This window comes from Zonotrichia leucophrys, chromosome 17 (assembly GCF_028769735.1).
Source record: "Zonotrichia leucophrys gambelii isolate GWCS_2022_RI chromosome 17, RI_Zleu_2.0, whole genome shotgun sequence".
Classification (NCBI taxonomy): Eukaryota; Metazoa; Chordata; class Aves; order Passeriformes; family Passerellidae; genus Zonotrichia; species Zonotrichia leucophrys.
In genome coordinates, this window is record NC_088186.1 from 11,422,150 (window position 1) to 11,492,325 (window position 70,176).

At 44.1% G+C, this 70,176-nt stretch overlaps 4 protein-coding genes across 7 annotated transcripts in view; 2 read left to right on the forward strand and 2 right to left on the reverse strand.

Moving 5' to 3' along the window:
- UAP1L1 (UDP-N-acetylglucosamine pyrophosphorylase 1 like 1) overlaps nt 1–2,426 on the forward strand; it is an 18,411-nt gene extending 15,985 nt beyond the window's left edge. Inside the window, exon 9 of the mRNA XM_064727788.1 lies at nt 236–2,426. Within this exon, the coding sequence (XP_064583858.1) occupies nt 236–322 (87 nt within the window). The 3' untranslated portion in view covers nt 323–2,426. The remainder of the gene's footprint in view (nt 1–235) is intronic.
- A 1,963-nt stretch (nt 2,427–4,389) lies between these two features.
- Nucleotides 4,390–22,014, forward strand: MAN1B1 (mannosidase alpha class 1B member 1). 2 transcript variants are annotated; one of them, XM_064727786.1, is made up of 13 exons: nt 4,390–4,598; nt 6,783–6,891; nt 8,003–8,139; nt 9,106–9,266; nt 11,254–11,363; nt 12,645–12,830; nt 14,822–14,970; nt 15,582–15,770; nt 16,611–16,801; nt 18,264–18,384; nt 20,054–20,251; nt 20,546–20,677; nt 21,466–22,014. In XM_064727786.1, the coding sequence occupies exons 1-13, from the start codon at nt 4,467–4,469 to the stop codon at nt 21,667–21,669; spliced, it is 2,019 nt and encodes a 672-aa protein (XP_064583856.1). In that variant the 5' UTR covers nt 4,390–4,466; the 3' UTR covers nt 21,670–22,014. The 2 variants fall into 2 exon arrangements, with proteins under 2 accessions (XP_064583856.1, XP_064583857.1); XM_064727787.1 differs by lacking the exons at nt 4,390–4,598; nt 6,783–6,891 and adding an exon at nt 7,244–7,346.
- A 5,066-nt stretch (nt 22,015–27,080) lies between these two features.
- DPP7 (dipeptidyl peptidase 7) lies at nt 27,081–56,196 on the reverse strand. 2 transcript variants are annotated; one of them, XM_064727789.1, is made up of 13 exons: nt 55,968–56,196; nt 55,550–55,663; nt 51,019–51,158; nt 49,389–49,552; nt 44,428–44,563; nt 41,013–41,094; nt 33,598–33,764; nt 32,411–32,471; nt 30,497–30,615; nt 30,257–30,413; nt 29,882–29,946; nt 28,978–29,048; nt 27,081–27,895 (listed from the first exon to the last, which is right to left on the reverse strand). In XM_064727789.1, exons 1-13 carry the CDS (start codon nt 56,038–56,040, stop codon nt 27,754–27,756), a joined length of 1,491 nt encoding a protein of 496 aa, XP_064583859.1. In that variant the 5' UTR covers nt 56,041–56,196; the 3' UTR covers nt 27,081–27,753. The 2 variants fall into 2 exon arrangements, with proteins under 2 accessions (XP_064583859.1, XP_064583860.1); XM_064727790.1 differs by having other exon boundaries at nt 29,887–29,946; nt 55,968–56,119.
- A 10,375-nt stretch (nt 56,197–66,571) lies between these two features.
- The window catches only part of FCN2 (ficolin 2), a 10,251-nt gene continuing 6,646 nt past the window's right edge, over nt 66,572–70,176 (reverse strand). Inside the window, exons 6-9 of one of the 2 annotated variants that reach the window (XM_064727693.1) lie at nt 69,915–70,042; nt 69,388–69,517; nt 68,718–68,852; nt 66,572–67,862 (exon numbers count right to left, since the gene is read on the reverse strand). In XM_064727693.1, the coding sequence (XP_064583763.1) occupies nt 67,615–67,862; nt 68,718–68,852; nt 69,388–69,517; nt 69,915–70,042 (641 nt within the window). In that variant the 3' untranslated portion in view covers nt 66,572–67,614. Of the gene's footprint in view, nt 67,863–68,717; nt 68,853–69,387; nt 69,530–69,914; nt 70,043–70,176 lie in introns of both variants that reach the window. The other variant, XM_064727692.1, reaches the window with a different exon arrangement.

Consider the following 70,176-nt stretch of genomic DNA (forward strand, 5'->3'; position numbering starts at 1 on the left):
CCAGGATTATTCTAATGTCAGTTAAGGACACACCTTCCCACATTCTTCTCCCAAGAAGTTTTTTTCTGACATCAGCTTTTACGGTTCCTCAGCACCTCTGCTTCTTGAACCCCAGAAACACTTTCTGTCACTGGGGAAACTGTAACTCTTGCCTTGTCCCTGACCTTTGTCTGCCACTTGAGGAGTTAAAATAGTGCATTTACAGCCTAACAATACTGTTCTCACACCTTCTCAGGGTCTGGAGGTGTACATGAAGAACAAAGAATTCCCTTCTCCCTTTGTACTCGATGAAAAAAAAATGGAAATGCTGGAAAATTCTTGAAGTGGGAAGCCTTTCCTTCTCAAATCAGATCCATGTTTGTCAGATCCATTTGAAGAACCGACAGTACTAAAATGCACTATGAAGTGCATTATAAAAAATTGATTTTGTGAATTAACACTTTCTGGGTGCTAAACAGGTCCTACATTTCTTATTTACTGTTGCAAATGAGTACAGAAAAGAGCCAGTCAAGGCCTGATATATCAGCTTTGCCTTCAAGAAGATTCAGTTTGTTCAGTGCCTTGTTAGTTGCCTTGGTTGTATTGGTGTGGTTGTTTTTTTTTTTTTTTTTTTGTTTGGTTTTGTTTCTAAATCATGTGCACAGTTGGAGTCAAACTAAGGTCCCATCCTGAAAAATATGGAAGGACTTTGGATACTGAGGTTTTATCTCCAGTGGTCAGTTTTTTCCTAATCATGTGCTGATTAGAAGATCCAATTCAGCAATTGCATCCTCTAAGCAGATCATATAGAGTCTGCTGTATGGAGGGATGTTGCTGTGCCTAAGCATTGCTTGAGGCTTGGAGTACAAAGTAGAACAGACTAGTTTTGTATCTGGGCTCACTGGTGCCATCCTTAGACTGATTGCTCCTTACAGTTGTAGTGACTTTTTAATAAAAAAAAAAGAATATTTTCATGACCCTCTGCCCTTCCTGACTATAACAGTTTTCCTTTCCATTTCCTGTTTAATATATACCATATCCCTCAGACAAGGTTCTCTTGGGGTACCTGAAAGTAGTAAAAGAAACAAATCCCAGTGGTAGAATTTAATGCCTAACCAAAACAAAAAAAAAAGACTCTCAGCATCAACAGGGTACACAGTAAAACACCAGCCTCTGCTTCTACAGTTTTTCTCCAGGTGATTTTCCAGCACCCTTTCACTTAGGAAGTAATTGCATAGATGCCTTTCTTTTAGATATGTTACTAACCACAATGTAAAGTGTCAGCTAATGAAGGACACTAATTGTCAGAACACATGTAGCATGCGAACTCAGCCCTGGCCAAGGAGTCTCAGGGTAGCCCTGACCCTTGACCCACCAGTGATTCTTCATGTTCAGTTTTTGGACACTGCCCCCAGAAAGCTCATGCCCATCTGATGCAGAACCTGCGCTGAGCATACCTGACTCGGTATGTTTCAGCCTTGGTGAGGATGTGTCAGCTGCACTCTCTGGTGGCTGGCCTTGGCATCAGAAGTGTTCCATACTCTTCCCCTAAACATGGTGTTAGGGAAGGTAGCGAGAAAGACATTTCATCTGAAATGTTATTACATGCATCAGCTTCTACTGAGGAATTGCTTATGCTATTTCATTAAGCATAATTAAGTTCCATGGCTTTCTGCAATTTCTGATGTGAAGCTCTATTCAGAATAATAGAGAAGGGAATGGGGAAGCATGAAAATTACTTTGAGAGTAAATACAGTTTGCAAGTATGCTCAAGTTTTCCAAAGAAAGCATCTAAATGTCATTATCAGAGTTTTTGGTTGTAAAGTGTTTCTGCATGAACTTGAGTAATGATCCTTTCATACATGCAGACCAGCTAATGACTGGTTCTGATTACCTCAGTTGGCATGTGCAGCCAGTAATTCACATTTTTAGTATAAATGAAGCATTTGTCCTGGTCACCCAATTCTGTAGTCTTTTTGCAGTGTTTCTGTGACACATTCCGTTCCTGTCAGTCAAGTTTTATCTCTGAGAACAAATTGTGTTGTATATTTGTATTGCTCAGAAGTTCAAGCACATGCTTGTTTTATACTGTGCTGTGCTATAAAAAAATATTTCTTTTGCTTTTTCTAAAGTTCTTTCTCTTTTGAAGCTTCAGTTTCCGTGCACACAGAACAGAGCTGCTTACATGGTTTTCAAGAAGTTAAATTAGAATGCTAAATGTCTTGTCTCTTGGGTTTTTTATTTTCTATGACTCTTCACATTTTAAACTGGAACATAGAAACAATTTCCAGAGAACTTTAACAAAAAAAATCTGTCCTTATGTAACAGTCTTTGTACATATTATAAAATGAAAGAAAGTACCTGAAACAAAGGGAACACCTGTACTACTTCAGAAACTTCTGGACATCTAAGCATTTTTAACAATAAAGATGTTACTGTGATTTATATGTGTTTGTATGTGTTTCTTGTATGTGAGAAAAGACATGCTTCTTGTCTCTGTCCTGTAAATGTTGTCACTACAGCTGCAGGATGGTGTCACTGCTGGTGCATCTGGAGACTGCAGTGCCCACTCTTCGGATTACAGGAGCCTATGGAATTGAGCAGAGGGTGATTCCTGAAAGTAGTTGACATTGTGGGATCTATTTTTTTATCAGAAAATAGAATATTGTGTTCTTGTCTCCAATGCTGTATATTTTTTCCAAGGCTTTCGTCTTAATTTATTGAGGGAAGGGAGTTTAATTGCAGGTGGTGGTTGTCTTATTTCAAGTAGATTTGAGTAATATGGTTCTGAGTCAGTCTCACAGCTGGTGTGTAGGTAATGAGCACTCGCTGCAATGCAACTTTAACTTTGCTTTCCAATGAGAGGCACTTCTTAAACAGGGCTCTATTTATAGCACAATCAGTAGGAAAAGGCAGAAATACCTCACAAATGGTAGACTGCTGTCATTTGGGGCTTTAGGGCTGAACCCAGCAAATATCAGAAGCAAATGTTCCTTTCTTACCTCTTTCTCCCCGTTTCTCTCTTGACACCCGTGTGCAAGCTGCTGGGGATTTAAATATGTTTTTAAATATGTTTACACAAATCAGTAGTTTCCTGTGATAGGAAAACTAATTCTAAAAATGAATGCATGCTTTAGGCATCTTAAATTGTTCTTCTGCTTGTTTATGTGCTCTTCGTATCTACCAGGATTTTTGATTGATTATTTCTCTTAATCCTTAAATGATCAGAAAACACCAAATTTTCTTGAAATCTACTGTGAGGTAGATTTCTGTGAGGATTCCAAATATAAAGGCTCAAATGATGGACACTAACCTGCCACTTAGGCACAGCTGGAGGTGAATTCACTGCCAGTACTTAGAGCTGCAGTCTTAAAGCACCTGCTTCAATGCTGCCGTCTTCCTCTTGGATTATGAACCTGCGCTTGAAGTTATTATTTGCTATGCTATGGCTCTGAAGGTGTACATCGCTAAACGATGCTCTTCCCTACTACAGCTGAGTATGTCCCTCCTTCTCCGCAGGGAAATTTTTAATTGCAGAGGGAGTGGCACAGGGCTGAGGGGCTGTGGAGGAGCAGCTGAAGGAAGGAATGGTGTGGGATGAGTACTTCCTACTGCATACTAAAATTCAGTGCCAGGTCTTATGGAAGGGTCTATTTACACAACTAGTTAAGTTGCTTTTCACCCACTCACATCCTCTCACAGATTCCAGTTGTCTGCTCTCAGGCCCGTGTTCCTGTACTGCCTGCTGGAAAACTGTTGTGTCTCGGTGTTTCCGCGGCAGGTGACAATGCCATCAGACAGCATTTCCTGTCCCCTCGGAGGCAGCAGCACTTCGGGGTTTTCCCGCACGGGTCCGGGCACAGTGCTATGTGCCGGGGCTGCGCCTCACCACAGCGGCCCACTCTCCGTTCCATGGGGACTTGCAAGCCATTTACTGAGTTTATTTTCCTTATTATCTACCACATGCATGTCTTCATTTAAAGTTCTTCCATGCCAATGATTCTGTGACTGGTCTCTATGTTGTAGTCTCACGACACCGAAGAACAGCGAGGATTCCCAGCCTCTCCTTTGCCTCACTGCCCACCCCAGCAGCTGCTGTCCTCGCAGGCAGGGCGGGGGTTCGGCGAGAGGCAAGGGCAAAAATCAAAGCAGCCTCGAGCACCCCTGCCCAGGCTTGAAGCCCGAACCCGTGAAGTAGTGGGGGGCTCGGGCCGTACCTACGCCGAGGGCTGCGGCCTCGGGGCGGCTCGGCGAAGTGGGCAGCGCAGGCTGAGACCTCCTCCTGCCCGCCCGCGGAGAGGGCCCGTCCCGGCTGCGCTTCCTCAGGGCCGGTGCCTCCGCGGCGCCGCCGGACGCGCTGGGTCCCGCCTCGCCTGGTGCCATCGAGCGCGGACGCGCCGGCGCCAGAGCGGCACCGGAAGCGGTTGCCGGAAGCGGCCGCTCCGTCCCGTGGGGCCATGGCGGCAGGCGGCCCCTGAGGCGCCGCCATGTATTCGGGTGCCGCCGCCGCGGGATCGCCGCGCCGGGACTTCATCTCCGTCACTCTCGGCCCAGAGGAGGTGGCCGGGGTCGGTGGCTATAACAACAGCAAGGCTTGGCGGCGGCGCTCCTGCTGGCGGGTGAGGGCCACGCGGGAGCTTTGCGGTACCGGGGTATCCCCGGCCTGGGTGCGGGGGGCACCGGGTGATGAGGGAGGGCTGTTGGGCGGTCAGGAATGTCCCTAGGCTTAGGTGCAGCTGGAGTTTCATGGGGGGCCTGGCGTCGTCCCCCAGTTCCGAGTCGGGCAGAGGCCATGGCTGTCGGCCCTGGGCGCTGGGTGTGCCTCGCTCTGGGCTCTGCTTTCGGAGTGCTCGCAGGGCTGCTCTCCGCGGGGTAGGGGTGTGTAAGGCACGGGCTGGCTGAGGTGTCTCCACGTCATGTCTTAATTTTCACGAATAAAGCTGGGACCGGGGGCATACGGTAAAATCCTGCCCTCTGCTCGTGCACATTTGAGAGGCAACGCCGAGCACTTTGGACAGAAATGAAGATTTGGTCTCTGTGCCTTTGTTCCCTGTGTTAAGGCTTAAGGGGAGGGTCCTGTCTTCTGCCCATGGAGATTAAAGGAAACAGTGTGAGAAGAGGGGTCCTCTGGCAGACCTCTGGGAAGTGACCTTGTCTGCTTGTGGGTAGAATGGGCAGACAGCTTCATGTGGGATGGGAGTCTTGGGCTGGATAGTCTTCTGTGGGAAAGAGTGAGTCAGAAGGCCAAGATAACCCTTGTTACAGATAGGAGATGATGTATAGTCACCTACAGAGGCTTTACAGGTCATCAGATGAAGTGTGTATGAAGAGCTTGTTTAGGCACACAGTCCCACAGTTCTCTTTTTATTACCAGCTAGAGAGGTATGGGCCCGAGTCATCACCCTTCACTTTACACTTATTCTTTGTGAGCAAAAAAACAGTAAGATGGTGGTGAATGCCCTCACATGTTCTTGTGCCTTACTCCTACCTGTTGCAAGACACCACAATTAAAGCTTCTTTTCCCATCCTACCCTGATGAACCACAGGGCTGCTGGATTTCAAGCTCTTTTTGCAGTGGGAAGAGGGTCATAGAGTTTGCTAAGCAGGTAGAACTGAAGATGACACAGTGGGACCAGCATTTTGCAGTGTGTCCAGAGAAGGGTATAACAGTATTCCTGTACAGTCAGCAGTGCAGGTGTAAGGCAGGAAATTGTGCTGTGGGACTCACAGTGTGAGCCCATTGACAGTTCTGCACAGAGACATTCCCGGCCTCTGGATGAGATGTGGGAAGTACTGTGTGGTTTGTGGCAAAGGCCCTTCCCAAGTGTAGCATTGGCAGTGAAGTTCCCTCTGTATATCCAAACCGGAATTAGTGAATTTCAGGAGGACTGTTGGAAAAGTAATGGTGGCAATTTAACCCTTGATGTTTAACTCCAGCTTCTCTCTCTGTAAATTGAGGCTAATGTTCCTTGGCCGCGTTCAGGTTAACGTAATTTGCTGTGAATTTTTCAGTGATTGTTGCATATAATCTAGTGTTAACCATACATTTTTGCCCAGGACTAAAATTGAAAAGATTGTGGGTTCGTCTTGTTTGCTGTTGTGGTGTTTTACTTAATTTTTACATTGCTGCAGGTTGGTGCCTCTTTTTTTTGTGGTGCAGAATTTGTTCTGTGTGATAGTTCCCATGCTTGTCAGAGCCAGGATACCTGACTTCTCTTTTACAGATTGACAGAATATTCTGAGTTGAAAGGGACCCACTCTTTAAGCAAACAGCCCATACAAGGATCAAACCCATGACCTGCCAGTGATTGGTGCTCACCTTATTTTGAGCTTTTCTTCTTTGCTGCAGTAACATTTTTAGTTTTCCTGCCATTTTCTCGTGTTTCTAATTTTGCATGTGCATTCTGCAGTTCCTTGCCAGCCAGGAGGAAAGAGGCTTTTGGCTGATTTCCCAGTTGATAGCTTAGCAGGTGCTCAGGTCAGCCAATGGAGGTTGTGATTGAAGTCAGCTGTAGTTGAAGCTTTCTGGGAATCTTGGCATTTGGCAGCTTCTGAAGTTCTTTGAGCAGGTGGTTCTTATGTTGTTTTTTGTGAGCTTCTTGTGCCAGCTGGTTGGATTTCTGTTTTCTCTCTTATCAAAGAAAGTTAGCAATGGATATATGCAGCTGGAAACAGGGTAAAATTAAACCTAGTCAATTTTGTGGGTTTTAATCTGAATGAACCAATAAGAGTTTATTTTTAACCAAGTAGGTTCTTAATGTCATGCTAAATATTCTTTCTTTTACTTCTTTTCTCTCCTAAAGAAATGGAAGCAGCTGTCCCGACTCCAGCGGAGTGTCATTCTCTTCCTGTTTGCGTTCTTGGCAGTGTGTGGAGTAATTTCGTACACAAGCATGGGGGAAACATGGAAAAGTATGTGTTCTGTACAGCTCACAATTGCCAGACTGAGCTGTTAACACCTCGTTCTGGCAATGAGAGATTAGGAGATGATTGTAGGTCTTATAACCAGTTTTAATTTCCGTTGCTAATGACTGGGTGTATTCATTAAAATGCAGTTTTGAGATGATTTTATGTGGTGTTTGAATGATGCAGTGCTTACTCAAAAAATATTTTTGGTATTCCATTTCTTTCTTTGTGTTGACTAGAGCAACGTATCCTTTTAGTTGATGTCCTGGTTTCAGCCAGGATAGTTAATTTGTTGAAGTAGCTGGGAGGGGGTGTGGCTAAGGTCTGGATGTTATTCTGTACCCCCTCAGTTGTTGCTGGGCGTGGGAGAGGGGAGAAAGGGGCTCTTTGTGCTGGGCAGAAGGGGCTCTTCCTGGCAGAGAAAACTTAGCAGGGGCAGCCATCTTTATTCATGCCTTCATGTAAATAGTTTCTTTTTCCTGTACCTTTTGTTATTAATATTGTTGTCCTTACTGTTTGTTTTTTTATTTCATTGCTGTTTCCCCAAAATTGTTCTTATCTCAACCTGTGATCTTTGCCTTCTGTGCCACCAATTTTCAACTCATCCACACCAGAGGGAAGGGGGAGGGCAGAACATAAAAGGGAAAGAGAATAGCAGTGTTATGGTTTTTGTGGTTTCAGGGAGCACTGAATTGGGAGCTACCCTTCCAAAACTATGACAGTTGATTAAAATCTGAAAGTTTTGAGTGTGGTTTCTTTATTGTGTTTGTATGTAGATACGGGTAGCTCAAACCCAATCAGTTTAGAAGTTCTAAGCATTTGGATAATACTAATGCACATTACTTCTGATATTATCTTATTAATTGTATTGAAAAACTGAAATAGTATCAGTTTTAAAAATCCCCATGTGCCTTTTAGCAACTTCCTTTTATATTAGGGAGAGGATTAATACCAAAATACACTTTGTATGTAACAGTTAGTGTGTTTTTATCAATGCTTTGTGAATGCAAACAGTTTTTGGAGGTGCATCTACTACTTGTATACAGCAAACTGTTATAAATTTCTAACTGCAGCCTTGACTGTTGATTCCTTGTGCTGAGTAGTTTTGTGTGTCTAGGTATAACAAACAAATCATTGGATGATCAGAGAACAGAACAAGAAATTCCTAGATTGAAGCTGGCAAATCCAGCTGTTCTACCAGCACCCCAGAAAGCAGATGCCAACCATGGAGACTACCCTGAGCTTTCACTGCAGGTAATGTGAGAAGAAATTAGTTTTCTAACATCACTAAGAGATTGTGAAGGCAAATAGTGCTTGGTTCCAACAGTTGTTGTGGAAGAAGGAGTTGGAACTTGCAGTAAACGTGTGCTCTTGGTGGAATGCTGTCCTCTCAGGGAGGGTTTTGGTATTGTATTTCTTGGCTTTATCTTATTTATTTACATGTTCTGTATGCTGTTTTTTACTCTCTGCTCTTCCCAGGAGGGCCAGGACTTTATGTCACACTGACCTCTTACTTGAGGCTTCACTTGTGCTGTGTGAATCACTCTCCACTCTTGTGAGAAGTCTGGAATCATGGTTTATCTGAGAGCTTGAGAGATAGCTTCAGAAAGAGCAGATGATAGATTTTGAAGGGTTATGTTTGTGGGGAATGCAGTGGGAAAGGACCATCAGCTGACTGTGAATTAGTGGAGCAAAGGAATACTGGTTACTGTGTTGTTTGTCATGAATTTATCTCATGAATTCAGGGATGTTCAGTTAATGAATACAAAATTTTGTGTGAAATCTTTTCTTCATCATGCAAAAATGTACATGTATTACTGTATAGTAATTCTTGGTTTTTACACTGTTATTGTGGAAACTTGTTTTTGCATTCTTTTGCTAATTCTCATAAATTTACTGTGCCTAGTAGAATGGAATCAAATATCTTTACAGTCCTTCATCACTACCTTGTGTTAAATGAATACTTGGGAGCAGTAAGGGTAGTTTAGAAGTAATTTATCAGTGTAAACTTAAGAACGGGATGATTTTACCAAAAGTTTAAAGCAAACAAACCCACAAGATCTTTACATAGGTTCCATTCAGGTCAGAATTTGCCTGCTGCAAAACAAACAAAATAAGATTTGTATGAATTTATGTTTAATACTGGAATGATATTGATTTATGGCTTGAAATTTTACCATCTCTGCAACTTACCAAGCACATTTTTTTTCCTATTCTCAGAAGCCACCAAAACCACCTCATGTTCGTCGTGGTCCTTCCAATCTTCAGATAAAGGCGCCATGGAGAGACACAAGACTGAAGACCCAACATGATACCATGAGGGCTGTAGAAGAGCTGGTCGAAAAGGATAAAGTAGAGAAAACGGAGAAATCCATTATCAGGTAGAAATGTTTCAGGCAAGGTACAGTGCTTCCTTCCACCTTGCCTGTGCCAAGATCCATTGAGTGTTGGAGTGAAAATTTCAAGGGCTTTTTGTTGTATGTGTCCGAGGTTATTTTCTTTCTTTGTGTGGGTTTGTTCTCAGGCCTGGCCTGATAGCTGCTGATATTACTAGGCTGATAGATTTAATTTTGATGAATGTGCAGTTTCTCTGATTTTACTGTTTGCATCACATAGCTGCAGAGTGTTTGGAGCCCTGCAAGGCTGGCTGTATTTCTAATGCACTTAGACACTCTTAATGTTCAGCAGGATTCTCAGTGTCCAAAGGTTTCTGCTGTTCGTTGTAATAAATGTTAATCTAGCAGTATCAATGTAATAGTGCTGCTGCAAGTGTTTTTGTCCTGGGGCAGGTTTGGAAAGTGATAGCATTGTCAGTGGGTTGGTGCTACTAAAGAAATGGGGCCCAGGCCAACCAGGCAGAACCAATGGATGTGTACATAGCTGTGTGAGTGTAACATGATGTGCTTACTTCTTTCTTACAAGACATTTCATTCCTTGTACAGATCTGGTAGTATCTTTAACAGGAGGTCTGTGCTTCTATGGTTATGTAAGTGTTTTGATTTGGGAATAAGTGAAGGAAAGTAATGTGGATATAGAAAAGTCTACCAAAGGTTCAGCAGAGGTTCTTCAGACTTGGAACATGAGGCTTGAGAGTTTTATGTGATTTATGTTCTCTTTATCACTGGCTCAGATGAGCAGATCATAGCATTGGAACTGTGCCTGGCTCAGCATTTTGGCTGTCAGTATTGTCTGAAAATGCTTTATTGTTTTGCTTCAGCGTGGGCTGTAACTCACAGATTTAAACAGGTGGTAATAAGCAAACTTACAAGAGCAATGAGAACATAGTGAAGACTAGCTACAAATTTAAAGAATGAAAGTAAGAAATGAAATATGGCATTTATCTAAGTCAGAAGGTATGCTGACTGGAAACAGTCGGACTGTTAAAGTAAACAATATAGACTTTAAAGATCCTGTAAGCCTGGTTCCCTTAGAAAGCATATAATGGGCTCAAAGACACCATACCTATATGTTAAATGGTATGGTTGAGATTGTTTGATCTTGATTTTTGACCTGACTTGAAGTCTGCTCTGAAAGACAAAGACTTCTCCTTTAGGAAATTCTTCATGAAAACCTGTAAAAACTGCTTTACGCGTCTGTGGTAGAAGAGAAGGCTTGTAATCCCTTGATAGCAGAGTTAGTACTTTGAGCATCTCATCTTTTGTACTTAATCATGAGTTTTGGTGATCATTGTTTATGTGTTATTGTTGCAGCATGGCAGGATGGTAGAAATGCTGCAGCCTTCTTCAAAGTATCTTCAGAAGCTGCTCAGAGTAAGGCCACAAGAACAGGACAAAGGGCAGCAACCTGTAGGGGCAATGAGGGATGAATAGTTGGGGTGGGCAATGTGAACTAGCCAATGGGGGAAGCAATCTAATGCAGATTGGCAGTAGTGCAGAGCACCATGGGCTGCATCCTCTCTATCAGCCTAGGTGGGCAAACTCTGATATATTCTTCTAAGAGAAGGCCCTGGGGATTTCTCTCGGGGGAAGGATTGAGAGGATTCAACATGGTACTATTTAGTGTTAGTAGCTAGTGTGGTAATTTCAGAGCTGGTAGATAACAAATTGCTTGTAATACAACATTTTCAGGTGTTTATTTTAAGAAGTTTTTTATTAAATTCCATTGCCAAGATATTTAATGAAAATTCAAGAGCTTGTAACACACATTTCTTAATGAAGTAAAATTTTTCTGCAGAGAAAATTTCTTTGAACAGAAAACTTACTTAGTGGGCCACATAATCATTTTGAGCCTTGCTACAAAATCTAACTTCTGTTTTATCAAAATATTGTGTGATAAAGAAAATACAGAGATAAGTCCCATTCATTCGCATGATTTTCTGTGACCAAAATAAGTCCCTTGTATTTGCAGCTGGAGAGGAGCAGTGATAGAACCTGACCAAAGCACAGAACCTCCATCCAGTAAAATAATGGACGTAGAAAAACCTTCACCTGTGGAACCTGAAGACCAGAAAGAACCAAGTAAATAGAGCAGCTAATGATACCTTTTTTTTTGTTTGTTTGCTTTTATGGTTTCAGTTGTGCAGTTTCTCCCCATACACATTATTTTATTTGTTTATTTAGATTAAAGGAAACAAAAAGTATAGGAGAGATTGCTTACCTAAAACATCCGAGTTTTTCAGTGTTCTTATTTCACTATGCCAGCCTTCATGCTTGTTAGCCTTCAGAATTTGAAAATAAATTTTAGAGACAAATCTTTGAAATGTAGCCTCTGGGAAGAGGCAGGATAACCTAAAGAAGGAGGGCATGCAAGAGACAGCTTCCTTTTCAGCTGTGCCTTTCCATTTGTTCTGCAAATACAGGGGAAGTGACTTCTCCCTGAACTAAGTGGAACTATTTTTAAGCTCACCAGAAAGCTGCAGAAGTTGTTTTTAAAGTTGCTGCAGTTGTGGAGCTAAGAACCTGTTCTTCCTTTTTCTGAGTTCAGAAAAGAAACCAGGAAGTTCTGGTGTGATGAACATGGCATATTTCAGTGTGATGTATCTGCACTTCTGCAAGCTTAATATTTATGGGGTTAGCTGTGCTGCTTGGTGTTTCCCACTCTAGAAGTCTTTGTTCATAATTTTTCAGAATGGTTTGAAATTTTTCATGTTCAGTGTGTAATGTAAGCTCCACTTCACGGCAGATTGCAAGCAAAAACATCAGTACAACTAAGGAAAAAGACTTGGTTTAGCCAAGATGGAAAATGTAAATTTTCTTTCTATTTTGATATTAAATAGAAAGATTAATAGAAATAATTTTGAAGAAGTGATTTTAAATTTAACAGAAAGCAGTTGGTAAGAGAGGGAAGATGAAGGAAAGATGTTATGTGTTGAATTAGCTGAGGATTTTATTCTTAAGCATATGTATTCAGCACCTGGATTACCATGGATCTTAATCTGGTATTTCCTAACTTCTGTCTTTTTGAGCTTTAGTGATACTCATCTATAGCTGTGCATGTGATTATTTTAATGGTTTATTTGCAGAAGTGACAGTTTTGTTGCCAGGGAGAAATCTCTATTTCCAGAGAGATTCCTCTCTTCCAGAGAATTTGACTGAATTGCTGACTGGAAACACTGACTGGTTATTCTGCTGAGGAAAGGCTGTTCTGAAACGAATAATATGAGGGTGGTTTTTCCATTGCAGTGATCAGTTAGTTTGAAAGAAATTTTATTTTCGGTGCAATGCAGTAAAGTAGTGTGTAGTAGAGTTGCATCAGTGCCCTGTAGAAGTCCTGAGCAAGGTGCTGTTTCTCCTTTGCAGTGCCCATCAATGAGCGCCAGCTGGCTGTGATTGAAGCCTTCCGCCATGCCTGGAAAGGGTACAAGGATTTTGCCTGGGGCCACGATGAGCTGAAGCCTTTGTCCAAGTCCTACAGCGAGTGGTTTGGACTTGGGCTTACCTTAATTGATGCCTTGGATACCATGTGGATTTTAGGCTTAAAAGAAGGTAATTTTTTTTCCTCTTCCATTTTTTTTCCCCTAAAATAATTCTTTAATTTCTTTTCAGGTACTGCCTGTTCAGAGTTCTTTGAGGGGAATATTTATTACATGTGGCTATAAATTTAGCTTCCTTGTGAGGGTAAATACATGCATACATATGTATGTGTACACAGTGTATGTATCTGGTAGAATTTGAGGGATGTTTTAATAGACTTCCTGGTCTTTGTTTCTGTACTAAAACCTCTGTGCCATTACATAGCCACTGGAGGCTTTCTGCCCATCACTCTTGAGTAGTGTCTCAATGTTCCTTGCTTGTGTTTTACCACACCTAATACCAGTATTTCATATATGGATTTAAGAAGGCTGTTTCTGTAAGGAATCCATGGGTGGAGAAAGGGACTGTTCAGTACTTCTTTCCTGAATTGTTTTGTTGTCTGTATTTTTGAGAGTTATTCTGGAAATGACCATGCTAGAAAACTTTCAAACAGATTTAAAAACTAAGCCCAAAATTTTGCAATTCTGTTGCAAAAAACTTAAATGCTTAATTAGTATTTATGACCCTTTTTTTTGTTGTCGGTTGGTTGGGATTTTATTTTTGGTGATGCAGAGGTTTTTTTAATGGTATTTAAAAATTTCTGGAACTGTATCTTTTTAACCATGGTCAATAGCCACCTTTGTAAACTTTTATTAAACTTACAGATTTTTGAGTCATGATAGGAAGAACAGAGCTGCCAGTGAGGGTGCAATAAATACTCAGAGTATTTCATGGTTCTGTCTCTTCTACCTTTGAAGTTTTTGTAAAATAATATGTTGTGTGTGTGCAGCTCTAAGCCTGCGCAGGCTGTCTTGAAGTTTAATCAAGTTGACAGTATGTTGCTCTTTTTTTTTCCTAATTAATTTTGAACTGAGTAGAGTTTTTAAATAAATTATTAGTGTTAGAGATGTGTTGGAAATGGGTTCTTGGTGACGACTTCTTTCTGTTTTTTATCAGTTCTGCTGACTGCCTTAGAGAGCTCCTGGGGTTTCTTCTGTAACAAGTGCTATGTAAATGCAAGTTCTGTTTGAGGCTGCTAGTTTTTCTTATCACCTGATGAATGCAAAAGCTTCTGTGGCAGAGAACTCTGCCTTTGCTGTTGTACTTCTGACAACACTGACTGAAGAATTTTAGTAATTCTTCTCAATGTGCCCAACATCCTGTATTTGCCCAGCATCCAGGACTGGAGGGCGAAGAAGCATCCATTTGCTCCAGAGTTTATCTTCTAAGGAATGCATTCCATTCTGGTAAACTGGTTGTTCTGCTTCTCACAAGCAAGAGTTTCCAGAAGCTGTAAGATCACTGAAATAGCCTCCAGTTGTGAGGGCTAAGTTGACTCACATGCACTGTGGAGACCCTGTGCCCAAGCAGTTACTGAGTGATGCTGCTGCTAAGCTGATTGATGAACATAATATGACTTTTCTTTTAACCTTTCTTTTGAATTAGTAATGTGATAAACAACCATTTTTGTTTCTCGAGAAAAAGATTGCACCATCTTGCAGGAAGCAGGCTCCTGAGGACATTGCTAGGCTAAAGCATTAACTGAAAATGTTACCTGTTACTGCGCTGGATAATGGGTCTGGTTGAAAAAGATTTAATTAAAAGTAGCAGGCTTTGTGGAAGTGTAATTAATTATTTGACAAGTCAAATGGATGGATTTGAATGATTCTAATTTTGGGACTATTTTACTAAAAAAGTTGTTCTATTCTTTTTTAAACTATTAAGGATTTTCTGTTTTGGTGGGTATTTCTGTCTGTATGCTTCTGTGGTGTGTGCTGAATAAGAATTAAGCCAATGGTAATGAAATTTCCTCCAGCATGTGCTCTTCATTTTAATTTTCCACCTAAAATATTCATCTCTATAGACAAATACAAGTAACTGTCACGAATATATGGAGTACTCATGTCTTTAGTTATTGGAACATGCCAGAAGTTCTGAACTGAACTACCTTTTACACTTTGCAGAGTTTGAAGAAGCAAGAAAATGGGTAGCAAATGATTTAGTCTTTGATAAAAATGTGGATGTGAACCTGTTTGAGAGCACTATCCGTATCCTGGGTGGCTTGCTGAGCACCTACCACCTCTCTGGAGATAGCCTTTTCCTGGAAAAAGCTGTGAGTGTCTGGCCTTACAAATGAAATTGGGTTATGTATTCCATATTGGACAAAGTTGAGGGAAGATTCCTCAGAAAGTTAAATGTTACTGGTTTTTAACAGTTTCATAAAGTGGTGGGGAAGGCATTTACCATTAAGCTTTGAAGCCTCCACTTCTGCTCTCTGTACAACCTCAAAGTTTTGCTGTGTTTGTCACCTTTTCTTGTATGTCTGGTCTTCTGCTGATGAATGGTTGACCATCATGAAGTTCATGAAACAAAGGAAGAAATAAATGATTGGCAAAGGGTAATAGTTGTTTTTTATTGCCCTTTCTGTGTGTCTTAACAGCATCAGCTGCTTCAGCAGATTAGCTAGATCAGCCCGTGACTGCATGTTAGGGATTGCAGCCTCAGATGAGGCCTGCAGTGCTAAGGACAAGGTGGAAACTCTGCTCATTACAATGAATAAGTTAATGTCTTTTTAAATTTCTTTAATTGCTTGCATCATCTAAAACTAAGCTGCTGTTCTTCTTCCATCTGTTTTGTGAAGAAAATCTAATGGGATGTCCATTTATATATATATATATATATGTATTTTTGGTTTGACTTGTTTTGACTGTGTGCTTTCTTTAGAAAGACATTGGAAACAGGCTTATGCCAGCATTCAAGACGCCGTCCAAGATACCTTATTCTGATGTCAACATTGGTCGGGGCACTGCACATCCCCCTCGCTGGACGTCTGACAGCACTGTGGCGGAGGTGACCAGCATTCAGTTGGAGTTCAGGGAGCTCTCTCGTCTGACTGGAAATGAGAAATTCCGGGTATGGAAGAATCAGTTGATATTGCTTGCTTTGTCCATTTCTCTGCAGCTCTACCACTGACTCTCCATCAGTACTCATGGTCTCAGGAGTCTATAAGTATGATAAATAAGTTGTGGAACTCTAGACAAGGGAAGAAAAAGAAACAAAATATTCTGTTATTTTATTGAATGCCAGAAATAGTAGTGGAGATGAGTAATTGTTTTTCATCCTCAGAAACAGCTTTTAAGTAGAAAACTAAAAATTTCTGAGTGTAGTTTCTTGATACTGTTTTCTGTGTGCAGAGAACAAAACTGAAATGTTACCATCCAAGGAACTAAAATGTCATTCAGTAGTTAAGAGTCTGAGAGCAGGTCACCATATAGGGAAAAGTTAGTTGAAATAAAAAGAATTTCAGAGAAAATAATATTTTCCATTTTTCTTTTTGTTTGCTGATGTTATTATTTTGATATTTTGTATCCACAGCTCAGTGTTGAAGAACGCAGTCATTTAAAGAACCTTACTATTGCTAAATAGATTCGTGTAGTTGATTTTTTTGCTGAACTTCTACTTTGGAAGTCTGAGTAAATCTGAGTGCTGTAGTACTGGCTTTTGAGTGGGCTTGCCTTCAAGGAAAGGAAACAGTCATAATTGCTTCAGAGTACTTGAACATAACCAGAACATCGTATTTTGAGAGTCCAAAAGTCTGAAATCTTGAATTTAATATATTGCTCTAGCTGAACTTGATGTCCCTGATGCTAATTTGGGGGAGCAAAGTTACAGGTTTGTTACTGGACTATAGTGACTAGACACAGTCCTGTACCTCATTTATACCTATAATTTATGTTTTCCATTTTCTTGTAGAAAGCTGTAGATGAGGTGATGAAGCATGTTCACATCCTCTCAGGGAAAAACGATGGCCTGGTGCCTATGTTCATCAACACCAACAGTGGACAGTTCACCCACCTGGGGGTCTACACTCTGGGAGCCAGAGCTGACAGTTACTATGAGTATCTACTGAAGCAGTGGATTCAGGGTGGAAAGAAAGAAAATGAGTAAGTTCTTTACACTTCTGATATTGGTGTTATAATCAGGTGAGCTGTAAAACCCGCTGTTGTAGTTTGCTGCTTAAAGAAAAACAATGCATGTGCTCAGGAGTCAGCTGGACTTAGTACTGTTTTTAAAAGCAAGCTATGAAGAAAGAGAGACCTGTGGTAACATGATGAAAGAACACAAGGAGAGTTAGCCTTAGTCTTAAAACTCCCCTCTCCACAAAAGCCTTTTCTTCCTCAGATCTGAGGAGTGTCACAGAAAGGAGATGAGAATAATAATGACACTTCTGAAATACTGTGGGCCTCTCCTTTTGACAGTGATGTCTTTGTTTCCTCTGGGTTTGCTAGTGAAAGGAGAGTTTGATGTGTTATCTTCTCTTTAATTCCAGAATCCCAGACTGGTTGGGGTTGGAAGGGATCTTAAAGCTCATTCTGTGCCACCTCTGCTATGGGCCGGGACACCTTCCACTAGACCAGGTTGCTCCAAGCCCCATGCGGCCTGGCCTGGGACACTTCCAGCCTCAAAAGCACTTCATGCTTTTGTAGAAAGTCCCTCTTCAAGTCTCATATGTTTCTTTTATCTGTACTGCATTAGTGGAAGAGTGTTTACAAGGAGGAGTTAAAGAGCTTGGAAAAGAAACTTTCCTTCAAGACAAGTCTGCATATATGTTAATTCTGTTAGACTGTTAGACTCCTTGTTAATTTCAAGGATTTTAACGCAGACAGAGCAAAAATGTGCTTCTTGGAGGCATTTCTGTGTGTCAGAGCGGATGCCCTTCTGCAAACAAAACTTTCATCACTGCTCTTTCTGAGGCTTACTTTACTGTAAATGGAGAACTGCTTTCTTTGGGACCACAATGGCATTTTGTGAGCCGCACAATCAACAGGTTGTTTTCCATATTGAAAGTACATGAAAGCAAGGAAAAATGAAATTAAATACTGCAAAACAGTGTTTCACAGTGAGACAGGTCAATTGGAAAAGATTGCTTAAACTCTTTAAATCTCCATCCTTGGATGGGGGTACTGAAAAATTGCTTGGATAACCTGGTGAAATTGAATCTGCCTCAGAGCAGAGGGTTGAAATAGAGACCTGCAAGAGGTCCTTCCCAGCCTCGATTTTCTGTGATTTCAATAACTCTGCTTCCAAGGATTTTTGAAATGAAATCTGGTTATTGCCTAGAAACAGTTGCAGGTGTTTTCTTTAATATTTGAATAAGTATTAAAGTATTGTTTACTTTTCAAGTAAATAAATTTACTTTTCAAGTAAATTGCTACATGGTAGTGACAACTGATTAATGTTGTGTTGATGATTACTGAGGGAGTTTTTTGAGTTTTCACGTTTAGTTAAATAATACTCTGTAGACTGAAGTAACAGTTGTCTAAAAGATTGTGCTGAACATCAGCTGTGACCAAATATGTTCTAATTGTGTGCATGTGAGCCAACTGGGGATGATTTTTTTCACAGGCTGTTGGAAGACTATATGAGAGCCATAGAAGGAGTGAAAAAGCATCTTCTTCAGAGATCAGAGCCCAAGAAGCTTACTTTTGTAGGAGAGCTTGCTCATGGCCATTTCAGTGCCAAGATGGTAAGAAATATAACTGCAAAAAAACCCAGAAAAACCATTACAAAATTTAAATAAAACCCAACACAGAGGCAAATGCAAAGCTTTTCCCTCTCAAAAAACAAAACCAAACCCCAACAAAAACAAACAAATGAAAAAAAACCCCAAAACACAAGATGATATATACATACACATCTGTCCAGTGTGATGACAGTAATGAGTAACTGCCTCGTAGATACTAACTACAAGTGCAAACCGAGGGCCTTCTCTGAGTCACTCTAGTAAACCCATTTTGTTCCTTCAAGACTGAACATTTTGGTGCTGGAATTAAAATTTCTTTCTTTTTTCCCCCTGTTTTAGTCAGGGGGAAAAAATTCCAGGGTCCTAAATTGTTGCAATAATACCTATTTTACGTATTACTAGTTTTCAATAATTCAAAAATAAATGTAGGCACTTGCACACCTGTGTTTTCAGATTTGCCTTCAAAAGAAGCATGTCATCTAATACTGTATTATGGGGTTTAAAAAGAAATTAATAATTTTGGAGGTTTCTGTCCATTCATGACATCTTTATTTTCCTACCTGGAAGATTCTTGGGTATAACAGTATGCTGTTTGCTGTAGGGAAAATTGATTGATCCTTCACCCTGTGTTCCCAATTTGTGTATTTTAAGATCTTCCAGTTAAAAATCCCATGCCGTGCAGGTATTGTATATGTGCATAGCTTGTCTGAAAGATGAGTGATGTATTATTAATGTATGTATAGCCTTTCCTGATGTAGTGTTTTTAAGATCCTTAGTTCTGGTTTTCAGCATATGCTTCTTGGATCTGAATTTCCCAAAAGCTCTCCAAAAACCCTGCTGTGAGTAAGACCAGAGTCTGGGTTTTGGGTGGAGGGGGCTGCCCCATTCCAGGACAGGACAGAGTTGAATTGAGACAGATAGATTTGGCTTTGGTGTCTGTATATGTCAGAACACTTCCTTCTGTTTCAGGGAGTCAGAATTTTTGTTTTAATCCATTATTATTGGGTGGAAGGCTGGGCAGGTCTCTTACCCTGTCCAGCTGGAACAGTGGGGGATGTTTGGCTCCTATGTCTGTGCTGACCTTTACAACCCTCCACTTTCTTTAAGGACTGGACAAAGCTTTTAAAGGTCCATACAGGGACATCAGAGTGGTTTTATTATGTTTTTGACTGATGAGACCTGAGCTTTGATTCTGAATGTTGAAAATCATTTGAGATTCCATATGTGACATTAATCTGCAGTGCTTATTTTCTTACATCAATGGTAGGTTAGCTCCTAAGCTACCATTAGGTTAGAATGAGGATGTGAAGCCTTTAGGTGGTTCTGTTGATGCCCTGCATGAGCTGATATGAAATACATGCTTCTGGTAAACCAAAAGACACTCTCCTTCCCCTCAACATGACCTTTATTGCAGAAACTTGAGACCTTTATTCCAGAAACTTGTCATAAAAACACATTCTTCTACATTTTTGAAATTAACGATTTCTGTAATAATGCTGCCTGCCTCATGTTACATTACATGAGATTGTTAAAAAGTTATCCTCAAGTTATTGGCACCAGAAATGTGTTTTGAAGAAGAATAAAAAATCAAAAAAATTAAAAAGACGGTGCCTTCTTACTTCCCCTGCTGTTTGATGTGTAACTTCTCAGTAAGAGTTTTCCTGTCTTGCAGGATCACTTGGTTTGCTTCTTGCCGGGTACTTTAGCACTGGGAGCTCACAATGGACTGGCTGCTGATCATATGAAATTGGCTGAAACTCTTATAGAAACCTGCTACCAGATGTATGCTCAAGTAGAGACAGGCCTGAGCCCAGAGATTGTACACTTCAACCTCCATGCACAGAAGGGCCACAAGGATGTAGAAATCAAGGTGAGCAGATAGCTGGCCTGAACTCCAGGTTTCTCTGTAGCTCTATTCTGCTGTTGAACTCCTGGCCAGATACTAGCAATGGGGTCTGTTGTGGGGCAGCTAATTCTTTCTCTGCCTTGCCTTCTAGCTGTACCCTAGGCTTTGGTTTTAGTTATCCCAGCAGTATATTTAGAAGCTGATTTATGCATAGCAAACTCTTGGGAGCAGATGGAGATGTGAATAATTATTTTTCTCCCTGCATGCATCCTTGAGGAAATTCCCTGTCTAATACTCTTGCCTTTTTTTCTCTCGCAGCCTGCAGACAGACACAATTTATTGCGACCAGAAACTGTGGAAAGCCTTTTTTATATGTACAGATTCACTGGTGATAAGAAATATCAAGACTGGGGCTGGGAAATCTTGCAGAATTTCAACAGATACACCAGGGTAAGGCCAGTTTATTATAACCTTGTTCTGTCAGGACTGTATTTTTTCACTTGCTTTCTAACAACAACTTTAAAAACATACTGTGTTTCAGGATTCATCAGATAAATGTGGGGGAATTTGTAGGTATATACAGAAAAATTGTTTTCTTACAGATGGAGATACCCTCCTTAGTCTATATAATGAAAGAAGTCATGTTACATTGATGAAAAAGTGAAATGCAGAAGCTGTAGGCAAGACTACCAAAGTGTTAGAATCTGTAGTTTCTAGACTTTGGAAGCTGAGAAGGGCATGGCTGGATTGAAAGAACTCTTCAAATAAAGTTGCCAAAGAAAAAAGAAATAGTACAAAATGGCATTAATGGCATTAACAGTATTTGTGTTCATTCTGACTACAGTGCTCATGGCGATGTCACTGATATGCTCTGAAAGTGTGGCACCAAATATCAATGGTCTGTTCTTGGGTCAGCTCTAATGTAGAAATCTCTGGTTCCTTTCTGTATATTTGTCCAGAAACTTCAAAGGGATGTTCTTTGTGATACCCCTCTACCCTGAGCACACATGGATATTTTGCTTCATTTATTGTTGTGGTTTCTTTTAAAATGCAATGAGAGTTTTTTTTTCATTACTGAAGCTTTATACATAAATGAAAACCAAGTATGAAATGAAAAGCATGAAAACATGATCTGTTCATAGCACTTACCTTCTCCAACTGCATCTGGATGTTAGGAAGTAAAAAATTGTTTTAGGTTATGCAAAGATACAATTTTTTATTTCTTTTTTTTTGCACAGGTTCCTACGGGTGGTTATACTTCTATTAACAATGTTCAGAATCCCAGTAATCCAGAACCACGGGATAAAATGGAGAGCTTCTTCCTTGGCGAAACACTCAAATACATGTTTCTGCTATTCTCAGATGACATAGACTTAATCAACCTTGACAAATATGTCTTTAACACAGAGGCTCATCCACTCCCTATCTGGGTACCAGCATAGACTCTACATCAGTGGATCTTCCAGTGGTGGCATTATCTTCAAGTCACTTTACTTTTCAGGGTTTGAGGAGAGATGCTATAATGCACCTTTTTTGACTTCAAACAACAGACAGAAGCTTGGGAAAAGCATTTCTGGTTTGAAGAAATCACATCAGTCTTAAATCTGATCTCTGGTTCTGGGATAGGCAAAGCTGTGCCATATGAAGCTGATTTCCCTGGTGCTGAGGTTCAGAAGGTAATTGTAGCGTGGACCATGACATTCTTTGGGCTCTGATGGCCCACTTAACTGATGACTCATTTATGTCAGTGTTACTAAATGCTCATTAAATGCTGAGAATGCAGCGAATTGGCTTAGGGCACACTGTTGTTCCCGGAAAGCAGGAATAAGCCTCCAGTTTTCTGGTTTATTCTGGATTCACTGAAACACTGGATTACAGAGCCATTCCTTTGTCAGACTGTGACAGTGGTTCAGGTGCAAAGTGGAATAAACAAAGAGCTGTAGTGCTGTCCCAGGGAAAAGCTGTCAGTATTGCTGCTGGTACTCTGATCTCATTCCAAACTCCCGAGATATGCTGCATCGTGTTAGGAGAAGAAAGAGGCAGCAGAGCATCTGTTGTATAGTGTTTTAGTTTTGTAGAGTACTTGGAACAGTACTCAAGTTGTGGCTGATATGAATGGTGAAAGAGAATTTGCTGCTGGTTTAGCTCAAAGTGGTATATAATTTTGTAGAAATATTGAGTTTTTTAACTTCCCTGCAGGAAAGCAGGAGATAATGTGAAATGCAAGTAAAACTACATGTGCATTTTATATCTTATTTGCATCAGTTAGACTCAGGTATTCTGACTGAAAGCTGCTTTCAGCTTTTCAGAGGTTGGGCACTGGGAACGCTTGTGAGCATATTAAGTATCAGCTTCCTTGTGTCCCTTCTGTTCAGATATCACATAATGGTTTTTGTTGACTCAAAACAAACCTACAGCTGTACAGCAAAGTTCTTCTTATTCATAATTTCTCAGTCTTCTCTTTCTCAATCGAGAAATTGTCAGTTATTTTTTTCCTTAGGAGTACAGTGGGTATTTTCAGCAGTAGTGATAAAAGCAGACAGTCTACAGCAGTTCTAGACCCCAGTAGAATTGGAGAAATTAATTTCAGTTAGTTGAAGACAAAGTCGACCCAGGTTTTTAAAGAATCTTACAGGACCCCTGGGATCTTTCATTTTTATATGTGCACATGTACAGATTTTAAGCCATGAATTTGAAAATGAGCTTTCTAGAGTGCTTTTCCTTTTGGATTTGGACTTGGAGAGTCCTGTATTCATGGATAAGATCTCAGAAATGTGATGGTTCATATTTCCAGTTGGTCTCACTGAAAGTCTCTTTCCCCCATGGCAGGGGTGTCATGGGCAGGGCCAGGAGCTGCAATCCCCACTAAATCCAGAGGTCACTGGCTGTTAATGGAGCTGACTGATTTTGACTCTTAATGTTTCATTTTCCAGTGGCTGAGGGAGGTATTTTATAGTAATTGTAATCTTTGATTTGTAAAGTAAGATGCATCTTTGTTTTATGCTGATCCATTCTGTTTGCTGCAGTTACAAGTTATTCTTGGGACCACTATTGAAGTGTTTTATATAATATTTATCATTCCATGTACTAATGGAAATGGAGAAATTTTAGGAATTATTTAAATGCACATTCTTCTGTCATCAGAGGGACCCTGTCCTGGGACTGACAGGACATAACTAGTCAGTGCAGAATGTTAATGTTCCTCTCATTCACATACCAGCAGTAACTCTGAGAACAAGCTTCTCACTTACAAGTGCAGTGAAATCCAGTCACTATGGCCTTTGGCTACACAACTGATTTGCTGTCAAGGCTTCTGTTTTCTTTGGCACAACAATAAATGAAGATAGTGTAGTGGAAATGTGGAAGGAAGCACCTTCAGTTTTTTTTGTTCATGAAGCAGGTTTATGCTGCTGAGGAGCTGAGTTTGGGCTAAAAGCTAAAGGCTTAAAATTGGAGACTAAAGGAAAAAAAAAATCAATTCAGTGACACTACCCAGGTCCTGCTCTCCTGTGTTGCTTTGGCCTTGTGCCTTTGAACAAAGTGAATTTTGATCCTTTAATTTTGACTGTGCTATGGATTGTAAAACTTCCAGGGTTTGGTGTTTCACCAGAGAGCTGCCTGACTGAAGCAAGAGAGATTTCTTAGAAAATGGAATACATATATAAATGCTTACCAAAAATCTTCTGGTTTGGAAGTTGTACACAAGTCTTAATGCAGTCGAGTCTACAAATGGGACTATGGGAGTCTGTGTGATACTTTTTTTGTTTTATGATTGGCTTGAGAGTAGTAATTAATTTCCTAATGAGTTGAAGGAGAGAAGAATAAACTGTCACTTCCTCAAACATGTCTTGTCTTTTAGCTGAGCCTGTTGGTCCGGCTGATTTCTGTCTGGTTCCTCTTGGACCATGCAGTCTCCTCAAAATGTGGCTTTGCTGTCCTCAGTCTTTAAACCTGAGGTTCAGGTTGTTAGCTCTCACTCCCTTTGAGAACAAATGCTTGTTTCACACCCCTACGTCACTTTGAAATGGCACAAACAAAACAATCTCAACCAAGCTCATCTATTCTTCCTGTTCTTCTGCAGAGGTAATTTTAATTGCTTGTTTATTTTTACTTCTTTAGCAAACTGTTGGGTCCGATCAGTCTCTGAGTTCCACAGCCTATTTCTGTTCCATAGTGTGCTCCTCCAGCGCAACTCAAACTCAATTTGTGGTTCCTTGTTCCAAAGATTGAACTGCTGTGTCTGTAATCCACTTTGGTGTTTCTACATACTGGGACACTTTTGGCTTAAGTGGAGTGTTGTGGGAAGGCTACCACTGAGACAGGGATTCTGTCCTTCACAATGGAAAGCCTTGGGCTTTCACTGAGAAACAGAACCGAGCATGGGCAGACCCACAGAGAACTGGAGGGCTGTGGACTTGGGAGTCTCACACTTGGGGCTTTGAGCCACAATTCAGGAAATACTGACCTGTATGCTCAAAAAAAAAATTCAGCAGATGGATGGGGCACAGTTACCATCTAATCCCTGAACTTTTGAAAGCTGAATTCTCATTACAGGTCTGTAGAAGCTGGCAGTTTTGCAGGACTTCATTTAACAGGATTTTCAGTATTCCATACCAAGCTCAGGTACAGCTCTGTTTCCTCTGACAAATACACCTTGTTTCCTGTACCATGCCAGTGTGATGTTGGCAGTGATGATGGATGAAGATAAGAAAGGTTTTTGAATTAATGCATTTACAGTTTTGTGAATTTTTCCTGCACCTCAGGACTTTCCTCTTAGAAATAGCCCTGCAAGGGAATTCAGCTCCTGAGTGCCAGTGTCACACTCAGTATATTTAACAGGATCAGTAAAACTGACATCATGGGGTAGCTCCATGAAGCTTGTTGCTTCAAGAAAAAGGGTTAAGATTTTTCTGATTTTGGATTTGGGAAGGAAGACTTGGATTCTTTTGTTCTCTGAAATACTGCTGGAGATTGCTGTCCAAAGCAGGAAGCCTCTGTGTCTGCTGGAGCCCAACCCTGAGTTCCTGTTCTGTATGATGTTCCCACCTTGGCTGCACTCTTTGTGTCAGTAAATGATGACAGAACAAATTGGGCCTTTGTTCAACAACCTCATTGGTGCAGGCCTTAAGCACAGGGTCTGCACCTGTGGTCTGGTCTGGGTCACTCACTGCTTTTATGCCATTTATCCTTGTGTGGCCCTGAAGTTCAACCAGGAGCAGCATTCCCATGATGCTCAAGAGAGGTGCTTTGGGGCTCTTCCCTTCAGCTCAGACAGTACCACACAGCAGGGTTTTCTTTTTACCTCCCATGCTTGCTTGCCAAAGGATTCAAAACATTATGGATGTTGGTGGCACTGGCTTCAGACTTCTGCCATGATATCTTTTATGGTGCTGCTTATCTATCCTGAGATGTCCATGTCTATTACCTCTTTGCCATGGTATCTGAAAGCCTTTAGTTTATCCTTCCATATCAATCAAACTATGTGTATTCCTTTGGAATAAGAACTGTCTGTAAGAGGAAAATAAGACCTCAGTATAGTCCAAGAGAAGAGGATTAAAAAACCTGTCCTTTTAGAAGGTCAGCAGACACCCAGGCCTCCTTTCTCTTCAAAGCACAAACCCAGCCCTGGTGACTGGGATAACTTGCAGTGACTTCCTGAAACACTTGACCCTGAACTTGGCTGTGTTCATACATTGCTGGGCTGATGATCACTGGGTACCTGCTTAAGGGTTTGAAAGGTGCTGCTTGAAGGGAAATAAAAGCAGGATGCAATCCTTGCTCTCTCCTTTTTTTTTCCCTAATGTGTTAATCCTGAATAATGGCTGGGGCATAGCAAATCTGAATTCAGAAAAGTTGCAGGCTCTGAGCCCAAGAGAGGATGACCACTTCAGTAAGGCATACTTTATATAGCAGCAACAAAGCCAAAGCCTGACTTGAGCAGGAGCAAAAAGAACAGGGGTAGCTCTAAGCAGGACCCATGGAGGTTTTCATCAGCATGAACAGAGAGGATTCAGGTCGAGCTGAGGATGTAGTGCCACTGGTAGTGTTAGAGCGACTTTTGCAGGGACTGGAGTTTGACTAATCCAATCTTCCATGTTGTCCTTCATTTACACGTATCTGAGAAAGCTGATGAGCGGATCCATCTGTTCCTGGTCTCCTCAGCATCCCTGGCTGGAAGGACCAGAAGCTTTCGTATTTTGTTAAGAACAGGGCAGAGGTGGTTGAAACAGATCTCAGCACCCAAATAGCATTGGCTCTGGGAGCCAGTCCTGCTGTGAGCAGGGAGTGTGGCAAGGGGCTAGCAGCCGGCCTGTTAGCTAAAGGAGCAAGAAGTAAGAAGAAGCTGATAAGGCGCTTTCTCCAAGGCTGTAACCAAGGAGATCGAGAGAAGAAAGATAAGAGCATTCTGCAGCTGGATGGGAAACAACTGGAAAGTGTATAAAAGATCAGCCATTTTCACTAATAAAGTGTTGCCAACGGTTGCTAATGGTTGACAACTGAGACTGACTGAGACTGCTTGTGGTCTCTGCTTTAATGTCGTGACCGCCTCGACTGTGACACTGGAGGGCCCAGCAGTGCAGAAAATGACACCAAACACTACTGTGACTGTGCTGCACAAACAGTGAAAACTTCTGGGAACTCAGGAAACCTCTCCACTAAATCATAAAATCACTGTAAAGTAAAACCAACTGAGGCAGCCAGTTACTAGGAATTAGTATTTTGGCAGTTATGCTAGTAATTATTGGTGCTTAGTCAGTCTAGTAGCACTTGTTCGTGGGCAAAGATTCATCTGTGTCGGAAGGTGAGAAGGAACCTTTTTTATCTTCTTTGGTTATACTTCCAAGCCATGAAATTATATCACACCCTTTAATAAACTTTTATATCACAGACTTTAATATACTTGTAATTGATTTTAAAAAGCTCTGAAGATGTCTCAGTGGAAGAGTGCTTTACTGGTCACCAACACACAGCCCTTGAGTGACAACAGTGTAAATCTTCATCTCAGCAACTGGAATCTCTTTGACAAGCTAAAACTAAAACAGCCCCACTCCACAGCTCTGGATAAGACTGATAGTCTGATTTAGATAACTGGTCAATAGTGGAGCTCACCGTGACCCTGTGTCAGTCATAATTATACCTCTGCTTTTCTACTAACCCTCTAGTATTTCCTTTTTCTCTAATAATAGTTTATTTTCAACCTTAAGGTGTTTCATGCAACCATCCTGTTCAGGGCTGTGATGGTTCTTGGACCTTCCAGGCATGCTTTCTGCTGCCCTTTGTAACAGCGCTCATTCTGAGCAGGCAAGTATGGAGACCAGAAAATGTGGTTTTGGCTTCTGTCAGTGATTTGGCCTTTCGTATTTCTTTTCATGCTCAATGAGGTGTAAGTGGGACACTTTGGAACAGGGAGTTCCCACCATCGTGGCAGAGGAGAGAACAGTGTCCCAGCCAGTACAGTAGAACCAGTGCAGCAGGCTCCTGTGTCCTGTGGTAGCTGCACGTAGGGGCTGCGGGGATGGAAGGGCTCAGGGCTGGCTGCCTGCTGCAGCTCCTGCGCGCTGCTCCTGCACCTGCTCCATGCCTGCAGATTTCACCCAGCTGCTGATGATCTTGGCTTCAAGCTTGCGCACCTCTGTGACGGATGGGGGGTCAGCTGGGTTGTGTCCCCTAAAAAGCAGAGGAAAGTAGAGCAGTGTCAGTTACTGGACAGTTGGTACTTGCCTCCTTTACAGGCAGAGTCTGTGACTTTAAGGACAGAGAGAGATTGACTGGTTTGTGCTTCGTATGTGTGCCCTGGAAACCAAGTTGCAGTGTCTGATCTCCAGTACAGTTGGGCAGCAGGCCCAAGCTTGCCCTTGCTGGCTGCTCCCCCCTCTGCTCCAGGCCTAAAGGCAGATAGCTAATGCCAGATGGCACTGGACTACTTCATGTGACTGATTGCTGCAGGCTGTCTCACACTTGTGCCACCCCGTGCGCAAGAACATGATCTAATGACAGTAGGTGAGCTGAGTGCCAAGTTCTGCACAGCTCAGCATCCCTGGAGGCTGAAAGAGGCCTGGGCTGGGGAACAAGATCACTGTTCTACATTGGGCTGCAATAGCCTTGTACCCATCCTCTTTAGGTACTTGCCCTGTGCTAGGCGCTGGTAAGGCCACAGTTCAAATCCTGAGGTCAGTTTTAGGTCCCCCTTGACAAACAGGACATGGAAGGGATGGAGAATGTCCAGGGAAGGGAATGGAGCTGGGGAAAGGTCTGGAACACTGGGAATGGCTGAGGGAGCTGGGGGTCTCAGCCTGGAGAAAAGGAGGCTCAGGGGGGACCATCTCACTCTTTACAACTCCCTGACAGGAGACTGTAGCCCAGTGGGGGGTCAGGCTCTACTCTCAGGTAACAAGGAACAGGACAAGAGGAAACAGCCTCAAGTTGAACCAGGAGATGTTTAGATTGAAAAATAGGGAAATTTTTTTATTGGAAAGGCTTGCAAAGTAATGGAACAGACTGCTCAGGGAAGTGTTGAATTCACCATCCCTGGAAGCATTCAAAAACTTGAAGATGTGACACTCAAGGACATGGTTTAGTCATGAACATGGTGGTGATGTTGGGTGCATCTTAGAGATCTTTTCCAACCTCAACAACTCTTATGATTCTGTGATTCTAAAATATCTCCTGGTTGTTTGGGCTGTGGCTTGCTGAGATCAAATACCCAGGGAATCAGGATTTTGCTAGGCAAAGGAAAGTTTGGTACTTACCGGAGATCAAGGTGATGGGCACCTCCTTTAATGGTAAGTGCAATCAGTGAAGGGCTGAGACTGCTGTTTATCTGGGAGGAGAAGGAGCAAAGATCAGTTCTCACCAAGTTACTGGGAAGAACTGGACACGAGTTCTGAAAATTGGAACATGATCTGGGCAAGATTGAGGAAAAGCATGGGAAGACATCCTTGGTACAGCTGGTATCCACAGCTAACAGTCTGAATGAAGCAGATCACCTGTCCAAAATGAAAGGAATGTTTTCTGCAACTTGGGAACTTTCAGCTGATTCCAGTACAGGTACTGTACTGTACAGTACAGGAAGTTAGGTCTCCTTTGGATCCATGCACCGTAAGCAGCCTGTTTCTCATGGGATCCCAAGCCAGCCTAAAACACTGAGCTTCTGTATTCAATCAGGAGCTCAACTAACACAAAATCCAGTCCTGGGTTTTTAAATTTTAGACTGGACACTGACAGCACTCTGACGTTTTGTTGAATCTAAGACAAAACATCTAGTTTGCGTTGCTGCTCATAGCGTCCATCTGGTCTCACCAAGTGTGCTAAGACTAGAGAGAGCCAGGAGCATGTGGCTGGCATCACTGAATCTGCGTGTGAACACAGAAACACACCAGGTTGTGATTCAGACCCTGGGTGTGGGGTAAGGAAGGTCCTGCCGTGCCTGCACCAGTGAAGCCACATTTGTTCCATCAGTATTCCTGGCTGAGGGACACTACTCAGTGTAGTGTCCCGAGAGCCCTCAGTGGTTCAGTGGCTCATCATGGAACAGCTGCTTACAGAAACTCAGGTTAAAACTGAATTACCAGTGCTGCTCTGAAAGGGAGGGAGGGCAGTATGTCACCTGCAAAGGCTGCTCTGTGTTCAGGGTACAGGAATGCACAAGCTTACCCCACCTCCAGCCCATGGGTCCAAGTCTCCATTTGAAAAAATGATGTTGCTTGCACTTTTCAGGTCTGAAATTCAGAGAGTTCATAATTGAGAGGTCTCCTTCCTGCCCAGTTATCCAAATGTGTTTGGCTACAGCAGCAAACATGCCAATAACAGAAAACATCAAATAACTGAACAAATTACTGGTAGTTTTTATGTTATCTTCTTCTCTACCAAAAAGATACAGAAAGGTCTGTTTGGCTCAAGTCAGCACAAGGCTGTGACTTTCTGCCAGGACTCATTAGTGTGCTGTGCCTGTCCTCATGGGGCTCAGCTGGACAGATGCAAACAGGGAGACAGCTACACACAGAGGGACAAGCAATCACTACAACTCACCTTCCCCCCAAAAGTTTGTCCGCAGCCAGTGTGCTCGCGGCCTCACACGCCACTTGTTCCAACAGTACTGCTCACGCATAGCTTCTGTGAAGGGCATCTCAGGGAACATGTCCGTCACATTGTTACTGTTAAACGTTAAGTTGATCTCGGTACAAACCTAAGAGAAGTACAAGAGCTGCCATGGGGCAGGGGCATAGACAGGATAGCAGCTGAAACCTGCTGGGGTCTCTAACCTCTTACCTGGTAGTCCCAAGCCTCTGCATCTGAACCGATGCCACAGCCCGTGGGATCAGCACAGGACTGGTACAGCTGATATATGTTATAACACTGTGCCAAGCCAGAGGCGTTGTAGAACACCCCTGCCAGGTGGGAACACAGCACAAAACCAGTCAGTAACTGCTGTCTCACCCATCATCTCCCACATGAAACTACATGGCCAAAACCAAGCCAATGGTTGCGTGAGTGTGCAAGGATGGGACAGAACTCACAGAGCCTGGAACTGTGCAAGGTTAAAATCCAGCTTTATGGCAAAGCTTTTATATGGGGCTCAAAAATTCCTTCAGATGACACAAACTTAGTTATTGTCCCCAGTTCAATGCAATATTGTCCTGTTTAGACAATTTCCTTTGTAATGGGTTAAAAGCCTAGCAGGCAAGCAGGGCTTCAGCTATGCCCAGTAGAGCAAGTCCCTGTGGCATCTTCCTCAGCTTACTCCTCTCATTTCTCAAGAAGAAAACTCCTTCCAAGCCATGTCATTCTGGCATTTTATTCAATTTCTTTTGAGGCTCTGATTGCTAAATGTGGATCAAAATTCTGGCACCCTGAGCCCTGTGATGTTCAAAGAGATGTTAGGACACTAGTTTCCCTTATCATGAACCAAGCAAACCTGATGTGACAGCAGTACCATTTGAGAAATGATATGATGGATAAGTGCTAGTCTGGTTCTCTGCAGGTAGAGGAATGGATTCACATTAAGGAGATGGAGTATTATTGCCCTGGAAGCAATCAGTATCTCCATTCACATTGTCCCCATTCACCTGTTGCCAGTTCTGCATCACAGCCCATGGCACTACACTCTACCTGGCAGGAGGTGGGCTGATGAAGCACATGTAGAAAAAAGTCTTTTTCTGTATGACACAGAGGGTCAAGTATGGAGGAAAGCCAGTCACCTGCCTAAAGTTATGGCGGATCATTCCTCTTGTATGATTAAACTCCACCAAGTGAATGCAGCTGAGGAGACAGGGAGAGGCATGAGGTGCACCCCTAGAACTGGGAGGAAGAAATCCACCCTTGGCTTATTCAACTCAAAGAAACAAGACTACCACTCTTCCTCACAGAAGGAGTAGCATGTGAATACATTCAGTAGATCTGACAGGTTTGTCAAAATATTAGTGTTTTAAGAAAGCTTCTAGCTGCCAGCCAAATATCTTTAGCAGTGATTAAGGGTTGGTATATTTCTGACTTGGAGCATGTACATAATTTGGAAAAAAAAAATTGGCTCCCAGTCATACTAAATTGCATTAAGTTTGGTAGAATTCCTTAACTGGTTTTTTTTGGTGCCACTCAGAACCTGTTTTTCTGAATAATGACCAAGGTAGAACTCGTTTTTAATAAGCAACTTGAGAGATTTTATGAGGACCTCTTCAAAAGTTCTTTGAATTTTATCTCTATTAATAATTTCCTTACAAACGCTGCTGGCTGACAAAATAAGTGCTCACACAGATAAATATATATGTGTGTATACAAGATGTATTTAAGATTGCCTTGCCCCTGGATTAAGACCACAGGACTTTTTCTCAACAAGGAGACCAGAAAACTTCCTTCAGTGAATGTGCACGGAGCCCATGACTGCTGGAGCCAGAGTATGGGTAAACTTCTACAAAAGAACTATCTCAGAAGTCCACATCACATGGACAGACAACAGGCTATGGGGCTTCAATGCCTGAGAAACACGACCAGAATAAGTTGGGAAAGGTGAGAGAATGATCCTATGGGCGACTGTGGGACATCCCAACAGACAAAATCAACAGGAGGCAAAATGTCCCAGAGAGAGATCAGAGTCATACTAGCTCCCCTGACACAGCAATGTCTATGATAGGTGCTTCTAGAACATGTGGTGGTACATAAAAGATTAAACTGATAATATTAACTCACCAACAAGAGCAGACAAGCCTTCAATTGGGTCTTTATGGGCAATAATTTGTTCACAGCCAACCTGGGTAAGACACATTACAGGCAAACGGCAGACAGAACAGTTACCAGTTGCTTTGTGGAAGGGCTAAGCTGGAAGATTCTTTAAAATTATTATTTACATATTTTATGGTTCAGTAGCTTTCCAAAGGCCTAATGCAACAGGTCTGGAAGTTTTTAGCTTCTTCCCCTGCAGCACCAAAACACATAAAAGCAATGAGGCAGGACAAAGGCAGACAGTTCCTTCACCAAGTTAGGGAGCTGTGGAGGAGCCACAGTGGTACACAACAGTTCCTCCTACAATCAGAATATTTTAATGTCCTTTTCAGGGATTGAGGGGAATGTGCAGACTAATTATTTCCATTCTAGAGGTCATTAAACAGACCCTAGAAGGAAACTGGATGCCTGGTGGAGCCAGAGGCAGCATGTCCAGAGTTCCAGTGCAGAAGAGCCTGTGAGACCTCTTGCACAGTGTGCTCCAGGTAGGACAAGAACCCTAAATGCCACAAAGCCAGAGGCAAAGGAAGTCCCATGGGCTTGACAACACACCAGAAGACACTGAGAATTGCAACAGCCTCTGGTGATCTGGGATCAAAGCTGGTACCTTTCAAAAGCAGCTGGTGTCTTAGAGGTCTTTGTAAACCCTTGAGAACTTGGCCCTTTTCCCACACTTTGCCATCTATGATTCTCTTGAAAGTTCACCCATTTCCCAGCCCCCATAGCAGCAGGTATTTTTCTGCATTATACCTGAGGTATGTCAGCTTCCTGGATAATACTTTCAAAAGAGCCTGATTTTCACATCTTCATCCTTACCCACCAAGAAAAATACATCTCTGAAAGCATGTTGAGATGGGCTACAACAGAACTACCTTTTTTCTTTTTTTAAAGCTGCAAGCTTTTAGTATTTAAAAGCTGAAGTCAACAAGCTTGCACAGGTGTTTTTGTCCAAGGTAAAGGCAGAGCAGAATAGGAGTGACTCCAGCAAACTTCTCAGCAGTCACCATCACAGAGAAGTTTCAATTATGTAGATTTACTGTCATACTGGAAGGGCTGCAACATCCACCACTACTGGTCACCCTGTGACCAACACCAATGGTGTCTGCCTGATAGTGTCCTAAGCTCCACTCACCCACTCACACCAATGTTCTCACCTTCACTGGATTGGCAGGGAGGTCACCCATGAAGTCGGTTTTGTATGGATAGTTCATCATGGCCATCATGGTGAAGGCATTTCTAGCAAAACCAAACAGCTGGTAAACATCCTCCTTGTTAGAGATCTTATTGCATGTGGCCATTTTGCTGCTGATCTCATCATAGGCTGCAAAAGAAAGGAAAATAAAAGACGCAAACTTCAACAGAGGAAAGTAATACCAAGCTTCAGCATCTTGTTTCACTCAGGAGTAAGAAGATGCTGTAACATAAGAGGAGGTTTTTAGGGGAAAGGACACACTGCATCTAAATTTACACCCATGAACATAACATTCAGGCATAGCTTCCCTGAGCAGTGTCACAACCTTGTGTGGCCCTGAGCCCAAGCTCTGCCCCACATGGAGCTCCCTGGGGAGCCTGGAGGAATCAGCACCTGCCAGGACAGAACTGGTCCCAGCTGAAACAGTGAGCAGAGCAGCTTGGTACAGCCTGTCCTCTCCCGTGCCTGATGGCTGCTCCTGCTCATGCCTGCGGGCCCTTTCCCTGGCTGGGCTGCTGTGTCCCACAAGGCAGGCTCCCCAGGCAAGCTCTCATGCAGGAGAGCAAGGTACAACATTTAGGAACCAATGGGATTCAAAAGCTGGAAAAACTGACAGAGAGAAGAAAAAAACCAACTTTTTTTTTTTTTTAAAAAAGAAAACAAAAATCCCAATCCCAAAAAAAACCAAACACCACCACCACCCCTAGCGGAAAAAAAAAAAAAAGAAAGAAAATAAAGTGCAGCTTCCTGGGAGGAGGGTGTATCTACAGTAAGAACTGCCAGATGAGAACAGTCCTCACAAAGGATTCTCAAGATCTCAAGACATGCCTTCAAACATCAGTGGGATGCAGTGGTCAGCTGGAGTCAGGAAATACATCTTTAAAGACATTCCTTCAAGATGTACCCATACACCTTTGCTTTTCTGCTGCAGAAAGCTGCTCCCTTCATTTTCATCCTCCATGTTTTGGAGTCACAGATCCTGTCCCCATGCTTTCTACAGCTGACCACTAGAGCATGGCTGCTTTTGCTTGGAAACCCACGGCCTGGGACCTGACTCTGGATACACACTTGAGGGCTGAAGCCTTAAATATGACCACCTTACACCCAGCTGCAGGAAGCATTGCCCCAGGCAGAGCTCAAAGAGCTTGACTGGTTAACAGTAACATTCTTCTTGCTGTTACCCAAAGCTAAAAGGATCCCTTGGGCTCCTCTGGCAGTTCCAGGACCAGCAGCAGCTGGGAGGCACACAGCTCCTGACACACAGCATGACAGACCAAGGCTCAAGACAGACCCAGAAGCCACTACATCTGTCCCAACACCACATATGGCTTCCAGGAGATGCTGCATCAGCCCATGGCATCTGGTCCAGGCTACTTAGAAGCCATTGCAGAGGTCTTCACCAGTCTATCCTAACTGTCCAAGACTAGAGATGGAAGGGACTTGGATGATTGCTTCAGGACCTAGACTGCCCTCCACATATTTCTCAGATGTGTCCAGTGAGCTGAGTCATGCAGCTGTCATACCCACCAGAACAGCTCTTCATGGTGTGGATATCAAGGACAAGTATCTGGTGAAACATATGGCTTTACTAACTATAAATACTATGCAAGTGGTTTTTACCTGCAAGTGGTTTTGCACTTTGGTGCAAAAAAATTATTTCATTAACACTGTGCAAAGCTCCTGTTATGTTTTGACACTGGCACAATGCCAGTGCCCCCATGAAAATACACTTTCCCTGGTATCTGCTGTGAGATGTGACCAGGAATAAGCAAAGCAGGCTCCCACTTAGAAATAAAGAAGACTTTATTAACTAAACTACAAGAAAAAAAAGGGAAACACACAAGGAAAATGAAAACCTTACAAATCCATCTCCCCTTCTCCCCCACCAAATTTCCAATATAATACATTCCCCAAATCACCAACTCTCAGTCCGGCACCACCCTTCAGACAATCAATCTTCAGTTCATCAAGAGGAGAAGAGTCCTTCTTGTGCCATGGTGAACTTTTCCTTTCATGTCCAGGGCTCTCACCACTGCACACGGACCAGAGCTGCTTTTAGGGTTGTCTTTTAAGGATGCCTTGTTCCATTCCAAAAAGGGCACAATCTCTCCTTTGGGACACCTGTGCCCCCCCAAATTTTTTCACCCCCTGGGGCCGAGGGGCACCAACACTGAACCCTCTTGGGTCCAGGGCATTGCCCCCCCTGGAATACAGTCTCTGTATCACAAAGAAACATGGTTCTGTCCATGGCTATACAAAAAGAGTACAGCAAAAATGCCACTCCATCATCTCTTCCACCCAAGGTTCTTCTCTATTGACCTCTCGCCCTTGCCCAGACCTTCAACACTTGCCCATTCCTTCTTCATCTTCCACTCTTATCTCTCTTCTAGGAACGGTTAATGTTCTGTAAAGTTTTCATTGCCCACAAAGGGTTAAAAGCTCCTACAAGCGGCCAGACTCCTCTTCTCCCCCACTGCCCCTCCACTGCTGTGCCTGCAGCACATGATATCAAATTCCAAGATAACAGTCCCAGGCACGGCTCCCTCCCTCTCTCTCTCTGTCTGTCTCCCGGGGAAGAGGTGGCGGGGGCTGCCCAGTGCCTCCTGGTACTTCTTTCTTCCACCCTTCCACCCTCGGGGCGGGGAGGCCCACCTCTCCCCGTCTGCTTTCTCCTCTCCAGCCAGCAGCTGGGCCGGGAGAGAGATCTGAACCCTTCCTGCTGGAAATCCAAAGAGAGCCTCCCAGGGGAGAGCTGTGGTTTTAACCCCCCCCCCCCCGCCCCGGTGTTCTCAGAGGCAGATCCAATGCCCCAGTGGCCAAACCAGGTAACAGTATTAAAATCTGAGCACCCACTGGCCTGACCACAGCATCTCAGAAAACCTATTTCCTGTCCAACCACCACAGCTCCACAGAGCTACTTATGTGTGGTGTTACATTTTATTTAAATGATACGCTCTGTCTCACCCCTCAAAAGCGTACCTTTTATTCCAAGCCTGTCATCCTCCCCTGAAGTATCATGTATCTGTAATCTCATTGGCCAAAGTCTTATTCCACACCCACCTTGAATCTCCCTGTTAACCTGTATGAGGGAGACCAGGCTCTCTTTTGGACCTTTTCTCCCTAGGCTCCCCCTCTCTCCCCCTTTCCCCCTTCTCCTTCAGAAACCATGCTGCTCCCGGGGGTGGGACCTCCAATAAAACCTCATCAAATTAGCACCCTCAGAAGCTGCGTGGAGTCTCCTTGCCTGCCTGTTGTTACCAGTGAACATACGGCTTAGGGGTCCCCCGGGGACTTCCCAGGGATCACAAATGAACAGCAACAATGGCACCCAACATGAGGCTCGAGCACCGACAACCCTAAGATGAAAATGGACCTCCATCACCCCACAGGCACAGCGCAGAACCCTGCAGAACACCAATTCAGCACCGCCTTTGGCACTGTGGGTGGCTACGCTGGGCTGCAGTTGCGGCCTCGCCACCGCTACGCAGAGGCCCCGTGAGACACCATGCCACCATCCCACCACCACCAGCCAGTGCAGCCCAGGCACCCAGAGAAGCCACATGGAGTGCACCCTGCCTGCCACTCACAGCACGGTCATTGTGGTGGCAGGGCTGAGCCTGCTGCCCCTGCCCGGAGTGGACGGGCTGTGCAGACCGCCAAACCTGAGCCCTGAACCACAGCAGTGGTGAAAGAAGGCACCAAAGCCCACCAGTTTCTGCAGGGGAGCCACCAGACGAGGAAGCAGATTTCAGCTTTGCCCGAGCCCCATATTGCCCAAAACTGCTTTTGTCAGTTCCGTGACCTCCTTCCTCAGTCTTACTCTCTTCCCCCGTCACTGTTCCTTCTTCCTAATTCCATCCCTAACCCACCTTCCCCTAAACAAATCCCCGCGAATACACTCCGTCCTGCTAAGCCCGGCACAGCAATCACATGGCTAAGCCTCAACATGGCTACGACCCTGTATGCTGTGGCTGCATGGCCTAGAGTTCCAACATAGCCATGACCATGTGTCAGCCAAGATTGCTTCAGCCACGTGGCACGGCACCATTTTCTACTTCTCCTCCCCAAAATCCCTTTCTTCCTGCTTTTTCTCCCCCATACTCTGCCCCTTCCCCGTCTCTCATGAACCAAGCCCCCCTCCAACTCCTAGTTCCCACATTCCACCTTCCAAATCCCACAGGGTAGGAGCTGGAAGGAGAAGAAGCTAAGAAACCAAAACCTAAAGCTTAAGTAATTTTGTAATACCAGTTTTAACAGCGTTGTATATATCATTGAATTGAAAATTCTACTTTATGATCTCCTTCTCCTATTACTCCAAGAGCAGAATAATATCCTTCTCTGCAATCCATACCCCTTTTTTCCTTATTTTGGGTAGTTCACTGGGAGCAAACTGCTTGAAGGCACAGGGTACCCTGAAAAGCTTTTTCTTTTGCAGAGTCCCAGGCTCCCCGTAACCTCCCCAATTCTCAATCCCTATCCACTTGAGCTAAAAAGAGCTTGTCAGCTAGAACTTTTTATCCTAAAACCCTGTAACCTTTTTATTATTATTATCCAATACCTGTCTTCTCTCCATTTCCCTCCTGTCCCCATGAAGTAGTTTTAACAATTATGCTTTTCTAGTTTAAATGTGTGTTCATACTGCAGATTGTCCTGTTTTCAGTTTTAGAAAGCAGAGGCCTGTCAGGTCACAAGGGTAGATCCAATGAGAAGCAATTTTCAATTGTTTCTTTAATAGCAAGTGTTCAGATAGTATTAGACTGCTGAATCAAAATTGCTGTTGGGTTTATGCTGTCCTCAGCAGGACAATGAACAACCTAAAATGGTGTCTGGGAAAGTATTTTTGTGGTGAATGCTCCCTGAGTATAGGTATTAGCTGATGCCAAATCTCTTTTTTTTCTTTTTGTTTTTCTTTTAAAGACCTAAAAGCGAGGGGTCTTCTGGGTTAAACCAGTTGGAAGGTGAAAGAATCAGTAAAGCTCAGATCAAAGGGTGAGAATCTGAGGCCGCAAACCTGCCCGGAGTCCAGGGGGGCTCCAGGTGATTCCCTGTCCCTGAGACGGGGAGCAGAAGTTGGCGCCTCAGCCTAAAAGGGGCGGCTGTGGTGGTCCAAAAAGCCAATTAGAAAAAGTGACACTATTAGGCCAGTCACGCTGAAAAGGCCAGTCCCAAAACTCTCATATGAGCTTAGTGCCAAAGGCTGAAGCTATTTGAGCAATCACCCATATGGACCCACATAACCTGTTTATTACAACTAAATGCTCATTTTAGCTTTGTGCCGTGTTAAAATAACTGTACCTTGCCTTTTACCAATCTCCTTACTATTCCAGAAAGATAAAAAAGGTTACTGCCCACCAAACTATTTAGCACCCTTTCAGAACTGAACACTACCTACCACCAAAGGCAAACATCAAGTCAAATGGACTGTTTAAAACATAATCCTCACTGGAAATGTATTTATTTTTATGCTGCAAAACGGTGTAATTATTGCTTAATTTTTAAATTGTTAATTGTCATATTTCTCTTAATCTTTTCTTTCTAGCAAAAAAAGGGTGAACTGTGGTGTTACATTTTATTCAAATGGTATGCTCTGTCTCACCTCTCGAAAATGTACTGTTTATTCCAAGCCTGTCATCCTCCCCTGAGTATAATGTATCTGTAATCCCATTGGCCAAAGTCTTATTCCACACCCACCTTGAATCTCCCTGTTAAGCTGTGCGAGGGAGACCAGGCTCTCTTTTGGTGCTTTTCTCCCTAGTTTTGTGGGGTTTTTTGTTTGTTTTTTTTTGTTCGTTTGTTTGTTGTTTTTTTTCCCCTTCAAATGCTTCAGCTTCCCTTTATTGATGGACGGTTGTGCTCTCCCACCCCAGGGCCCATCAGAGTGCTGGGTGAGGCAGAGCTCTGGGGTAGTGGGGGGACATGACTAACACAGGAGACAACACAGCAAGGGAAGCATGGGAAGCTCTGTGCATGGAGCCCACACCCTTCCCCTGCCCCCACTCCCGAAACAGCCAGCTGAGAAAGGCTGGATCTGCCTTGGATTGGGTCTGGACAGGCGTGCAGCTATTACAGGAGGGGGGGAGTAGCAGCTTGCCTCGAGCAAGGAGGAGTCCAGCAGAAGCGCTGACCACACATTGCCTCTCCCCTTCCCCAAAACCCCACACCAGGGCCAGGGAAAGGGGTATTTCACACTCTGAGGACAGTCTTTAGGAAAGAGGACTCCCAACAGCATGCAGGAACCTCCTATGATGACTCCAACACACATCAAGGCAGGATTACGGGGAGAGATTTTTAAAAAACTAAACACTTCAAGTATCTATTTTTTTTAGTGATTTAAGGTCTCTTGTCCCTGCTGTTGCTGCACTGGGTGGTGCTTAGCAACCTACATCCACTCTAGGGACAAGAACAACAGCAGAAGTGATAGCTGGTCTACTGCAAGGAGAGACAGGGCAGTGGGGTGGTGGGAGGGGAGGGGGGCAGGAAAAGAAGGACCAGTGGGCGCTCAGGGTACAGGCACCATACGCATAGGGAAGGGAAGGTTCCAGGAAGGGAAGGTTCGGGAAGGGAAGGGCCTAGGGAGAAAAGGGCCAAAAGAGAGCCTGGTCTCCCTCACACAGCTCAACAGGGAGATTCAAGGTGGGCGCGGAATAAGACTTTGGCCAATGGGATTACAGATTCATGATACTTCAGGGCAGGATGACAGGCTTGGAATAAATGGTACATTTCTGAGGGGTGAGACAGAGGGTATCATTTAAATAAAATGTAACATCACACTTATGTTTCAGTGTTGGTTACCAATTTAATGCTAACTGAAACTGTTAATAAAAGAAAAATATAAATTGTACAAGTGTCGCAGACATCTTTTTCACTAAAAATCCTTTCTTTATGTTTTTCCCTTCTGGGAAGCTGAGGCCCCAGAAAAATAATGTAAACAATGGTTATCTGCTGCTGTAGAATGCAACAGGTGTACTTTTGATTGGGCCATCTTGAATGTTTATAATTAATGGCCAATCAAGATGGAGCTATCTTGGACAGAGTCCGAGAGAGCTGCCTTTGTTATCATTCTTTTCTTTTCTATTCTTAGCTTAGCTAGCTTCTGAGGAAACCTTTCCTTCAATTCTTTTTAGTATAATGTAATATATATATATCATAAAATAATAAATCAAGCCTTCTGAACATGGAGTCAACATTCTCACCTCTTCCCTTCACCTGAAAACACCTGTGAACATGGTCACAGTACAAGCAGAAAGAGGAAGCCATATGGGCATCTGCACTGACTTATCTGAACAACTAGCTGAGGTAAAGCAGTACCAACATTTTCCCCCCATGTCTGGGAATGCTGGCTGCCCTTGGGAGCCATATGCAGGGCTCCCTTCTTACCTCCACTCAGGCACAGGTCCTTGATCTGCTGGAAGGCTTTACGGACAGCCGTGACACAGCCTAGGCTGGACTTCTGAAAATCCTGAAGGGACAGAAAAGATATGAGATGACAGTTTCCCACAGGAGATACTTAAGAGGCTGCAACACAAAGAACTGCCAGAGACCAGAAGATGACAGGGGTTATTGGCCTGCTGCTCAGCACCTCGTTTGCATTTCCATTAGCAGTGACACCAGTGCTTCTGCCTTGTCTTTCAGAGAGTCAGCATGTCTCTGCAGAAGCCACACTCTGGACAGCTCAGGCCAAGCAGCAGCTGTGTCACCAGGTCTGGCTGGGATGACCTGTCAGACAGAACACTGTGCCCTTCAAGGAGCATCAGACTGAGCATGAAGCACCAAGAGAATATGCAGCATGCCTCAGAGAGAGAGGCAGGCTGCAAGGGTCATAAGGGTTTTGCTGGTTTTAAACACAGAGCTGAGTCCTTGAAACTGCACTTTGCCTGTGAGAAGAAACCATAGGAGAAGTCAGTTATGCATTGGAAGTACAAGACCAAGATCTGCTTTTCTTCTTAAGCCTGCTAGTGGCCTGCCAAATGACCATGTTCTTTTTCTTAGGAAAACTATTACTGATCCTGAAAAAGCACTTTAAGTTAGGTTTGAAGAGCTGTGACTGGTTATGGTGGATGAAGTTGTTTCTGTGATTGATGGCCCAAAGAACTCAAGCTCTTTCTCCTCTCTCAAGCTGTAAGGCCAATTAGGTCTGCTGGCAACCAGTGTTTTGTAACAAGAAGAATTATTAGGGTTCTTCTGAGGTCTCTTTACCTGGCTAGAGCAAGGTAAGTAACCACAAACCACTAGCTAGGCATTTTTCTTATAAAGACCCACCCTCAATTAAAAAATAGATTTGGCACCTTTCTTTTCTTCCTAATTCTGCCTTTGTTGGATAATTATGTTTAAATAAATAATTTTAGAGTTTTTCACTGTTTACTTGGGCATCCCTTTAGGAGTTGCAAAAATCCTTCTGGATGTGCTTATTGATCTTCACTTGCTAATGGCTATAACTGGAGTGTGGGAATAGTTTAGCCTGGGACAGAGGAGCAGGTCTGCTCTGGCAGCTGTGACAGCTGAGCTCTCCTCTAGGCACTGCTGGGCTGCTGCCAAGCACTGCCTGGCATGAGGACCCCTACAGACCAGAAACAGTTCAGCTTAGCAGAGGCAGGAGGAATTGCAGTCATTCCCTGTGCCTTCATTGGGATTAAGAACTCTCATGGGTGTTCTCAGCAAGAAGAACAATCAGATTTCAGATGCATAAATTGCAAATCAGAGCAACCTCCACACTGAAGATGGAAGGGAGTACTTTGAAACCACATAGTGCTTGCTTAAGAGCTCAGCCCAGAGCTTGACTTACTACTGCAGAGAGAACAGATTTTTAAATTAGTCGGAAAGTCTTTTCACATGAAAAGATTTTTAAATTAGTTGGAAAGATTTTTTCACACCCTAAGTTAGAGGGTGTGTTATGACTCCCAGCATATTTACAGTTGAAGCAAGACAAAGATGCTGAAAGGAAATTCCCACGGGGGCCTGTTAGCTGACTAAATTGAAAGGAATGAGATGAATGTGTCTTTACAAACAAACTGTTAATCTGCTTGTAGATAGGGCCAGGGACTTATAGATAGTGAAGTAACAGAAGAAACTACCAGTTCTAGAAAATGTTACTAATTGACATGGGCCACTGCTCAGCCAAGGCCATGTTAAATTCCTGAACTTTGATAAAAAGAACAAAGGCTTAATAGAATTATGAACAGTGTTTTGCTATATAAAAGAAAAAAAAAAGGAGGGGTGCACAGAAAAGGGGGACACAGAGCAGCTGATTCAGGAACTCTGTACCTTCCAAGTACCTCAGCCAATGGGGAAAGGAAGAGGGTGATGCATCCAGGAAACTGGGATGGAAAGGGGGTTGCATTCCCAAACCATGTGAAAGACCCCATGGGAAATGCCTCATGGCCTCTTCCTTTATTCTAATAAAATTACAGGACTCCTCTGTCTCCTTTTTGGACATAAACCCCTGGTGCTGTGAATTTTTCCACACCAAATGGTATTACATTTTTTGTTTGAAAATATGTAACTCTAAGACAAGATGTCTATTATTCTTTTATGCACTTAGGAGTTTCAAATGTGTTTATTTTAATACAATAGTCTCTTCTTTATACTTACTGGTAAAGCTATCTCTTTTGTAAGTCACTGCATTGAAACAAGATGTTAGTGTATATAAATAAGAACAAAGAGACCACAAGTTACATACACAGGTGTGGTCCTTAATGTGGAGAACAATAGCAAAGTAACACAAGAATGACAAGAATGTGTCAACAAAGATGAATCACCTCCAGACCAGAGGGATGGGGAGAAGAATGCTAAGGTGGCCCAAAGGTAACTAAGACTAAGCTGCAAGGTAAAAATCACCCCTGAGACATCTCCCATGCTAATGTCAGACCACCCTGGTATAGTGAACTGACACTGACTGGAGAACATGCAGAAAAGCATTAGTTAAGGTGACTAGTGAACAAGTTCTGTGCAACTTCTTTGTTGTAACTTGTATAAAAGCCTTCAAAGGCCCCAAAGAGAGGTGCCAGCTTAATGAACTATAGCCTAGCAATAATTCTGGGCAGAAAAGCATGAAAGGTCTCAGCTCTGTGTGCTCATTGGCTCCTGCACCAGGCACAGACCTCAGTTCCAGCTGGGGGACAACAAAAATAGTTCAGACTAGCCATCTGTGTCACCGAGATCTAGAAATTTATATCAAAAGAGGCAGAAAAGACACCATCACAAGATTTCAGTACAACTAGCTAGTACATTTCTTTCCTTATAAGATAAATCAAAGTCAGTTCTAACACCAACTTTTCAGGGCCTTAAAATGCAAAAGCCACATTTAAATTTTAGTTTCAGTGATCCTGAGACACCTTGCACATTTTTACTTATGAAATTAAGATTTCCAAGTTCTTCACTGAAATGGAATCACCTTGGACTAAGGAGATGCTGTGAATCATTGGTACCAATACAGCATTTTGGGAGAGGATTTGAAAAATAAATTATCCAAAAGGTGTTCAGCCAGGCACAAGGGAAAAATTTCAGGCTGTAATAAAGTCAAGCCACTAGGAAAGGGAAAGTCAATTCTTAGTGGTACTAAAGGTACTGGCATGGAGTTGTGCTTCTTGGAGCAGCACCTTTGAACCCTGAGCTGCCCAAGCGGAGGCAGTGCTCAGCCATGCTGGAGCTACTGCTTTTCCTTTCAGGTTACCATTTAATTGCACTCCCTCCTTAGCAGTGATGCCGTGAGGGCAGATATCTATTTAAACACCTAGAAAAGAAACAGCATTCCTAAAGGAAGAAAATATTGCTCCTGAAAAGAGATGCTACTTACTGCTGTGACATCCCTGAAGAATTGGGTGGGGTCTCCAAGCCCAGCCACAGACAGCAGAGGAGCACTGGCAGCTAATGCTCCAGCCACGACATTTGGGTATTTCATCCTCAGGTAAGCACTCAGCATTCCTCCATAGCTACCAAAGAGAGACAACAGTTATTTCCTTTAAAAGACAACTTGTAATAGCTCAGAAGTTCAGGCCAACATTTACAAGCTCACCTAAACCAAGGTAACAATAAGCTCATTAATATTTGTGATGCCTCATGTTTTCACACATGCTCAGTGATATGGATGATGTTAATGGATACATGTGATGCTTTGTGCCTCATCCTCATGTTGATCCAGTTATGGCCAATGACCAGCACACACTGCTCTTACTGGCCTTTCCCCAAATGCTCACACCAGTTCTGGTGGGAACACAGCAGCTCAGCTTGCTTCTGTAGACAAATGTAAATCCTGCTTCAGTATTTAAATTTGCACCATCCTGAGCATGTACCAATAGCTTCAAAGCAGGGTTTGAGTGAAGCACTCACTGTTCAGAGAGAGAAGACACACTGTACATTTTGCATACAGAATGACAAGAACTAGTTAGAACTAGTCAGAACTTTGCCAGGGTTTTGGCAAAAGGTGTCCATGAACACGGCAGAACAGGCTCGACTCCTGGAAAATGAAGGCTATTCTCCCTGGGCACCCCAAATAACAGCTCTGTAGTTGATCAGCACAGATACAGGGAAGGGGAAAAGTTTACAAATGCAACAAGAAAAGTCAAAGCTACCTTGGTAGCTTCAGTGCCAGGGCAAGAATCTACACATCGATCAAAAGCTACTAGACTGACCCAGGATGACAGAAGTCATTAATTTGCTAATGGTTGCAGAGTTCCTCTGAGGCCATGGGGAGTGGCAAATGACACCCCCAAAACACAGATTAAACCTGGTCTAAGTCCAAATTTAAAAGCACTCAATCTCCCTCTGTACCACCTCAAGTGATTCAGTAAATACCGTTCCCACAACACCCATGTGTAAAGCAATTTGCATTTCTCTAGCCCTGGAGACTGGCATTACCTGAAACCTCCTGCAAGTAATTTCAGGTTAATTTGGCACAGTTATAAGCACCAGAAGTGGTCTGGTTTTTATCTCCCAGGAAATGCCGTGCTTCTCCAGCACTGCCATATTTCAGTGTTCTTCATTTGGGTTTAGTGTGTCCAGGGCTGCTGCACACTGAGCCCTCAATTACACACAGAGAGCTGCAGTCTAACATGCAGCCAGCTAGGAGGTTTTGATGTATCCCTCTCCCATCTTCCTATCCCAGGACAGCTTCTGGGCCTCCCTACTCTAGCTACTGTCCTGATAATCACAATAAAAGCCTCCGTGAGATCAACAGTTCCGTCACCACACCGCAACGAGCTGAAGGCTTAATGATAACTATCGTGCCAAGTGCTTTTTAGCTCACTGCAATTGAATTCAAAGCCCTGAACTTCTGGGAGATTTTTGGAAGGAAGCACCCCTCTACTACAAGAGAGGGGATCCATCAAGAAACAAGGACATCACATCCACCCAGCTGCAGCACAATGAGCACTCTGGGAAAGAAACAAAGAGAAGCAGAATTATGAAAAGGCATACAATGAAAATGGCTGGATGCTGTTAGAGGTTGTGTTTAATAAAAAGCTGTGTGGCCCCTTGAAAGAATATTTTATCAATTATTAGCTTCCTGTGTTTCCAATGTAAAATGTTCCGATCCTGCAGGAGGAATTTCTCATTTTCATAGTTATAGAATATGCTGAGCTGAAAAGAGACCAATCATGATCACTAAGCCTAACTCCTGGCCCTATGCAGGATACTCCAAGTATCCCACCCTGTGTCTGGAAGTGTTGTTCACACTCTTCTCGAACTCAAACAGGCTTGGTGTATGACCACTTCTCTGGGGATCCTGTTCCAGTGTTCAAACACTCTCTGGGTGAAAAACACTTTCTTGATATCCAATCTAAACCTCCCTTGACAGAGATTCATGCTGTTTCCTTGAGTCCTGTCACTGGTCATGAGTGAAGAGATCAGTGCTATCCCTCCACAGGATACTGAAGAGGGCAGTGAGGTTTTCCCTCAGTTTCCTGCAGACTGAACAAACCAAGCGATCTTAGTCACTCCTCATAAGGCCTCCCCTTCAGACCCTTCCCTATCTTCATGGCCCTCCTTTGGACACTCTCTAATAGCTTAATGTATTTACATATTTACATTGTGGTACCCTAAACAAGGTGACACCACCTCAGTGCAGAGCACAGTGGGATAACTACCACCCTGACTCAGCCAGCAATGATGCCCCCTAGGACACAGCCCTCCTGGCTGCCAGGGCACTATTGACTCACATCCAATATGCCATTGGACTACCAGGTCCCTTCCCACAGCTGCTCTCCCGCCTCTCATTCCCCACTCCATACACACAGCCAGTGTTGCCCCATCCGAGGTGAAAAACCAAGCACTTGCCATTGGGAAACTTCATACGGTTGCTGATTGTCCATCTCTCTGACTTACTGGGGTCTCTCTTCAGGGCCTCCCTGCCTTCAAGGGAGTAGTCAACGGCTCTTCCCAGTTTAGTGCTGTTGGCAAACTGACTTAGTATTCCTTCAAGTCCTGCATGCAGGTCATTAATAAAGATGTAGAAGAGAAGAGGGCTGAGGATGGAGCCCTGCAGAATCCCACTAGTGACTGGACACCAGCCTGGTGTTACCCCAGACACTGTAACTCTTTGTGCCAACCAGTGAGCCAGTTCTCACCCATCATATGCTGGACATTTTGCTCAGAAAAATCTTTGGAAGAGATAGCACCAAAAGGTTTGCTGAAGTCCAAAATAATGACATTTACTGGCTGTCCTAGATTAACCAGATGCGCTACCCCATCATAGAAAGAAATCAGGTTCAACACGCAGGACTTTTCCCTCCTGAAGCTAGCTGCGACCAATGACTGCATTGCTGTCCAGGTGGTTTTTCAATATCTCCCAGAATAATATTTACCATGATCTTCTCAGATTCTACCAGCACTGAAGTGAAACTGGCAGGCCTGTAGTTTGCAGGGTCCTCCTTCCTGACCTTCTTGAAAACTGGGACAATGTTTGCCAGCTTCCAGCCAGCTGGAACCTCTCTGGATTCCCAAGCTTGCTCAAAAATCATCAAGACAGGTTTTGCAATGACATCAGTAGGTCTTTGAGGATTCTTGGATGAATCCCAACTGACCTCATAGATTTGTAGAGATCCAGATGGAGCAGCAGATCCTGCACATGTTCAGGGTCAACAGGGAGCTCATTACTCTCACATTCATGGTCCTCCAGCTCAAGACACTGGGGCCCTTTTGGTCTGTCACCCATGGTGAAGACAGGCAAAGAATGCAATGAATGCAATGAACACTTCTGCCTTGTTTCTGTCCCTGTTTGTGAGGTGACCATCCTCATCCTGGAACAGGCCAATGTTATTTCTACATTACCTTTCACAATTAATGTACTTAAAAACCTCTTTTTATTATTCTCCAGTTTTGGCAATTTCAACTCAAATTAACCTTTAATCACATGAATTTTCTCCCTCTAGAGGGAGAGCAGTGTTTCTGTATTCTTCTCATGTGACCTGACCTTGCTTCCACTGGGCATACAACCTCCTTTTTCACCTTATTTCCAAGAGAAGATGCCTGTTCAGCCAAGCTGGTCTTCTGCCTCACCTGCCTGACTTTCAACATTTGGGAATTGCTATTCCTTTGCCCTTAACAGGTGATATTTAATAAGTAACCAACACAGATGGACCCCATGACCTACAAAAACATTTTCCTAGGGGATTTTACTCAATAATTCCCTAAGCAGCCTGAAGTGTGCTGAAGTCTCTCTCATGGCCAGAGTTGAGGTTTTGCTGGCACTTTTCCTCCCATCAAAAGAGATTTTAAACTCGATGGCTTCATGGTTGCAGTGGCCAGAACAGCTGCCAATCCCCACTTTGCTCACAAAATCCTCTCTGTTGACAAGCAGTAGATCAAGAAGGGTATCTTTCCAATTCTGCTCCTTTAAGAACTGTGCCATAAAGTTGTCAACTGGGTTTTTCAGGGCATCTCCTGGTCTAGATTGTACTGTGTGATTCTCCCAGCTGATTTCTGGCAAGCTGAAGTCCCCCATAAGGACAAGGGAAGTTGACTTGAAAGCATCCTTAGTTTCTTGAAGAATCATTTGTTTGCCTCATCATCCTGTCTGGGAGATCCAAAGTAGACTCCCGCAGTGACATCTGCATTATTTATTTGTCCTTTGATTCTTACCCGGGCTTTCAACTGTGCCATTGCCAACTATGAGCTTCAGACATTCTATCCCTTCCACTACAATGACACTGCCTCACCTCTTCTGCCCTATCCCTCCTGAAGAGCCTGTAACCATGCAACAGGGCACTCCAGTCACAGGACTTGTCCTACCAGACTTCACTTTTGCTATCGGTGCCAAATTTCTGGGCTTGGGCCTAAGCTTTGAGCTCCTCTTGTTTGTTCCTTATGCTGTATGCATTAGTGTAGAAACATTTCAGGTGAGGTTCATTCTAGACAACACCTCATGAAAGCAGATTGAGGGACCCCATTAGTGCTTGTTTTCTTAGGTTTTGGCACACCATCACACTGCTTATTGCTAGCAAGGCTGCTATTTTCCCTTTACCCTTTCCAAGCTATTTTTTTTCTGCAGCTTTGGATGATTCAGACATCGAAGAAGCTTAGAAACATCCAGTCAGGGCTGCTTCTCCGAAGCAACCACAAATGGAGACTAATTCCTGATGGGAAAGAAGAGTGGGACCTGGTTATGAGCTCATGGCAGCTGAGGCACAGGCACATCTGCTCTCAAAAGGATAGCTTAAAGCTTTGCCTTGAGAACTTTCTTGAGAGCAAAGGAGATCTACAGCAGCATAACTTTGGCTGGAAAAGGATGCAGAGAAGGGAAGGAGTCCACACAATACTTACCTGCCTCCGAAAGCGATGACAGGGCAGTCTGCAGCACCAAACTGCTGCTTAAGCTCAGTAATGAGCACTGCATAGTCAGCAAGGGCTTGTTCCACGGTGAGCAGAGCAGTCTTCTTCAACTGTGTTGACTCAATTCCAAAGGGAAGAGACTTCCCATAGTACCTCTGAAATGAAAGAGATACACTATGGCAATACTCCTATGGGTCTTCTCTACTTTCACCATAGAGCTGGGCTAAGTGTGCACTAATACGAAGAGATAACAGTATGAGACATCCTCTAACTTGTCCATAACTGAGGAAGTGCCTTGTCTCCTGCAGCTGATACACAGACACTTTCAGGACAGATCATGGAGTGGATGCCCAGGACATTACAGCTGCTTCAGTGGGTGCCAAGTGGGTTCTCAGCACATGTATCTCTCCTGACATTCCCAGCTACAAAAGGGAACAGGATAATCTCTTCATGCCTAAGATGACAGATAGTAGATTTAATAGTGTGGAAAAGGTTGGCTTGGGACTTTGCAGGGTAGAGAGATTAAATATTATCCAAACAAAGTATCTCTCTACTCCAACATGGAGTTTAAGGCCTGTAGAAACTGTCACAGACATCTTTTGTGAAAAATCCTTTCTTTAGGATTTTTCCCCCTTCTGAGAAGCTGTGGCCTCAGCAACAAAATGTAAACAATGGTTATCTGCTGCTGTGGAATGCAACAGGTGGATTCGTGATTGGTCTCAGGTGGATGTTTGGATTTACTGACCATTCACGGCAGAGCTGGTCTTGCTTTTTGCCTGGACACAGAACTTTATTCATTCCTTTTCTATTCTTAGCTAGCTTTCTGAGAACTTTTCTTCTATTCTTTGCAGTATAGTCATAATGTAATATATATAATAAAATAATAAATCAAGCCTTCTGAACATGAGGTCAAGATTCTCACCTCTCTCTTCACCCTGAAGACCCTTGCAAGCCCTGTAACAGAAACTACTTACAAAAACAAATCATTCATGGCATAGGCTGTACTGAAACAGCACTCTGTCACAGACATCTTTTGTGAAAAATCCTTTCTTTAAGATTTTTCCCTCTTCTGGGAAGCTGAGGCCCCAGAAAGAGAATGTAAACAATGGTTATCTGCTGCTGTGGAATGCAACAGGTGCACCTGTGATCGGCCCATGTTCCATGTTTACAATTAAGGGCCAATCAAAGACAAGCTCTCTCTGGGACAGAATCAGGGAGAGCTCCTTTGTTGATTCATTCTTTTTCTATTCTTAGCTTAGCAGCTTCTGAACTTTTCTCTCTATTCCTTTTAGTATAGTCTTAATGTAATATATATAATAAATTAATTAATCCAGCCTTCTGATCATGGAGTCAAGATTCTCATCTATCTCTTCACCCCTGAGGAACCCTTGCAAGCCTGGCAACACAGTCTGTATCCTGGAGTGCTGGGAGGCATTGTAAAAAATTACTCAAAAGCCATGATTACAAAAAGAAGATCTGCTGTTACTGGGAGAAAGATTATAGCAGGTCTGACTCAGCTCCACAGGAAGAAATGGTACCACTATTCCAGACCTGCAGAAAGCTGAATTTGGTAGCACTGAACAGAACAGGATTCTAAAGAATGCATGACTAAAATACTCACATGTTCAGCAAAAATGACAAGTGCTTGCTGTTCCTCTGCTAATTCAAATATGAAGTCAGAGTTCTGAGCAAAAGTCCAGATGTCACCTTCATTGCCAGTATAGAAAAAGATGGGTCCAAATCCTTTCTTCCAGAACTTTGCTGAGGCAATTGAAAGAAATAAATTAAAAATTGAAATAAAAACAAAACCAAAACCCACAAAAAACACATAATACCCCCCCAAAACACAACAAAGAGTATTTGCATGAAATGAGTCAATTTTTGATTTCGGGCAGGAGATTAACAAGGAAGAACTCTGTGAACAGGCTGATTCCTGAGACCTGATCTGGGACACAAAGTGTTAGGAAGGCCAGGCTCCAGAAATCTCTCATTTGGGTGGGGGTAAATAAGAGCTTCCATAAGATCACTAAATGGCCTGAAAATTTCACTTCTGCCTGAAAAATACCTAAAATCTCAAGTTCTGCAAGTCCTTTGCACACAGCTGCCCCCCAAAAGAGTGATTTCCCATTTATATACCCTTTTTAGCCCAACTCGCTCCAAAACATTTGCACAGGTAAATCTTCACACAAAACTGACATTAGGGAATTGCCTGTGTCCTTCTGATACTCCTGCTGTGAGGTATAAAGTTGTAAATTACATTTCATAGGATGGTTTGAGCTGGGGGGGGACCATCAAAGACCATCCAGTTGAAGCCCCCTGCCATGGGCAAAGACACCTCCAACTAGATCAAGCTGCTCCAAGTCCTGTGCAATCTGGCCTTGAACATTTCCAGGGATGGCAAAGCCGCCAGCTTCTCTGGGCAGCCTGTGCCAGGGCCTCCCCACTCCCACAGGGAAGAATGTCTTCCTTATGTCCAATCCAAATTCACCATCTGTCAACTGCAAACCATTGCCCCTTGTCCTATCACTACTGGCTTTGGCAAAAAGCTACCCCCCCCCACCCTGTTTTTTCACAAACGTTCTGAAAGTACTGGAAGGCTGCAATAAGGTTTGCCCAGAGCCTTTTCTTCTCTAGGCTGAACAAACCCACTCTCCCAACCTGTCTCCAGAGTAGAGGGGCTCCAGTCACGAGACAAGGGAAAGCTTCAGACAAGCCCTGCCTTAGCCTCAAATTTTGGCAACATTTTAAATTTAAGGAATCACTCTGGATCACAGTTCTAATCACAGCAAATAAGATCTACTTATAAAAATTGATTATTTATTAAACAGACAAGAGATAACAGACAAAAGATCTTAACTAGAAGATCTTAACTACTCACTACACAGTATAAAACTAAAGAACTACTAGTCGATAACAGTAAACCATAGAACAGTGCACTATATCAAGGTATCTTTATGAAAACAGGCAAAAGAAATAGCATTGATTAGGAGTCAAATGTAATTTACCACGGAAGTGGTGATAATGTACAGATTCCTTCACTCAACCCCTGGGGAGTAACCATGAAGCAGATGTCCCTGCTCACAGGGGAAATATTGGGAATTTAGCTGACTAGAGACTGGAAAAGTACAAGGCCGTGGCTAATTCCAAGTCCTGCACCTGCAAGATAGCGTGTCCTTGGGTCTAGCTGGGTATAATAACAAGTGGACAGAGAGACGTGGGAAATAGGGAATGTAGGCTCAAAGGAATGAGGAAGAGTTGATGGTATAGTTTAACCAATAGATCACTTGGCTTACAGAATATTCATACGCTTATTACTTGCTGTATAAGTGTCTGATGCTCTCTTCAATAAATGGAACCTGCTATCACTCATATTGAGCGTCCGAGTCTCCCCTCACCAACAAATGGCTCATCCCCGACAAAGGCCTCATTCTGCAACAGGGAAACTCCACACATTTCCAGAAAATATATATATTTTAGCAGATTTCTGCTTTGTGAAAGTTTGGGGTGACTTCTATAGTTATAAAGTGAACAGCTATCAGTCAGTCAAAATCCAGCTTATCTTGTCAGATCCCATGTCAACAGTAAGGTATCTATTGGCAGTTGGGAAATACCAGACCAGTGTGAACCTATGGGCCCAAAACACAATAACACAGCTTGTCCTGTTTGAATTATCTGACTGGCTAACAAACGACAGATAAGCTCTTGGGAGAGGGTGAGATGCTCTGCTACATAAGCTCTCTGATCATCACTGGGGCTTCCTCTGGACTCACTCCAGCAGCTCCACACCCTTCTTGTGCTGAGGTCCCTGGGCCTGGAGGCAGTTCTACCAGCGGGGTCCCAGTAGAACCGCCTCCCTCTACCTGAGCAGAGGGCAGAATCCCCCCACACACCTGCTGCCCACACCGTGGGGAGGAGCCCAGGATATGCTGATATATGTTATATATCTAACACACATGCATACATGTGTGCGTATATATATGATGATATATGAAAATAATGTGCTTCATCCTCAGATCACTTTATAACTGAATGCAAATGGAGTCTGGCAGGACAAGCTGAGCTGTGATGCTAACACTGGCTTATCTAACAAACAGTTGCTCTAATGCTTGCTGACTTTAACAAACATTTGATTTTAGCTTAGTGATAAACTGCAGAGGAATTAGGAGGGATAATAAATAGTTTTCTTCAATGACAAACCTCAGACCATCAGTTAAGTGTTGATTTCAACACATCATTGAAAGAGACCCTGCACAACAGTTGTCCCATGGATGTTGCTGTCACATGAGGCTGTTTTCATGAACAGAGAGGCCCAAATTTAATTCTTGGCATTCTCAGCACAGAACTGACAAAGCCAGATTTGGCTTGAAATGGGATTTGAAACCTCTCATTAGTGAAACTGCTCCTCTTCATTAACAAAGAGGCCAACTGACTGTGATGCATTTGCTTTGGATGCTGGGTAGGTAACTGGAGTGCTCTGTGTTCTCTTTTCTCTGGCTCTTCTCCTCATGTGCTTCATGGCTCCTGGAGTAAACAACCATGACAGGAGCCAAAACCAAACCAGATGGGCTTCTTAGAAAGGTACCTATTTTTTGACTGAAATCCTGGGGAATTGCTAGCTAAATTCAAGAGTATCAGATTCCCTGTTAGTGAAATTACTTTTTGTTTTCTTGCTGATAATCTGAAAAGTCTCATATTGTACAAAAAAACAGTACAGGGAAATGGAATCACAGGAATTTTGAGTAAGAAACTCTCTATAAACCAGCAGAACTGCACTGATAATATTTTACTCCTCACAAATCTTATTCAGCTCTGCCCAGGACTCACAGATAAAACATAACACTTTAAAAGAAAACAAATAGAAGTTGCACAATGCTTTAAACCATGTAATTCCAACATTCTGTTCAAAAAGGGCCACCCAATTAGTGAAATTGCAGCCTTGGGTATGCGCTCAAAATGCAGTGGTGTATCCATGTCTTTGGGTTGAACTGATCCATGAATTCATGCCTGGTGAAACACACAACTTGGCACAGGTGCTGGACAAGCTGCAGAGCAGCAGGCAATGTGAAGGCAAGCTGGAGCATCTGAAGACCCAATGCAGCTGGGAAACAGCAGCAAGTGGGCACTAAGCTGGGCAGTGCTCACGTCTGCTGCTATTCCCAAGTCCGCCCTTCTTCTCTCCCTGCAATTTGCTCCCCAATTCCTCTGCATAAGCAGGGTTGAAAAACATGGGACACTGGTTATGGAAACTGCTGTATTTTTAGTCACATGCTGTTTAAAAAGGCCTTTTCTCTTTTACTGTCAGTGACCCAAAAATGAGACACGGCTGGCTCCTTGTTGGCAGTGCTCATTGTTTCACATGGATTAAGCTATCTACAGTTGCACAAGTTTAAATAGTGCAAACCACTAACCCAAGAGGGTTCGGTTAGTGATTTGCATTTTACTCCTTTACTCCTAAAAACGATCAGTACAGAGTGCAACATTTCAGTCACTATTTGTTTTTCCTGACACATTCAGAACACTCGATTACATGTAAGAGATGCTGGCGTCAACTGAAGACACACACACAGAGCCAGCTCTGGTACAAGCTTAACACAGTTCCTGCTTCTAGTCTACTCTTGCTCGAGAGAGGTCAGTCCCCACAATCCCTTTTGTACCACATAGCCAGAACAGAAGGCAAGGAGTAAATTCCAGACCGGTTTGTGTTGGAAAGGACCTTAAAGCTCACCCAGTTCCACCCCTCTGCCACGGGCAGGGACATCTTCCACTACCCCAGGGTGCTCCAAACCCTGTCCAACCTGGCCTTGGACACTTCTAGGGATGGGGTAGCCACAGCTCCTCTACATAATCTGTGCCAGGGCCTCCCCCACCCTCACAGGGAAGAATTCCTTTCTAATGTGCAGTCTAGGCCTACTCTCAATTTAAAGCCAGGCCCCCTTGTTCTATAAGTACATGCCTTTGTAAAAAGTGGATTAAAAAGGAAAGGAGGATGTAGACAATGCTGGGGAATGCCTGGCTCGTACAGGGTTGGCCCGTGGCTAACACTGACTCTTGGCTGCCCAGTGTTCTAGCTCCTGCTTTACATCGGAACAGAGGCAGTCAAAATTTTAGCAGAAAGGAATCCACCCCGAAGCCACAGCACCCACGGGACCTACCCGACACCAGGTACCGCTGCGGAAAGGTCTCGTTGCCGCAGGTCTCGAAGCTGAAGTGGTCCCGCACCTGCGGAAAGAGCCGCTCCTCCAGGCCGGGCCACATGACCCGGGCAGCTGGAGGGGGCATCATCAGCACAGGGGAAACCGACAACAGGCGAGGTCACCCGGTACGGTACAACCCAGCCTGGGAACTGGGACCCGGGGAGCTCAGAGCACCCTCTCGGTGCTCCCCAGGCTGGCTGAGGGCTCCGGCCCAGCGAGGCTAGTTCGGAGTCCTGCTCAGGGCCTGGAAAAGCTAGTAGAGGGTCCTGTTCACGGGAGGGCCGGGGCTCTGGCTGAGGAAGGAGGAAGTCCGGCAGCCGGGTCCGGCCCGAGGAGCAGGGGTGACACGCAGGAGAGTCCGGCCCGAAACACCCACCGGGAGCGGCGCGGGCGGACAGCACCGGCGGGAGCAGCAGCAGCAGGGCCGAGAGCAGCAGCACCGATTCCATGGCAGCCGCTCCGCCTGCGCTGCGCAGCGAGCGCCGCCGTGCAGGCACCGGTCACGTGACCCACAGCTTCGGGATCATGCGGTGACTCAGCGTCCCTTCACGTGACCACGCGAGCGCCACGGGCCTGTTATGGCGGCTCGACTCGGCGGCTTCACTACTCAGCGGGCTGGGCTGGGCCGGGCCGCCTCCTTCTCCTTACTCTCCTGGGGGTGGAGGGGGCCGCGCCACTGTGTACTGCGAGACTAAAAAGGCAGCAGATGTGGAAAGTTAGTTCTGTAATTTGTACTTCTGGTAAAGGTTACCTGGCCACTCCATCCCGTGTACGCTCAGGTCAGAATTAGGAGAAGGGGGCCTCTCCTCCCCCATCAGGTATTTGCTGTGGTCCCTCCCAAGCAAAGGTTCGTGCCGTTGCGTAAAAAGCAGGACCAGGAAGCTGAGCCAGCTGAGAAGGAGCTATGCTTTTCTTCCGTTGAATTAATTTAATGAGGGATTGGTCTTCGGGTCTGGCTCACAAGGGAGTCCATGCAGAGGCCTGTGCCAGCCCAGGAGAGAAGGCAGGGGCAGATGAAGCAGAGGAAGGTGAGGCCATGCCTTTAAGCAACAGCTGGATTTCTTCAGGGTTGCAGAATTCGTGTAGCCCAGGAGAACACTATGGCACAGTTCTCTTGTTTTGATTCACTCCAATGCTGAGCTAAGAGTCTGCTCAGGCACTGACTCAGTGAGGTGGGTATTTGCTTTATTTGGCGCTGGGTACGTGGGGGAGTGCTCCTCCTAACACACCCAGCACTTTCACACAGCTCAATATATGGCTAAATTTCATGCATATTCATTACATTCCTTGGGATTGGAGTGGTGATACAAATTATTCTCGGAAATCATTAATATCATTAGCATATGTTGAAATAAACAGGGCCAGGAGACTTCTTCTCCTTTTTAATGCCTTTATTAAAAGTGATCAGCTCAGGATTGGGCAGCTCGGCAGGGCTGCAGTCCCCATCATGTCTCCCAGGGCGACTCAGAGGAGGAGGATATGCGCAGCTCTGTCCACCAGGGGCAGAGCCAGGGGATCCAGTCCTCGTGGGAGCCTTTAGGGCGTGATGTCTCCGTCAGATCTTGGTTTTCCTGATTCAGTCCTGCCTGGTCCCAGCGTCGGGACGACCCTCTGCTCAGGGCGAGAGGGGCTCCGCATCTCTGCAGGCTCAGCACTTGGCTCCTCACATCTGGACATCACTTTAGTCTCTCAGTTCTTAGGTGGCTCGTTGTTTTTAGGGTTTTCTCGTTGCATTTTGGAGTCGAGGTCTCAAAGCATGCTGGTCTTTGGAGTCACTTTGCATAACCCCCCCCACCCTTTCAGGTGTCTTCCCTATGCTGGAAGAGAGCACTGCCTCGGGGAAGGGCCATCACCCCACCCAGCCAGGGCTTTTACTAATACAAAAGAGGAGATAAGCTTCAACGACCCGTGATTACAATAACAAAGCACTAAGAACCCAGACAGTGATCTGGCTGTGTCCCTGTAACTCTTTCTCACAAAAAAAATATTAACCGAATTTTTGTTCATAACAGTCCCCCCTCTTTTTCTTTCATCGAGCTTAAATTCTTAAGCTCGCATCAACTCACAATTTTTTTGTTTTGAATCTACTATAAATCTCTTGTGCACTTTGGTAATCATGGTTACTTAACCTTGTTACTTTTCTTGGTTTCTTCAGGTTGGTTTGTACAGCCAATACTGTTTTACTAAAACAGATAAATAAGCATAGTAAAAAGAGCAATCCTCCAAGTCTACACACAGTGAGAAAAACTACCTTTTCCCATACATTTCTTCTGAAAATCTCCAAGTTCTCCCACCCACTGGGATCAAGTGTAGGAGTTTGATCTTGATTATTTACCCATGCTAATCTTTTTATTTCGTTTGAAATATTCCTAATAATTGAATTCTTTATTTTTAATACTGCCTGGAGCCGGATGACTTTGTTCAACACAGATATTAGGGTCCGAACTTGGCTTTTACAATTTTGGATTTTCTCAATTTCTATTTCACTTTCCCGGTTTTGTCTAATTTCTCTCAAATCATTATATATAGGAACTCCCAAACTTGATCCAGTTTCTTTGGGTAATAAGAAAATTGGTTTTATCACTCTAGCAATGCAGTTGCCAGATGAGATCAAACTTAGGGGTTTAGAGCTCCCCTGAAATGTGTTCCAAAAGGGGTTTATCTCTTTTCCAGTACACTCATAAAAATACTTGTAACAAACAATTTTTCTTACCATTTTCACCATTTCTTTGCTTTTTACTAGATCTGCTGAGCTTGTTTCAGCAGCATCACATTCAAAGCAAAACCAGACTTCCTCTATAGGGCACTCTCCTAGGAGTGGCTGCCTAAAAGTGGCAGTATTCTGGGCTATCCAATACACTCTCTTACTTTTCTGATAAAGAACCAATTGGGAGGGGTTAACACAATCAGGGTTAGAACTGATGTGGACTCTCGACAAGGAGCTCACTTCCTCCTCATAGCGGGGTTGGTAGCATTCACTGCACAGCTCAGCTGGGCTCCCCTGAGCAACCCCAGCAATTAGAGCCAGCATTACTACCCTTCCCAAGAGTCCGGTATGGGTCATCTTGCACAGCCTGCCCACCCGGCCTTGCCTCTTAGGGAATTTTACTGAGGAGAAGCTTCCAAGCTCTTTAGAGCCCCTTCTACCCACTTCTCTGATTAAACTTCTCTTGGTCTGTTCCCTACAAATTTTAGTTTCCCCCCAAGGGGAGTGTTCTGTAGAGGATTAACCTGGAGTCTTTCGAAATATATATTGGGGAACTTAAACCAGAATTACTTATTTACAGCCTTAAACTTTTTACCAACATAGTTTACACAGAACAGTTTTGAAGCATTTTAAGCAATGTTAGAACTCTGATACCAATTTTTCCCATACAGTTCAGTCTTTTTGACTCTTCCTCCTGAGAGTCAACTTTAAATCCCAGTATACTCAGGTGAATTAACTTGTGATGTGGATGAATCCTTATCCAGTGCCCAGAGGTGAGTGGTGTGGACTCTGGCCCAATGCCAGAAGGGAAAACTGGGAGTCTGGCCCAATGCCAGAAGAAGAAAGGGGTGGAGTCCGGTCCAATGCCAGAGGGAGAATGGGGAAAAACCTGATGTTGAATCCTGGTCCAGTGCCTGGGGGAGAATGGGGTGCAGTCTGGTCCAATGCCAGAATGCCAGATGGAAAAACTGGTGTTGAATCCTGGTCCAATGCCAGGGGGTGAGAGTGATGTGAGTCCAACCGTCTTAGTAATGAAGAATACTTGAAACGGGCTTTCAAACACAGGCATTAATGGTCTACTGTTAATGATTTTATCAAAACTCAGCTTCTCTGTTTAATGTTATCAGTAATTTCTCTTTTTCCATAGCTTGTATGTTTCTCTCATCAACTTCTACATACTCTGTATTTTGGAAGGAGTTGTATTTCTCAGCTAACTTAACTCCCAAAGTACTTTTATGCTCCTATTTTTCTGTGTATTTAATGCACTGGTTTTCTGTTCTGTTTTTCAAGATCTTATTTATTTATCTCTTGCTTCTGTTTCTTACTTTCACTTAGAGCTTAAATACTTCTTTCAACCCTTTACACTTAATTTTTTTTCTTTTTTTTCCTTACATCATTCTTTTGCACAATACACTTCCTTCTAAGGAGATGTGGTAAAACTTGTAATGCACAATCTACATTACCTCTATTCTAATTTGTTTATATTCACTCTCTCATTTCTCATTCACTTTCACATGTTCCTTCACACCTTTAAGACACAAACTTATTGCTAGAAAATCATGGGTCCCTATAGCCCCCCCTCACCTTGGGGCTGGCCCACAGGTCTCAGTATCTCTGGGCCTCTTGGAAGGGCCCTGACTCTGGTTGCCTCTGGTGCACATTCACCTGTAAGGCTTCCTGCGTGTCACTCATGCTCTTACAGCTACGGCTCCCTCACACATCTGGGGAGCACTAGTCTGGTTTGCAGGTCACACACACACACACACACACACACACACACACACACACGCTTTGGTCACAGCCCCCACCCGCCCGGGGGACACAAGCCTGATATGCAGGTCACACACACACTTCCACTGCCCCCTTCCCACCTGCCCGGGAAGTTGAGGCTGACTTTGCTTGTGACTCACTCTCACACACACAACAAGAAAACAATAAGGTACCTTTTACTTTCACACCACTTATTGCAAGTTTTAGTCTTACTGGCCAGTTTTGGTGCTATTGGATATCCTTTCTACCTAGCTGTTTTTGTCTAACTTCAGATGTTTCTTTGTTGAGACAGGACTTATCTGCTCCTGTATCAACCAAAAATTCAAATTCCTCATTTAGGGGTCCCACCTCAAAGTTTACCAAGGGCTCGTCTAGATGTTGCATCGGGTCCCCTGAAGTATAAAGCCCCTGACCCTCTAATCGTCACCTCTAAGGATCTTCCCTAAATTATCTTGTTCCTTGGCTATTGCCACATCGAGACTGAGCTTTCTACAAAACCTCCTGGTGTGTCCTGGCTCTCCACAGTAATAGCAATGTTGTTCTCTCAAAGGGACTTGAGGTGTCTCTATCTCTTTTGCACCTGACAGTACAAGAGGCCTATCCTTGCCTCCTCCTGGTGGTGGACCCGCCCACCCTGCACTTTCTCTAGCTACAGCAACCATGATCTTAGCCTTGGCCTTTGCCTTTTCTTCCTCCCTCCTTAAATACACCTTCAATGCCTCTCTTAATAACTCATTTATGTCCTTCGCTTGCCACTCTTCCATCTTTTCCAGTTTACTCCTTATATCAGGCCAAGATTTGATAACAAATTGGACTTTTAGTAGCATTTGACCTTCTGGGGTGTCTGGGTCAATTCTAGAGTACAACTGGAAGTTCCGCCTTAGGCAATTAAGCGAGGCAGCAGGAGCTTCATCTTTCTCCTGCGTGCCCTCAAATGCCAATTGGGTGTTAGTTCCTTTGGGAACTGACTCTTTGATCCCCCGTATTATCGAAGACCTATATTCCATCATGGCCTTCCTCCCCTCCTCCTGGTTAGGGTTCCAGCTGGGATCCGTTAGTGGCAATTTCTGTTCGCCTGATGGCACCTGGGGTCCTGGATGGTTATCTTTCTCCCAAATTCTTATGCTAGCCACCCTAATCATCTGGACCTCTTCTGGGGAAAACAATATACTTAGGATAGAATTCATCTCTCCCCAAGTGTAGATATTTGGACCTAGAAATTGATCCACTTGGTTGGCTATGCCCACTGGGTCCTCAACTAAATGCCCCAACTCTTTCTTGAATCCTCTCACCTCAGAAGCAGTTAGAGGAGCATTCACAAAGCCAACACCTCCCACTACTCCTCCCATAGGAACCTCTCTGAGGGGAAAGAGTCTCTCTGCCTTGGAGGTCTTGGATCTGGTGCTACAGTACGGCCCATCTTCAGATGCCAAACTACTTTGAGGGATATCTGGGTTACCCTGAACTTTCTGCCCATCAGCAGGTGTATTTGCTGATGGCTGTTTACTAGGCGAGGAGGCATTTGTGTCCCAACTAGGAGGAGGTAAAGGGACAGCAATAGGAGGGGGAGAAGAGCCTGAGTGGATATTAAGTGCAGCTGGAGAAGGGGTGGAGAATGCAGCAAGTGGAGTAGGCACTTGTGGTGGTGCAGAAGGAACTGGAGGGGATACTGGGTTTATCATAGCGGAAGCTGAAGAGGTAGAAGGAGGAGTTTGACCAGGTGGTAGTGAGATGGCAGCCGGGGGAAGAACCGGACCTGCCATTTGAGGTGCTTAAAGAAGAGGATTATAAGGTGGAGGGGCAGAAGGAGGCAAATAATCCAGGGGGTCCCATCTTTTACTAGTCCTATCATCCCCTCCTTCATTCCCCTCTTTCTTCCTCTGTACCTTACAAATTCGCACCCCTTCATCCCCAACAGCGCTCTTTAACCAGCAAGCTACATACAATAATTGCTCAGGATCAGTATCCCCTCGAACTGTCAGATAATTATTTAATAGCTGGCACATCCACTTATCCTTTGTCCCAAGGCCATCCTCCTTGTAACTCTAATTCTGGCCACACTTCCATACAATAATGGATCATTTTCACTTTATCTAATCCCTCCCTGGCCTCTATAGAATCCCATTTTACTAACAGCTCTCCTAAGGGACTATTGGGAGGTATATCCCTCAGTCTCTTACCAGTCTTTTTACTACTACACCCTCCCATTTTACAGGTCTCAACAGTAAAATGTCCCAAAGGTGCCTTTACTGACTGGTAATTTCAAAAAGAACCTTCTTTGAGGAGCTTCAGCCTCCTCCACTGAACTTCAAATTTCTGCCTGATGCTCAGGACTTTATACTGAAACAACTGCCCGATCTCTTGATTGCCCAACTTTCCCCACGTCAGGTCTTACATCTATCGGGACTTGAACACACGAAGCCTCGGCCTAAGAATCCGGGTCGTGCCTGACTCCCTCAGTCAGGAAAAACAACTGCCTGATTTTTAGTTTGCCTAACTCGCCAATTTTTAGGCTTCACCGTATCAGGACTTAAAAGCAAACCACAGCCTCCTTCCCTGGGGTTTGTGCCTGACTCCTGTGTTAGGACTTACTTTTGCCTGCAGGGCTTGTGAGCTACCTGAATCCTTCTCGGGACTGACAAAATCTTACGCGGATCCTTCTTGAGGCTTACAAATGCTACCCGAATCCTTCTCGGGACTGACAAATCTGCCTGACTTCCCTCTGTCAGGACCTATTTTGGGTGCGTGCCACTCATACAAATATTCCCTCCGCACGCCTGGAGTAGGGGGGCTCTTTATTCCCCCTTGGGAGACATCTCAGTCACACTAATTCCAAGCACCGCCCCCTGTTTTCGGCCGGCCCCTTCACAGGAGTCTGGAACCGCGGTACTGAGAGGTCTGCTCTCACTTCGAAGGTCCGGCTGCCGGCCTTCGTCTCATTCACTCACACATGCGCACGTCTCCCACTCCCGCCACCGGCTTACTCACCAATCCAGTGCTCCGGTGCTCCTCTGTGTTGCTGGTCCTGAGCAGATCCCTCCGGTCTTGGTAGCCAGCTGTCCTGAAGTTCCAAGATGGCCAGTCTTGAATCTTCTTGTGTCGTGGCTATTCCGGACGAGCGCCCCCAGCTGAAATAAACAGGGCCAGGAGACTTCTTCTCCTTTTTAATGCCTTTATTAAAAGTGATCAGCTCAGGATTGGGCAGCTCGGCAGGGCTGCAGTCCCCATCATGTCTCCCAGGGCGACTCAGAGGAGGAGGATATGCGCAGCTCTGTCCACCAGGGGCAGAGCCAGGGGATCCAGTCCTCGTGGGAGCCTTTAGGGCGTGATGTCCCCGTCAGATCTTGGTTTTCCTGATTCGGTCCTGCCTGTTCCCGGCGTCGGGACGACTCTCTGCTCAGGGCGAGAGGGGCTCCGCATCTCTGCAGGCTCAGCACTTGGCTCCTCACATCTGGACATCACTTTAGTCTCTCAGTTCTTAGGTGGCTCGTTGTTTTTAGGGTTTTCTCGTTGCATTTTGGAGTCGAGGTCTCAAAGCATGCTGGTCTTTGGAGTCACTTTGCATAACCCCCCCCACCCTTTCAGGTGTCTTCCCTATGCTGGAAGAGAGCACTGCCTCGGGGAAGGGCCATCACCCCACCCAGCCAGGGCTTTTACTAATACAAAAGAGGAGATAAGCTTCAACGACCCGTGATTACAATAACAAAGCACTAAGAACCCAGACAGTGATCTGGCTGTGTCCCTGTAACTCTTTCTCACAATAAAAGTATTAACCGAATTTTTGTTCATAACATATGTGACCTGCGAGCACAGTGTACTCTGTTGGTCACACTGAAGAAGGCTCCGAGTCTTCCTCAGTGGTTGTTCTGATGAAGGCTGGTAGTCTTCCTCACTTTGCACTTTTAAGCTTTCTTTCTAAAGCATGCACGTCCTTTGCTGGCTGGTTCAGTGTTTTCTGCTGTTAATAGGTTTTGTTCCTCTTACCTTGACAAGGTGCATTCTGTGTCTCTTATCTTGATAAGTCTAAGGTGTGTCCTGCTTCTTAGGCTTGTGCTTAATATTTGCTAACTCTTAATAGTTAACTCATGCTTACATGGGTTACCTATTATCAACTTATTTCACTTTCAGTGAGATTATGATGAGAAAGGCTGCAATGTCTGACTGAGAGAAACTTTGGTTTGGCATGGTGGACATCAGGAGAAAAGTCTGACCTTGTCTTTTGCTGTTGCTGTTCCTGTAAAGTGCTGGGTGGATGTTTCTGCGGCCATGCTAGCTGCTGCCTTGAGCCAGAGCTCAGCATGATGGCACTGGAGGGACAGAGAAGCCATGTTCCTGTGGAGTGCAGGGAGCTGGTAGTGGCACAGCACTGAGCCTTGTGTTTGGGAGGCATCATGCAGGTTTGTGCCAGCCACATGACCAAGTGGTAACATAAATCCATGTGCAGGCTTGTCAAAAACTGCACAAAGTGGTGTTACAGCACCAGCCTCCCGAAAAGATTCTTCAGGAGGTCAGGTTTGAAGGCAGTGTAACAGTGATGTGGCAGTTCACTGAGGAGTGATGTGACTGCACTGCTCAGCAGGAAGCTGGGGCTACACTGCACAGAAAAGTGTTATTTCTCTCTCTGGCACCTGAAGTAGAACTCCCAATAAACAACTGGATGTGAGAACAAATGTGGGGAGATAAGCTAGAAATTCTTGACTGAAGACACTACTTTTACAACTATAAAAGCTACACAAATTTTCGTGGAGGTAGAAACTTCTTGGAAGTTTCTGGAAACATGCAGGAACTTCTCTGGAGTTTGGACACAAATTCCATGGTTCCTGGGAATTGAGAGGAAGAATTTGATGTGTACTCCATTATTGTGGAGGATCAGGAAAAGGACATCACACCGTGATCAATGTGATCATGTGAAGCCAATTTATTGCAAAATCAAGCTATATTTATACTGTGTTCTATTGTTCACGCCTCAAGCTAATACATGATTGGTTAAATCCTTCTGTGCATGTGTTTTAAGCTTTCAGTTAATTTTAGTTAGTGTTTCATCTTCATGAGTCTCACTGCGATTTTCTTGTCTGCCTTTACATCCTGAACTGTCTGCCGCTGAGTGTGTTCTTCTTTCGTGTTCTTCAAGGGCATTGTGACCTTACTCAGTTTCTACGAAGCCTGGATTGTGCATATATTCTTTGTCTTGCAAGAAACCCTCAACACTCCATCCATTTAGTGGTAAATGAATCTTAATGTGTACTATTTCTTCACTAGATGTAATACAGTTACCTTTATCGTGCACTGTATTTTATCTACTAGTAGTTCTTTTATTTCTGTGTAGTAAGTAGTTTGTTTAAAGTCTCATCAGTGTCCTTTACAAGCAAAATTTAAACATTGAAGGTTTCTGTGTAGTAAGAGGAGAAGCTAGAGGTGAGCAGAGAAAGGGTATTTAGCACTTTTAGCTAGTTTATAGCGGAGTATATCAGCACCTGCTTATCATCTCTGCAGAGTAGTCTCTGGTAGTACCTTGCACCTCTGAGAAGCTACTCCTGGAAGACAGCATCAGCAGCAGATGGGCGAGATACAGCGGAATATTCTTGGACCTTGGTACTGGTGAGGGCATGTGAATCTTATTGGGAGTAGCAGAAAAACAAGACAGAGCACCTGGAGAGGGAGAAGTAACTATGGGGCTTTCAGTGTGCACTTCTCTGCTCAGACACACTCTTTCTTGTGTAACTGAAAAGAAGTAAACTGAGACAGGAGTGAGTGGGGAGATGCAAACCCTCAGGTTTATTTCTTAGCGCACTGTTGACCTGCTGTGGCAGGCTGAGTGGCCTTCTCACTTTTCTCACCCACAAGGTTTGGATTCTGTCTTGTAGGGCTGGAGCTGCCCTTCCTACATATCTGTGCGATATACAGTGAAATAAACCTGGGATCATTAGAAACATAACACAAAGAAATACTCTATTTCTGCTGTCTCTGTTTATCCCTGCAGTGAAGAGTTAGCACTTGGCTCTCCTCTGTCAGCTGTGGCGAGGAGTCCAGCAGCATAAGTGCAAGAAGAAGAGACCCAGTTCTGCTGATAGTCAAATATAATACATGAACCAGGTGAACTGTGTCCACCCACCAGCAGATAGGCCACTCTCAAACACTGCTGGAAACAAGATGAAGTGGAAGGTACTGGTACTGTACATGATGACCACGTGCAAGGCTTGACACTGCTATAGTGTCTTGGTACAACACATGATGCTGAACAGACTGTTTTGCATACAGCTCTTGGTCCACAGCAACTAATGAGATCTAGAAACGTGCCCTGGAAGAATGGCTAAAGCTTGCTTTGGGCCCAGCTGCAGCTGTGTCCTGGTGGGAAGTGCTGAGCAACTCTGCTCTGGTTCCAGGAGCTGGGGTCCCACCTGCGGTCCTGGAACATGTTGGGAAAGAAATGGGAAACTGGTAGTGCTGACAGCATTGTATCGCTGGCCTGGGGTATGTGTACAAATCACAAATGGGACGGGACTGCTGTGGACCGTGCCTTGAGCTGTTTTATTTTTCAGCATCAATCTCATTACATGGTTATGACAGTAGGAAGATGCCAGCAGCTCACATCCCAAGCAGCAGACCAAGAACTTAATGTTACAACTTTAGAAGTTTTTTGACCAATCACACAAAGCAGAAAGCTCATTGACAGTAGTTCTATCCAACCTATAAGCACACGTACCTTTGGTTAAAACAATGTTTGCTATTTTGAATACAATACCTACTTGTAAGCATTAAAACACAATGCACACAGCTCCATTATTAAGCTTCAAACTTCCTAATATCTTGCTAGATAAACTTTTCTGTAGCTTAGGGAGTTATTCTAGACAAGCGTTAATACACAGACCATTGTTCTATTTGTCCTTGCTTTTCTAATTTTTAAATAATTTTTCTGCTGACCTATCTCATGGCTACTGCTTAGCTCTAATCACAGTTCTGCTGCCTCTGAGGCCTGCCTTTTGCAGCTTTCCCAAAACCCTCTGATTTTGTGGATTCCTACACACTGTGCTGGAAGCTCAGTCTTTTCCATGCTGTTCTATGTTGTGGCTCCATCACAGCCTGCGGGGAGAGTGGGACAGGTCAGGAATTCAGTGCCTTTTGGATGGCTCTTGGATAGAAAGAGGCTGCATGCAAATTGGAGTCTTCATATACATGGATTATACTGGAGATTAGCAGTAATTACCATTTAGGGTAGTAATATCAGAGGGCTTTACTGAGGTGCACTGGCTCCACTCATCACCTGGTCTTTAAATCAAGATAACACACTTTTCAGAAGAAGGTACTTGGGCTCAGTCTGCATTAGTGGGGCTGCTGAAGGTACTCAGGGTGAGAGAGGGTCAGGATCTGGTGCTTACAGAAACGCAAACCAGTACCGCTTCTGGCTTCAAAAATCCTGCTCTAGGCAGAAGGGACAACCTGTAATACTCTTTCTGGTCCATTTTTGTCCCCAAGCAACATTTTTTTGTGTCTTCTGTTGGTGGGTGAGTGGCACCTCTTGGACCTAGTCAGGCACCCTGTCACCATGTTAAACTGGCCTGAACTTCATTTCTGTTTGCTTATAGGAGTAATGGTATTCTTTGCCTGTCTTCCAGTTGATGCCATCAGCATAGCTCCCATGTGCACCCATCCAGTACATCCCGTTCAGGTTGGAGTAATGGCAGTCATTGTACCACCACGCTCCCTTATATTCTGTGGCACAGTTAAAGGAACTCATGTCATTGTCGTGATCTGTTGTTGAAAATGGCATGTCTCTGTGGTACGATAAGGAGTCCCCTGCAGAGAACACACGTTCATGGTTACTGCAGTAGGGATCACAAACAGGACACTGATGTGTCTGTGCACCCCTGCTGGGCACCAGTGGCCCTTGCCAGGTGCAAGGCAGGTTATATAAATCTTGCTGCTCTCGTGCTCTCTTTCCTCCTTGTCTTGGACAAAAGTATCCTTAGCTCTGCTAAAACACATGGAGAATTTATCTATGCCTGTGAATCAAGTGGGCCAGATTCTTTTCACAGGTACACAGATGTCACTTCTCTTGGAATGCTCAGGTTCTCTGCAGATACACACGTCTGAATTACCAGACAGGGTTGCAGTGTGCACAGCCACATAAACCTAGAGCACTGCTCTCTCAGGTGTTGGTTTCACTCATTCCTGAATGATGGATATTGAATTTTGAAGAAGATTTGTTTACTTAAAAAAAAATCGGGTATTAAGAGGATGGAGTGCTGATGCTGCAGGTATTGAACAGCACCCCAGCCCTGAAAATGTTAGACCACCTGGGCAAATGTCTCCTGCCAATGTAACCAAAAGCAGACCTTGACCTGGCTGATACAGAGCTCTTGGAAAGGTCAATCGGATGGGGTGCTGCCTAGGACCAGGCTCATTTGCAGTTAAACCATAGGGCTGGGCTTGAAGGTAATGCTCTGAGTCACATTTCTTCGGGTGATGCATGTCCCCCTCCATCCCTGTACCCAGAGGTCACTCAGTACCGGAGGTACCATGGCTAGTTTTAAAAAACTGACCCAAAATGTAGCTGATACAAGGAGTAGATGATACATCTCTGCATAGAAGCTGAACACTTCTGAAATGCTCTAGGAGACAGACTTTCCCAGTGAGCTGCCTCAAACTTACCAGCGTTTCCACCAAGGAAGTCTCCTAGAATCAGTCTGTATTTCTCTGACTCTCCTAAAACTCTGAATGAAGCATACTTGGCAAAATAGTAGTTGTTCTCAAAGTCTCTGAGGTCAACACGGAGTTCACAGGGTCCTAGAAGAGAAGATGGACAGCAGTGGTGCAGGGCAGATGGTGAGTATGCCACTGGATTTCAGAGTGGAGGGTTTAAGGTGCTGTGAGCTAACTTGAGAGGAGCTGCCACTACTTGAGAGATTTTGATTTCCTTAAAATTCCTGCAGAGCCTCCTATACCTTTGATGGTTTTCTAGGGAAGCACCTTTTCAGATATGATATTGGGTGGTCATGGGCAGGGGTCCTGCACACAGCTGTAACTCTGAGGTTGTGTATGGACCAGATGATGCCATCACAAACAGTCCAAGTAGGAAGATGTGTTGGCCTGTCTCCAGGGTAGATCATGCAGCTAGTTCATTCTCTTCCCTGATTTCTAGTTTTGCATTTTTTTAGAGTGCAGTTTCCAGTGTGCAGTAGGCTGCAAGAGCCTGCATCCTGCTTGGGATTAACAGTGGGGACCTCAGATGAATATGAGAAACTCAGAGGTCTGCAATGGCCCAATTTGGTATATGGGTTGGACTCTCATGGCCCCAGCCTGGGACAGAGGCAGACCTTACCCAGAGAGGTGAGGAAGTGGATGTTGTCATTCCCCATCCAGAACTCCGTCAGCTGGTTGCCAAAGCCTCGTTTGTATGAATCCCAATCTCGCAAGAAGTTCACTGACCCATCCCAGCGCCTCTGAAAAACCTGAAAGAGACCCTCAGCCCCACCAACCCATCCCTCACTCAAAAGCATCCACAGTGCCTGGGGGACACACCCACCATGGTGAATGCTTCCCCTGCATCAGGACACTCTAGTAGGTGTCTGGGGAGCAAACCCCTCAAGAATCCCTTGCTCAATGATCTCTTCCATATGCCCTTGGAAATGAAAAGGAAATGATTTGCTGATTTAAGCAGGGAGTGGGTCTGTGGCCCTCAGCCTGCTTCCAGAGACAAGTCTTCGGGGAATCCCCTGTGTCCAGAGGGATTCACTCTGGTTTGCAGGTGTGAACTTCAGCTGTGTTTCTATTTTTGAGCCATCCTTTGCAGCCTTAACAAGAATCTCTATAGGAACATGTAAACCTCCCTCTCCTCATCCTACTCACAATCCATCCCCCACCATCCGTGTCCATGTCACAGAAGACGGTGGTGGCATTGCAGTCTTGGGGGTAGATTGTGTACCAGCCACTGAAAATCTTCCCTTTGGCCAACAGTTCTTTGCAGTTCTCTGGTTCTGTGCAAATCAAAGAGATCAAGTGCAAAGAGTTATAATGTGTTTACTGTTCACAGGAGCACACCAGCCTTGAGCCTTTGAGCCCTTCACCACCTAGCTGGTTCTTTGTACTGCAGGATCTTAATGTAGAGCTG

Coding starts and splice junctions, on each gene's coding strand:
- DPP7 (XM_064727789.1), bottom strand. CDS start 56,040: ATGGAATCGGTGCTGCTGCTCTCGGCCCTGCTGCTGCTGCTCCCGCCG. Junction 30,414..30,496: donor CAGAGGCTTGGGACTACCAG/GTAAGAGGTTAG, acceptor TACTTCTCTTAG/GTTTGTACCGAGATCAACTT. Junction 29,947..30,256: donor GACAAACTTTTGGGGGGAAG/GTGAGTTGTAGT, acceptor TCTGAATTTCAG/ACCTGAAAAGTGCAAGCAAC.
- MAN1B1 (XM_064727786.1), top strand. CDS start 4,467: ATGTATTCGGGTGCCGCCGCCGCGGGATCGCCGCGCCGGGACTTCATC. Junction 6,892..8,002: donor CATGGGGGAAACATGGAAAA/GTATGTGTTCTG, acceptor TTGTGTGTCTAG/GTATAACAAACAAATCATTG. Junction 14,971..15,581: donor GCCTTTTCCTGGAAAAAGCT/GTGAGTGTCTGG, acceptor TGCTTTCTTTAG/AAAGACATTGGAAACAGGCT.